The sequence below is a fragment of the Calonectris borealis genome, chromosome 1 (genome assembly GCF_964195595.1).
Source record: "Calonectris borealis chromosome 1, bCalBor7.hap1.2, whole genome shotgun sequence".
Taxonomy (NCBI): Eukaryota; Metazoa; Chordata; class Aves; order Procellariiformes; family Procellariidae; genus Calonectris; species Calonectris borealis.
Genome location: NC_134312.1, coordinates 121571348 through 121643436, shown reverse-complemented (window position 1 = coordinate 121643436; position 72089 = coordinate 121571348). Strand labels below are relative to the sequence as shown.

Genomic DNA, 72089 nt, shown 5'->3' with positions numbered 1-72089 from the left:
AAATGCTTGACATTGCAGATTGATTGCCTGTGTGGTTCTTCAGTGAGTCAGGATATTCTACTGTTTTTTAAAGCGACTGTAGCCAAGGAAAAGGTCTCAGGAATCATTCATTTTGAAGGAACGCAGGAAAGCTGTATTTGGCTGACATGGAGAATTAACAGGGGAGAAAATTAGGACAGACAAGGAGCTCAGAGCAGATGGGTGCTAGCAACAAAGAACAAACCTGTAGTAATGTGAAAAAGGGATATAACTGAAAACACCTCCAAAAATGTGTATTTTAATGTGCCCATTACTTCAGATCCCATTGCCAAACGTCTCTGGAAAGGGTATGCTTCCTGCTACAGCTGCTATCACACACCTCCTCTGGCAAAGCTCCCGTTCAAAAGGAAGGCTTCAGACAAGGTGCTAAAACCAAAGCAAAAAAGAATACAGAAACTGAAATCTTCCTCTGCTGAGAGCAGCTAAATCGCATGGTTCTGCCACAAGTCTCTAATGAGCTACTGGTTTTACTAAAGCTTGAAAACTCGACCATATTGCCATTAAACAGCTTGGAAAGCAGAAGGTGAAGCACAAGAACCAAATCTGATTCCCTGTGTTAAAACCAGGCAGGATGATGATCTCAAGACCCAGATTCAGTTTCCAGGAGGTTGCCCTCGCTCCCAGGCTGAGTCCAAGAAGGGGGACTCACTGCTCTGAGGTGCGGGTTGCAAAACCTTTCCTATGAGCAAAGTTCAGGTGAGAGTTTCAGAAGCTCTCAGGTGAGTTTCCCAAGCAGCTCTCTGCCAGAAACAAAAGTCCTCTTTGGGCAGAACAGTCCATTATTACTCTGTAGACTTCTTTTTCCCCATCTGAACCTTCTTCTAAAGCATTTGAAAGCTGCCAGTGTCCGTATACAAACCAGTTAGCTGCCTGACTACCCAAGACAGCATGCACAGTCCCTGTCCCAGTACACTCCACCAGGTACACAATGGGAGGATGAGACTACAAACGTCTCCTCAGTACTGGAGGACAATGGCCAAACAGATAGACTTTGCTTTAAAATATGTGTGCTGCATAATACAGCCAAGTAATACATTCAAGTGCTAGAATTAACTAGTAGCACTTACAGATGCTATCGAAGAGGATGCTGTTTTGTTGAAGTGTTTGCAGTAGCATTTGGTGCTACTCCCCCTGCTAATGAGTGGTAAAATTTTTGTGTGCCTACCAGAGGCGAGCAGGGTAAGAAAACAAAGTACTTCTCTGCTGGAGACTAGCGTATCTATTCATCTAGCTATAATAACTTCTTGTGCTTTGTGAGCACCCTTTGTATATCCATCGTGGTAGCCAGAAATTCCCCTCAGAGAAGCCACTAGACAAAGACAGGCTCTTTCAGGGTCTTGCTCCCACCCGTTTCCGAGTTAGGTCTCCCAGGCTTCCTTCAATATGGGCTTCTGTCTCTGAGCATAACAAAAGGTTGTCTTGGAAAACAGAAGTTTTGAATGATTTAATACTGAAATACCACAATTGAAATGAAACTCTGGAGGTCTTGAATCAAAACATTTCACTGCAGCTGAGCCAAACACCTTCACTGCGGAACTTGTTGCAGAAACTCTAGGAAATTCCCAGGGTTCAAAGCCCGTGAAAGTTAGTAAGGCTGAATAAACACAGGAGCGGAGTGGTGGTTGTTTGAAAGCAGGTATCATCAGCTTGATGATTTTGGTCTGTGGTGTTTCCAGGAACCTTCATGAAAGGTAAATTTGGCAAGTAAAACCCAGTCAGGACACATGCTCCTTCCTGCCACAAAGTGGGAATCCCCCTGCTAGTTACCCTTTTTCAGACTTGGCATTACGCCCCACCCGAGGGATGCTTCACCAAGACTTAGGATACGGCTTTCAACAAACCGTAGGAAGGAGCAAAATCAAAAGCTTTACTGTAGCTTCTGTTTCTTCTCTAACTACTTTTGTCCCGATTCTTACAGAGGAGGAAGACAAGAAGCACCTGTAAGACTCTTGATAAAGCCACGAAATCTACTTAATATTTGGCTCTACAGATGCCGGTGGGGATGAGCAAGGAGGTCCTAGGAACAGGTGGAGCTTTATTCAACCTGCCCAGCAGAGCAGATGAACTGGCAGTGGGACACGAGAATGACTATGTGCTAGAAAGAAGTGGGGGGAAAGAGCGCAACTCGGAGGGGTGTTTTTGCAGTCAGAGGCTGACAATGGATCAGCGTCATGTTTTGGTAATATTTTTCACCTGTGTGGACTTTCTTCTCACCCTTCCTCTGTGTGTGTGGGCACAGGCACAAAACTGACATGTCAGATATCCAGCAATGCCATTGCACAAAGTTAACATTGCATAAAAAAGTTCACAGATCTTGAAAAAATCTTCAAGGCACAGAAAAAAAGAAAAGAAACCAAATGAGGCTATGAAATTTAAAGTAAAGTAAAAAAAGAAATTGATGCAATTAGTGCCAGTTTGACTAATCCAGCCCTTGACAGCTTTTCTGCCCTAAGCAGAGCTTGCAACATACACTTCCCCGCCAAGCCCTTTATTAAGGCTCTCCCAAGATAAGATGTCAGTGCTAGCAACTGACAGCATGACGGCTGCTAATTGCTCATCTGGGCACTGCACATCCTGGTATCCTCCCATGCTGAAAGAGGCGATCATTCTTACCGCAGCAGCTTCCCTGGCTTCCAATGCCTTTCAACCTGCATTACGAAGCAGGTTTTAAATGGTTAGCTACTAGAAAACACAACATAAAGTGTCTTTTATTTTCAAACACTCTTTACTTTATGAATCCATTTGGAGTACCCAGTGGACGGTAATTGCATGTGAGGTATATTAATTTTTGCAGCGTTGCTAATGAGAAGTTTGTGGTTGTCTTGTTTCATAGCATTAACTGTAATGTAAAACGCTTACAGTAATTTACGTTGCCACTCAGGCTACAAAGGACTCCTGCTCCTCCTCTTCCCATCCTGCTCTATGGACAGTTGGCCTGGGGAGGCATCTAGTTTTTGGGACCATAACTCCTTCAATCTAGTATTATTTGCAGGTCTATAAAACATAACATAAAGTATTATCTCTGCTATCATTAGAAAATTGTCTTGCCGTTAGTTTTGAAAATGCAATCCTATTGTGTCCTTAGGGTAATTTATCCTTTAAGCATCACTGCTCGCGTTATCTAGGACCGGACACTTAACTAATTTGTAAAAGTTATGGCTGTTACCCTTGAACAGTGGTGACCAATGCAGGTAATTTTATTGCTGTGGTGGTCAGGAGGGGCGGCACAAGGACAGCGATGTTGTCTAGGCTTGACCTTAAGTCCAATACACAAACAGACAGCTTAACAGCATGGAAAGCCACCCAGCCAAACAAAGGATATGGCAAAGTAAGGGATACCTACACTGAAACCCTTTTTCTGACACTGCTGTTCTCGGGGCCTTACACCGGTCCAGTTTTCTGCCCAAGAGTTTCCTTGCCAGCGCAATAGGGAGCAGCAGTCCCAACGCCTCATGGACCGTATTTCAGGAGGCTGTTCAGAATGGCAGGAACAGTAAGCCTATCATTTCTTGGTCAACGCGGATCTTCAGGAGAAACACGAGAGGAAAAATACTGGCTTTCTAAACTAGCTGGAGACCTTTCATGATGACAGAAATGCACAGAAGGCTGCAGAGGAACATAGCACGAGTGTTGTGGCTGAATGAGGGCGAATGGTGTTTTGTAAAATGGGGAATGGACAGGTGTGACTGGCAGAATAGAACATGGTTTCTCTTTGGCTGGGCACAAGGGAGGAGGAAATCTATACATTCCAGAGTGCCGGCCAGAAGGTAAAGAGGGAATGATCCTTCACTGCCTCCTGTAATGCACGAGCATGGGGAACATCTGCTGACACTTGCAGGTAGCACGGTCAAGATGAACAGCGGGTAAGTCTGTGCAACAAAAATCCATCAAAGGCAAGAAAATACAAAGATAATCCCACTGACTCAGGAGGTCCTCGAATTGTATAGGGTTTGTCAGGGAAGCACCCCCTGATGCTTGCCCTGTTCTTGCACTCTTCCCTGTGCAGTGCTGTTGTTCACTGTCAGGTTCTGGGCAATACAGACCTTTGCTCTGAGCCAATGTGACTGCACTTACGTTTTCAAGAATTTTTACTGGATATTTCTGTAACCTATCTGTATTGGGAGTTACTTGAAACCACCACAATGTACATCTGAAATAGGCAACTCAATGTCCTTGCTGGCTGCCAGAACCTAGGAGCAGGCAGTGAAAACGTATCGCTACCAACGCACCTGCCACTTCCCTTTGAGAGAGAACAGGGACAAAGGCATCTGTCTGAAAATAATAACACTTTATTTGATTTTTTTTTTTGTTACATTATCATAAATGTTCTCTATTCTCAGAAAACAAAGCCCTAGTTTGGAAAATAATGCACATACAAATCTCTTCTTACGGGTATTAAGTATACAGAAATATACAAAGATTTCTCTATTACTGTAATATATCATCAGAATGCCCCACATCCCACATTTTTACTCAGGCTTACCAGTAAGCGTAAACTACAAAGGTAACAAGCAACCTGAAAAAGACATGGTTTATATAATATAATTATATATATGTATATATATATATCTACAATAGTGCAAATATATCACAGCGTGCAGGCAGCAATAGTCTCTAGAGAAGCATAATAAAACTGATTCATAGTAATGCAAATGCATTACAGAAACAAGAGACAACAATGACATATTAGATATACAGAATATGCACACTTTAGCACGCTGATTTGAAATGATACCTTGCATTGACTCTTGCTTTAAAAACAAAAGAACAAATGTTAAATAAGTCAATAACAGATTCAAGGGCAGTATCTCACAATAAGGTCAACTGACTCAGATAAGGTATTTCACAAAGGCTTGGCTACACTGCAGGACTTGTTTGTCTGCTTTTTAGATATATCAATGTAATCTTCTCCTTAAATTTCATTTACTTTTACCCTAATTTAAGAGCATTTTTTCCATTTTTTTTTTAACTTGCTCAATAACTAATTCACATTTGTAAAGGTTGGTACAATTACAGAGGCCAGGAAAGCTGGTTTTTGGAAGTAACAGAAAGGAGTTTGCATAATGATTACCCTAAATAGGCTACTAAAATAAGCTACAATGGAGTCAGAAAAAAAGACATCACAGATGCCACTGACGTAAAAAAAACCCGTCAACCTTAAGAGTAGACTTCCATGTTGCCTTGCAATCTGCTTGAAAAGACATTTTAGATTTTTTAATTCTTGAAAGAGTAAAGCACACCCATAGATCCAGCGCATTAAGTACTCAGTAGCTCAAAGAAGTCTAAAAGTCATCCCTCCAGTTCTACCCACCTCTCACTGTTCCCAAGCGGCTCATTTTTACACCCCACGTGGACAGCAACCACAAATACCTAGCAATAAGCACACAAGCAATTGGTAAGCATGGGCTGAGCTGCATGGAGGCCCCCAAAAAGAAAATGGGTTGACAAAATCTTAATGTATCTTGAAGGCATAAACAATGCAGAGAATGCAGGCTGGCAGGCTGAGCCATTGGGGATTTCTTGTGCCAAAGGATACCTATTTTGACTGGTCACCTTTTGTTTTACAGTGCTGGCAATGGGTCTCAACAGAAATCTAAATCTCTTAAAGGAAATTTCTACAGTTGACAACGGCATAAAGTTATGGTTCATGGTAAGATTTCAAAATAATAAAAACACTGAAGCTAGATTTCGTGCTCTACAGTACCATTATTCCTTCACAAACTCTACGTGAAATGTGTACAGAAATAGAAATACGCGAACATACGCACAGAATTAAAAGGAAATTGTTATGCTTGCAGGCTCAACCTGCAACTTTCGGACATGTAATATGCCCAAATGATATTATGGGTTGATGAATGATACCCAGGGTTATAAAAATCACTCAGTGGGATACATTACAACAATCTCTTTATATATTATGAAAACAGGTATTTAAGAACAGGACAGTAGGAGTTGATCCCTGAAAATGCTACTGCCCCTGTCCACGAATAGCAGAGCTCATGATTAACTTCAGTGACACTCGGCACTTAATTTATGCACTCACTAGCGCTGTGTGGCAGCATTAATGGGACCTGTGTCACAGGCACAGCAATGATCAGCCTGTCACAAACTGCTACAGAGGACATGACACGGTGTCATTTTCTGCCTACTTCTAGCTCCCAACGGCTTTTCAAAATGCCTTTGTTATTATCATACTTTATAAATGGCTTTCTGTATAAAGCCATACATATGGCTTTCCATACAGAACTAAAGGAAAGAAATTCCTGAGTAATTGCACCCTATCCGGCTGTTCTGGTAGGAAAATGGATATACGCGAGATCATCTTCTCAAAGAAAAGAGAACACCACGTGGGACAGTATCTCTGCAGCCACCACTGAGATCCCCTCTGCAGAAATACAGACCGATCATCTACCACAGCCAACCTGCTCTGGAGGAGCCTAAGGCCAGCTACTGCCAAAACCAAACTCAATGTTTTCTAATATCCCTGCTTTTGGCAGAGATCTTTGCTGCCCTGTGTGAATGTTAAAGGGAACAACAATCCTATCACTCAGAGTTCAGGGCAAAGTCCAGACCTTTTGTAACTTAAAGTAGGGCTACAGAAAGAAGGTAACTTAAAACACCACATCTACTTGTTAAGTGTGCTATGGTACCCACAATGCAAGACCAGTTTTAACAAGTTTCCATTTTAGCAAGGAATTGCTGGAACTTCCAGCTCCAAAGGTCTAAGTGCCAAAGCTTTAAGCTCTAAAGTTTCAACATACAGAGGCTCATCTCCTCTAACTTGACGTGTCCAGAGCAGGTAGGCAGATTATCTAAGGTACCTTCCTCGGCTCCCTCAGTCCTCAGTGCAAGAGTTACGTACCTCCCTGAGGGAAAACCATACTTTTTTGTCACATTACCTAATTCCAAATCTTCTGCCACTGCCGAAAACACAAGCCTCCTTGACCACAAAGGAGATGCTAAGTTCAGTGTGAAGAATTGCCTCTGTAGCTGCCTGTCTAGTCCCCATTAACTAGACAAGGGGCTTGGGAAACCAGAAGAAATGCATAAACTACAGCTCAGTAAGTCCAGGAAGCTGAATTACACTGCTAACATTTCAATTTACCCACTTCAGGGCTGTTGCAAAAACTGGAACCACGCTGGCAAAATGAGGATCCAGTCCTGCTCCAGCTGACATTGCCCTGAACCCTCCTGGGAACAGGCATGACTTCAAATGTGGCAACTGCTATAATAAAACTCACTGTATGGGCCAGAATTCAAGTCACTAGGAAAAATACCTACCTCAGGGAACTATGGAAATACCTCCGGTCCATTTGTCCTGGAGATGGCTGTTTCTTTCCTTTTATTACAGAAAAAAGTAGATGATTAACTTAGACTGGGCCTCTCGGTTTTAGACAGCTATGGTTCTTGAGATAAACCATGTCCAAAAACACTATCCAGTTGATGAAAATGAAGAAAAATTGAATTTCATTGGCCGAATCACGCTATGCATAGTTAAAAGCAGCATGCATGTAATTTCCTCTTACTCCACACCTGGATCCTAACAAGTAGGCCTGTGCTGCGGCTGCCCACCTGCACACCAAGCTCTACCCATTCAGAAGGAAGCTCTGCCTCGCTGCTACACCTGCAGCTGATGTCCTTTTCAACCGTGTTCATGCTAACTCACGAAGCCTGACCCAAAACAAACACAGGTCAAGAGAACTGTTCTGTTTGGGAAAGCATTTGAGCTTGTGCTTACATCCCACTCAACCCAAGACAGACTCAAAATCCTCCGTGAATGAGGATACATCAGAGTAGAGCCAGTGACAGACTGGGACAGAAAATGCTGTGCTCAACCCCCGTGAAGAAGACTCCAAGCCAGCTTCTGTTGCACTAAGATCAAGGAGCATCAGAGCAGATCCCACAGGTATCAGAAACTCCCCACAGAACTAACTTGACCCCAGTGAAGGAGCTGATAACCAACCCTGCGGTGCTGGGGGGCTCTGCTGCATTATGCAGGACAAGCACGCGTGACCCTCTCTCCCACACAGCCACCAAATGAGACTGGACCTGAAGCTCAGTGAGCAAAGGCAATGTGGAAGAAGGTGCATCAGGCTGCAGAAAGAGGTATGCATGCCATTTGTACCCTCCTCACACATCATTTTCTGAGGAGCTTGGAAACATCATCATTGCACCTCAAGTCTCTCCCTCTGCCCTTTGTTATCATTCCTGAATATGATCGTCACAGAGCAGAAGGCAAAAGAATAAAATCATACTCCAATAAAAGTTAACACTGAAAAATAATTAATTAAGATCCCTTCCTGCTTAGTTTGGAAAGTAAAAATAAATGCTGACATTGTTCGAAAAGCAGTCCTGGATTGGCATTTCTAGTACAGAAAGAAAGAAAACAGAAAGTTAATTTTTCCTTACCAAAACTATGCAGAAAACAAAAACAATTTTGCAAAGCAACAGTAAATAGACAGAAACATATACACTCATCTCCATGCTTGATTTTCATTCTCCTCTTCCCCTCAAAATAAGTATTTTGTGATTCAAAAAGACTAATTTAAGATCACTGTAAAGCTGTAATCTCCTAGAGACTAACCCAAAGCAGACGGATTTTTCAGTATAGTCTCTGAGTCTGTTTAGACAGCCAACATCTCAGCCTTCCTGTGCAATACAGCCCTCACCCAGCAAAGCACTTAAGCCTGGACTTTATTTTAAAGACATTAGTTGTTCCTTTGATTCACAGGCAACAATGCAGATGTAAGAAGTTATGAAGATTCTTAAGGACTTTGTTGGAACAGGGCTTCAGGGGATCCCATTAGAGTTGAAAACATCCATCTAGTATTGAGTAAATAGGACAGACAGGACTCCTGTGTGAGGACCACTGGGGTGGTACAGGTCAGTATGTACCACACTGCTTTCTAGAAACAGATGTTTAATGAAACATTCATTTCTGTTGACAACATAGACTTTGACACAAAAGAGTAGATCAAAATGCCAGTCATCGGATACATCCAGTACTTGGACTCAAGTGTTCATTATCTCCCACTTACATAACCAGTTCTCCTATTATGTGTATATATATTCCTCTACTTTAATGAAAAAAGGTATCTTGGGCTCCAAATATTAAGGAGTGGACAGGATTCCAGCACCAGATATTCTTCTGTTACTCCCTCTGATCCACAAAGAGGAAATTTTCTCAATTTCTTATATAAGCAGAATCTGCTTTCCAAATCTTTTAATTGTGAATTGTTAATTGTAATGTTTTAAGGTCTTTTTAAAAATTTTCAGGGTTTTTCGGATTATATGCAAGTTTCCGCAAAGAAAAACAACAAAAAACCATTTGAAGCACCTAATCTTAACTGATGCACACAGTGACCAAAGCAACACGCACAAAACAAGTCCAAATAAAACAAGGAGGCCAACAGAACTCTAAAGTCTTCCTGCAATCCCAACAGAAATCATACATTCAGTCTTCAAGAGACCTTTAAAAAACCTTTAGCCTCTTACACAACTTTTAGCCAGATTGTGACTGGTTCAAATGGTAAAAATGGCATTGATTTCAACCAGTTTATGGCTATTTATATATGGCTATATAAATTGAGGATTTGAAGTCTTGAGAATCTTGCTGTCCTCATTATTCTTCCACATGAAGCCTTCAGAGCTTCATAATGTGCTTGCTTAATACTACAGCACATGCATGCTCAGTCCATTAACCTAGGAATGCGTTTTTTACCAGACTGTTAGAATTTATTTCCACGTAAATAGAAAAAAGGCAAATTGAGACTATGTTAAAAATCTTTGCAGTATATGAAAACATAATTGGGATGGACTTTAAATACTTCTGTCGCACAGTAGTGGCAAAAGAGATATCATTAGTTAATTTTAGACCTAAGGAGGGAAAGAATTAGTGTCTCATTTATGCGTAGCACTGAGTTTCAACAGAATTCATTTATATCTTTATTGGGATACTACAGTCTGAAAGTGTTCCTTAGAATAGTAACTTTCAGCTAAATGCTGCCAGCAGATGGCTGGGAAAAAGCATGTCTAACAAAAAATAGGAGTGACAAAAAATATTCCAGAGCATGCATTTTCTTAGGAACACTCGTGGAGGACCAGACTTTTGGCTACCATAATACAATACAAAGTTACAGTATAGGAGGACGTGTTGCAGACTGAAGAGCTAAAATAAGAAAGTCTACAAACAGAGGAATAGGCACAGATAACAAGACAGTATCCAAGGAACTCATACTGCTAAACTGGTCTAGATGGGAGTAGACAACATTGTCATCGTGTAAGTCAACAGTGCTGAAATGTCAGCAAAGTTACTTCATTTGGTAAATTGCAAGTGATTTTCAATGTGGTATTTGGTAAATGGTGTTGGTAAACACAAAACATGAATCCTGAAGGTATTTAATGCCATGGATGTCACACACTTTCATACTAAGCTAGCCTACAGCTGGACCAGCAGTGTGCAAGACGGGAGTAATTTGGCAAAGGTAGTCTTTTGTCTGCTTGCAAAGAGCATTTGAACTGCCTGTAATATTCACAAATACTTTGAGAATCTTGAAATAATCAAGGCACCTTGTGCCAAGGGATTTCAGCTTGTGACTTATTTAAACACTGTTCACAGTTATGAGTATTATTTAGAATAGCCAAAATTCTTAATTTCTCATATCTAACAGCAATATAGGCCCATACGTGCTTCTGATTATGCCTGGAGAATCTGCAGAGCTGTATAAAGCTCTACTGGCTCCAGGACATTTTGTGAAAAACCAGCAACAAAACTATACAAAGAGGTTGTGTAAGGATTTTTTTTTTCATCTACAGTAAAGATTGACCTCACTTTTACAGGTCAATCTTATCTTCAGGGAAAGTTCCTAAAACATGTGACTTGACTTAAAGTCTTCCAGAACACAGTCTTAATTCAAGCATCCTGAGTTTAACAGATACACATGGTCTATGTCTGTATTGGTAAATTAAACAGAGCCTGGGCATGGCCCAGGAAAACTGGGAAACAATTGTCTTCAGTGCTAAATGGCAGAGCTGCAGCCCAGCACAGCCAGAGCTTTTCCACACAATGTTTGGGGTCTGTTTAGAAGTTAGTACAGCTCAGGGACCGCTCCTATTAGCCCCAGTTGTCTGAGGACTAACAGAGCTGGCCCTGGCGCTAACTAGTTTACTAGTACAGACGTAGCCATGGAGTCCTCGAAAACAGTCTGTGAATTGTGACTGCTGGTGACCAGCAGAGGCGCAAGGTCTCTCTTCATCTACTCTACTGCCACGAGCTGCTGAACTCCTGAGTGGTTTGCTGAGATCAAGCTGCTTCCAATCTACAAGACTTCAGCATCCTGATAGGAATAATGCATTTATAGAATTTGTAGGTCTGACTCGAAGTCTGTGACAGTAAGGTAAATGCACAGTAATGGCAGAAGGTAATGGAATTTGCACAGAAGTTCACCAAGGTGTCCAACATGAGTACAGGCCCCACAATTTCATTTTGGGTTGAAAATCCAAACCCGTGAAAATCAGTGACAAAATTCACATCAACTTGGAACCAGAATTCCCCCTGCCAAGTTTACAAAGGTGAGATATGCAAAACAAATGCATGCTTCTTTTAACAGTTTCATTGGTGTTTAGATCAATTAGCTATTAAATCCCATGTTGCGCATGTAGACTTTGGGATGAGAACAAAACTGCTTGGCATAATTAGACCTGCAGTATTACAAGGTCATTTGTATATTTTGAGGAGAGTCCTACATGTAGTGTGTTGCAGATATAATGAACACTGCCATATGAGGCAGTCACAAGTGTTTTAACACAATACCCCAAGCTTTGAGCTGTGGATAGCCCTCGCACTCCATCAGGCTTTAACAATCGCTCAGGCTTTAGGGACAGATTCTGCTTTCACCATTTAAGAAAAAATGAGCCTTGGAGTGCTTTGATTTTTTCATTCGCAGGAGGTAGGTCACACAGATAATGTTTGTATTTTAAACATCACAAATATTGAGGATTTAAAAGACACTGCAAAAGAACATTTTTTCAATCATTCAGCAACAGCTTGAACATGTCTGGCTGCCTGTGCTATCTATCATTGCTTCCAAATATGGACCACAGGTTGAGTGCAGACTCAGAATTTGCCTTTTCCTCCTATCATTACAATTTTCAGATATGAGACCAGCTTGACAAGTAAAGCACCAGAATTCTAAATTTAGAGAGAAGCAAAAATAATAACTTGAATTACCTTAGGTTTGTTTTAAAAAAGTATCCATATTAAAAAGATCTCTTTACCTTATTAATTAATACATTTACAGACTTTTGGCCAGAAGGGGTAATTCTGTGGAAAATATTTGCAAAATAATACATAGAAAACTGCAAAGATGAAACTCTGAATTTAAAAAGATGAGAGAATCCTATTTTCTTTGCATTCCCCATTTTGCATCTCATTACCTTGTCACCTATAGATGACATTATATTATTCTGGCTACCAGGACTAGTATTACCTTATCACGAAATTGTTCTTCATAAGGAAAGTTCCTGCAGCCAGGTTTTTTATTACAGTTACATTGCCTCAGGATTGATATTCTCTGGTGTAGAATTCCCTTCTATTTCTTCTTCCTAGTTAAAGCTAGAAAGTGTAATGAAAACATGACCTGACCCAACTGGACTGATTGGCTTAACACTATATGTCCACTATTCCATTGTGGTTCTCTATGGGCTAGGTCATAACAGCATCTAGCTGGGCACTGGAGACTGGCCTGCCACAGTGAGACAATGTCAAGTGCCCTCTATAGCATGTCTAAAGATCTTTCTACTGCATTGTTTTAACTGTTTTTCCTTTACCTCTCTGCTCGGATTTTGTATCTGAGAACAAAATAGGCAATTAGGCGCAGAGAGAAGAAGAAAATTCCAAGAACAATGAAGTCCAGGTAAAGTTTGGCATTTTCTACATCCAGTTCTCTCAAAATGGCCTCTGATTTTTGAAAATGGCAAGTATCATCTTTGTCACAATGCAGATCTTCTCGATCCAGTCCATAGATGGAGAGAATGACTCCTTCAAACCCATACCTGGAAAGAAGAAGGATGGATTACAAGGAGAAGTCCTGATGATCTGTTTAGAAGTACTCTACCAGCAATACAATCCCTATGAGAGCTCGGTGGAACCACCAAGGGGTTCAATATTGTTCTGACACATGTGTCTCGGGGCAAGTTCTATCGCTGTTACAATCAAGCAAACGACATCTCTCTGGCATTTTATGTAAGATTGAACAAAGTCAGCCTTTAACTGCTTCCAGGTAACGTATAGTGTAATTTCTCCAAAGAAAAATGTTAAAATACAGAGCAGACTAACTTCATATTCAGAAATTCCCTTTTTAAAAGTAACATCATTAATTCCATTTTTTTAAACTACGCAACAGGCATACAATTATGATTTGAAGTCAGAAATATATTAAAACTGGCATAAATCTAGAACATCTCTTTCCTTCTATGCACTATAGTTTCAATGACAATGCACAGTTCCCACGTCTCCGCTGGCACTGGGCGCACTTAGGATTTGACTTTGCGAGCAGATCATGGATCCCATGCATACGATAATGCCCTCCAGCTTCAGGAGACCCCATGCAGGCTAGACAACGGCTTAAGGCCTCATCTTGAATTCTAGATACTAATTCAGGGGGTGTGGTCTCTTAATCTTTGATAGGTCTCAGTGTAAGACCTCATTTGCCAAATGAGAGGATATTTTAGCTTGGGTTTTCCCAGTAATAGTGCAGCTTGGGCAGGGGGCGAGAAGAGGGATGGGAAAATTCACCTCCCCTAATTTCAGCTATATAGATTCAAGTGTCTAGTCTAAACTATCCCACCGTGCTCCAGAGGTTTCCTGATGGCAATCATCCCATCTTAAGATAGCTGTCTCAGACAGCGAGAGTGACAGACATAGACAGGATATAAGGTGCCTATGGTTCTTAAAACACTAGTTTAGATTAGAGATTACACAAATCCCATGACTCTTGTGGCAGTGCTACTGTGAAACTTAAAAAAACCAGGTCTTTACCCAACTAGTCTACCTAGGATACAGCACTGATTTATACAACATTTTCTTCCCAAATGAGGTGCTGGCATGAATTTCTCAGTTGGGCATACTGTCCCTATTATTACAGAAATCCACTATTGCAAAATCCAGGAAGATCTGCATGCTGTGCAATCCCACTGAATTCAAGGGGACTGACATGGACTTGTGGCCGATAACCTGTACTGAATGTTTCCTATTTATTTCACATCATATACAACATAAAATGCAGTGAGGTAATGTGGTATACATCATATGTACGTTTATACTCTAAAAGAATGTGCTGTGAACATAGTCTCTTTGGCACCCAAAATAACCAACGACACAAGCAAAGGCAAACAAACAGCATTTCCAGATGGGAGGTTAATGGCCTTCCTAGCAGTACCTGACATAGGAAATGTAGGACATCCACTGGAGGTATGTTGGGATGGTATCAAAGCTGACAAAAAACCCAGAGAACAGGAGCACCGGGATGGCAGTAACTGGGCCCACAAAAGTGGCCACCTGTGAATAGAGGAATAGACAGTCTCTTGTCAGACAGCCAGAGAAAAAAAAAATTAACTTGCTCTTTCATCTGGTGTCCTGACCTCCAGTGAGGAAGCCAGCTTTTAAAAGAACCGACTTTCCTTATGGCAAGTCCTCTGTTCTGTGCCAAACCCAAATAGGCAGTGCAGACTTACTCTTTAGGCAGTGGGGAGCAATGCCATTCAACTCCTTCTTATAAGGCTACTCCCCAAAATTATCACAGTTCCAAATACTAAGAAATTAATGATTTTTTGGACTAGATTTCCTGTGAGGGGGGCGTTAGATGCTGTTAGTGGAGAAAAAGGGGTCCCTCTCCTCGTCCTAAACGCTGCTGTGCTGGGATCTGTCCTTTGAAGGACTTGAACCCACCAAGAAGTTTCCAGAGCAAGATGGGCACTGTGATTCCCTTGCTTCTCTAGGTATGAGACCCCTCTTTCTAAATATTATCCTTTCTTACTCACTCCCCACTGAGGACACACAGACCTCCCTTCTCATTAACCCCACATGAACAGTAGCTTCAACTGGTCCTAAAACGTTGTGAAGAGGGTAAGGAACATCTCCAGCTGGCTGGCTTCGGTGGCGAAGATAGATCTTGACCCAACTCCAGCCTGCCCTCCAGGGCAAAAGGCCATATAGGTATCTCTGGGGAGGGCAGAAGCACAGGGATCACACAACAGGGCTACACTGGTCTCCACAGGGTGGCACAGAGAAGGAATCAAGTCTTCTACTGCAGAAGCTATCTTGATAGCATCAGTGCATATTAATGTCAATATCATCTGTTATCACAAGCACCACAAAACAGTTCTGCTGTGGAACGGTCACTTCAGCACATCTCCTGCCAGGAAGCAGAATGGAGTTACACGGCCAGCTCCCAGTGCGACAGTCATGCCAACAGCTGCTTCTCTCCCTCCCTCTGCAGAAGTTTCGTTTCTGGGCAAGCCTCTTCCTACCTTGCCTCCTGCAACCTTTTTATATGTGTATGGAAGAACCCTCTCCTGAGCTACTGATCCTCATGGCCTACCTCCACTTTGTAGATGCGCAGAAATGCATCAGTCCTGCAGTTTTTAGGACCTGTTCAGCCTGGGATGAAGAGTAAGTGACAACCCACTCAAGCAGGGGCAGGTACAGCCCCACTGAGATGGGGAAGGAACTTCAGAGCCTCATATCCAGTGCATATATATGCTGTTTAAGTTGCTGCTAGTGGGAAGCATCAAATAGCTATATCAGACCAAGACAACTTTTTGCCTGTCATCTCTCAACACATTTCTTGGGGACACAGGAGCAGTCACAGTAAGCAGTCAGTGTTAGGAGACAGCAGGGTTCCTATGAGAACAACATCAGTACCTGGAGGGATGTAGAGGCTGCACCTATGAGAAGACCCAGTGACTGAGCCACCAGGGATGTCATGGTTCCCAAAGCTGCGAAGAGGACAAATCGGAGTGCATCAGATGGCTGTGAAGTCATCCAGTACACAATGCTGCAGTAAGCCACAGGAAACATGATCTGCAGGGAGATACACTTGGAGTTAGTCCATTAAAGCCAAACATTCTCTGTTACTCTATACGAGATAAAAACATGGGGAGTTCTAGTTAATCCACAGCTCTCAGCCTTTCTATTACATGACATGCATGGCTGAAGAGAATAAATACATCTGCCACAGACTGTGATATGTATCTTACTACTTGGGCATTAGAAAACAGATCCCACTCACTCACAGCCCTTTTCAACTTCCCTTCTGCAAAAAACCAAAGATGGTCATCTGTTTATTAAAAAAATTTTGGGTCAGGTCTCGGCTTTTGTGAAGTCCTGCTGTTTACTCTTAGGGTGCTTCTGATTTGGACCTGAAGCTTCAGCACACATATATGGACAGTTTCTCCACTATTCAGATGGATAAAATACCAGTACTAATCTTTTTGGCAAGTGGACTTGCCATGAACCTAAATGGTTCTTGTTTTATTGAAGAGTAGAGCATATACCTGAAAAGGAACATCAGCCATGGTTTTGGCGAGATAGTAGGCTTTCAGGCTGTACCAGTAGTTCAGATGCTCTCTAAGAAATACTCCCATCTCAAGAGGAACTATAGAGAACACAAATTAGTAAGTTAGGTTGTCAGTGTGCAATATGGTTGCACATAATAACACAGTTTATCCATATCTAATCCTGCACTACTGCAGTCCCATAGCGGGACTGGAACTCTGAGGCCAGTGACAGACCAGCAATAGTTTCAATGATTTGTAATGAAATGTAAGAGGCCAGCCCTGAGAGTTGCTCACTGTTTCGACTATCGACCAGTCTACTCACATGATGTGAACCTCCCTTAAAGAGGCTTATTGAATTAAAAGTGGTGTCAAAACTTAAAGAACCTGGTCATTCCTTTTGGTCCCAATCCAAAGTAACAGCGCTCCCAGAGGAAGTATAGAACAGTCCATACTGCAAGAGTTTGCTTCTGACACCACATGAATACGCTGATCTTATGCAGGAGTCATGACTTGGAAGTCCTGGAGAAATGATTACATCCTCCCTAAGACCAACCACAAGCTCACGACACGGTTGAGAGGCACTGGCACACAGGGAAATTCCAGTCCAGGACTGTAACAGTGAACTGTCCAGGTTGAGAAACACTGGCAAAACTGGGGAGAGAGAGGTGCTGCTGGACAAGCCTATCTCTGTTTGCCTCTACACAGCAGTTTAGTGAGTGCAAGGTTTATCCCCACACCTGTCTTAGAAGCGGAAGCACAAGTCAAATATTATCTTATATGAAACAGACACATTACAACACCCTCCCAGCTTACTGCAATCTCCTTGTCCATTAATATAACAGTATGAGTGATACTCACATGTAAGGACGGTTGGCATGAGCGCAGCAAACATAAGAAACAACATGGAAAAAAAGAGGAAGCCGGAGTTGCTGAGGACTTTCTTAGCTTCATTGCCAATGCCTAAATAGAGCAAGCCGATGAGCAGTCCAATGCCAATGTGTGAGGTGATACGTAAGTGTGTCAGGACCTACAAGCAAGAAAAGAGTAGTACTTCTGATCAGAAAGCCTGGGCTCAAAAACAATGGCAATATGACTGAAATCAGATACTCAGATTGCAGAAAAGGAGTACTAATGTCCAGAAGAACTTATGTAGAAATTTTCACTTCCTACTGGCAAACTGGGCTTCAGCTAAGGAAAATTTACTGTAATGAGCTTCCCGGTGTCAATCAGACACACGGCTATTACAGTACAGAAAATTTCTTTCTGTAAACACAGGCAGAAACTGCAAATGCTGCAGCCTGAAATCTTACTGTCTGACAATGTCATGGAGCCATTGGCCCTCATTCATTAGGAGAAGGAGACTTTCTCTCTGACTAAATTTCCCAAAGCAGAAGAGAGGCAGAAAAGGTATTTCAGGCTTGTATAGACCAAACTAACTTAATCAGGCATAAATTAGCCTTCTGTGCCTTCTCTGCCATACAGTATTCCTACAAGAGGTATGGAAGAACAAAAGAAATAATAAAATTTGGAACAACTGCAAGCCTTTACACTTGAGCAGGAAAAAAAAAATCCTAAAACCAACACTGTTCTTCAATCTATGCATCAGAAAGAAAGTCCCCCTGGTGGAGACGAGGAGAGGACCATATGATCCATGGTTAGTGCTCGCACACCTCTGAGATATGCTTTCCAAGTGTACGAGAGACATTCTGATCAGCTAGATGAGCAATATGGAGAATGTGAAGCTGTACGTACACTTTGGATTACAAGAGCCCTCCCACATGAACATGTCAGTTTATTTTTGATCAAATATTTGGTATGAGACCAGATGTGCAAACTATTCCAGATTGCAGGAAGGCAAAATTCAACAACTTAATCCTTGAATGACAAATTGCACTATAATGTAAAACAGCAAAGGAGAAGAACAAGTTATGGCAAAGAAATGTGCTGGCAAAACAACAAATGGGCATAATGTATATGGTCTGGAAATAAGAAGATGCTTCCTAACCACTAGAATTGCATGGTTCTGCCATATCTTCCCAACCAGAGCAGTGGAGAAAACAGCTGATTGCTTTTACTATGGCATTCAATATAGTGTTTCCCTTTCTGAAAGGGAAGGAATACTGTAGTTATCTGACAGCAAAGGCTTGGACACAATGGTACAGTAGGTTTCTTCCAAGCCTGTAGTTCTGTGTGGACATGTCTACACTGGAAACACTAATGTCCTGAAGAGATACCTGCCTGGGTGCAGGGCAAAAGCAGTGCAGCTGCAGCATCTGGAGCTCTGCGAAGCCCAGCTTACCCTGTCACAAGGGTAACTTACTCGTGCTGAGCTCCACATGGCTCAACTACTTTTGGTTTCCAAACTATCTCATCTGAATCCACCATGTGCCCATCAGTATAGATATATTGTCTGGTTTTCTCCTTTTCTAAGGACAGGTATGTCAAATTAATCCATCAATATATATTAATGTATATATTGTCCTTCCCCCCCCATCATGTAAAGCACTGAAAACCTTCCAACATGCAGAAAAAGCAGCAGACAAACTCTCCTCAGATTTATCAAATTGCAATTTGCCACAGAGAAAAGCACTTGCCCAGCCAGTAACAATTATACTGTACACGGGTGAGTTCCTTGGACAGGTGTGCATGTAAGGTCTAGTTGAGGAAGCTCATCTCCTTAACTCACACCTGTTAATGAAGGGACAATCCTACCTAGAGGACATTTCAAAGCATCCATCAGACAATGTACATAGTCCTCTCTCTTAAATTCACAAACAACTCAGCTACTTAGAGATAAGAAAAACTTCCTTGAGTAAAAAAAAAAAGTCCTATTACATTTTGTGAATGCAAACTAGGCACCCAAAACATTTAATGAACATACATGAAAACTGCAGGGGTTGGGATTTTGAAGGGGGTTGTTTATTTTTAAGAAAAAAGGTGAAAGATAAGGTTTTTTTCCTTGGGAATGAAGAGTTCCGTTATGATACTTACTTCATATTGATATTAAATGTATGAAAACAGAAATGTTCCGTTTTCAGAGAAGCAAGATTTTTATTTACCAATTTTCTGTTTCAAAAAGAAAGACTTTAAGTATTAACCTTACATCACACTGAAATTATTATCTCTGCCACCCTGAGTTTTCTGGAAGAACTAATTTTGTGACACACCTGTACAACTTCTCACTCACTTTTCAGTAGGATAAATAACTGTATAAGGGACCTGCCAGCAGAGAGCTTTACGTTTTTAGGCCAGATGCTTCTGAATTCCTCTGAAGAAAACTGTTGTTCACAATGAAAGTTAATAGCAAGACTGAAAGATCAGCCTCTTTCCTTTGAAATTCTGTGATGATCTTCACGCAAGGGCTGTTGGACAGGACCTTTAAGGCGTATTTCACTACCTCACAACCAACTGAATAGACCTTTTGGCTACAAAAGTTATTATAAAGGCAGTCTTACCGAATCCCTCATGATGGTGAGAAAAGTTCTTTTGAAGAGGATACAGAACTGGGTTAGGCAGCTGGCAGAGAAGCTGTGGCAGCCTTCTGTGGAGGAGGAATCCTGCGGAAACACATAAGAGAATAAACTTCTTTCTTTGCAGTATCTTGCTTAGTTTTCATTCACAAAACCCTACTCTCATCAGCTGAATGTGCCCAGAAACCTCCTCCATTGACCGAGGATTTAAATTCTCTTCCTCCCCCTCCAGCCTCAAGCCATGCCCGTTAGTTGTGATACACAAAATACCTCTTCAGAAGGCCGGTGCCAGAGGAAGGGATTCAACTCATTCTCACCACCAACATCTCTCTTGTAGTCTGTGTCACATATCCTCTCCCGTACTGCCCTTACCAGCCGGCCATTCTGGTCTCCATATTCACCAGATGCTACTTCCATAACTACAAAAAACAGAAGGTAAGTTACCGGTTTACACTACTGAGTAGTTACAAGCCTTATTATTAGATCCCCTTGATTCTGTAGCATTGACAGAAACAGAAGTTTTGTCTAGAACGGGCTCTAAAATGCCACCTGCAAATTCATATGTATACACACATAATTTAAATGTACCTTTCTATAAAACTTCAGAGATTTCTCTTCATCCTGGAGGTTAAATGAACCATTTTAGAGGAAAGGCAGTGAATATGGGATAGTCTTGGTAATAAAAAATTTTTGTGGTCCTTACTGCTTCTTTGGAATTAAGAAACAACAATGAAAAAACCCTCAATGCTATTAGCTGTACAATACCACAGTGGTATTGTTCAAGGTAAAAAAGCAGAATACTGGAGCCAATCCGAAGCCTGGATACTGGAGCCAGCAAGATTAATTACTATGAAACACTAAGGAATATGTTTTATCTTTCATTTCCTGGACCTGGACTTCCACCAGAGAGAAATACTCACTAAATTTTGCCACTAGATGGCATTCAAATTACTTAGAAAAAATGTGAATAATTTTATTTTGAATTTTGGTACATGTATGTACGCACGCACATATGTAATATGTACAACAGTATAAAACACACCATGGTCCCGATTACCCAGAAGGTGCCAATCAAATACAAAATAAATTACATAAACTATTCAAATAGTCCTTACCAAAATCTGCTGGATTGTGGTAGGTTGGGCAATTCAAACCCAAATCTCTCAAGTAAGGTACTAGGTTTAACACCTTCCCACGGTAAATGCATTGACCTTGACTTAAAACATAGAGCTGGAAAATAAGGCAAAGAAAAGAAAAAGAAAAAAAAAAAAAGAAAGAGAAATGTGAAATAGTATCAAAATATTTGAACCTGCTATCTGTATGACAGCAATCCATGAATCTAATGACCTCTTCTTGTCCCTGTGGGAAGAACACCTGGGGAAGATTTGTCATCGCTTGGAACTACCTTTGCATGGAATTACAACTAATGGAAAATGAAATGCTTAAGGTTTGAATTCTGCAAACATTCCCTCCAGGACTTAAAGCACATCAACACAGAAACAGACTAATTCCAGCCTTAGACACATGCTGAAAATAGGCGAGAAACTGTAGAGACGAGCCATCTAATTTCCACACATTATGGATATTTTGGGCTGGGAGACGAGGCTGGTGAATGCAGGAATGGAAGGAGAGGTGGAACAGCACAGCAATGGAAAACAGCTCGATTATTCTTACTTTTAGCCACGCTATTGACTTTAAATAAACCTCCTTGCCAGACTGGCAATCTGCAAGAGCTTGTTCACCTATGGTGTAGTAGGTTTTCTCTCAGCTCTCACAGGTCTAATTTAAATCTCCTAACAAGATTAAAGTAAATTTAAATCTAACCTAAACACGCATGGTCTACATTCTGCTGCTAGGTTGGAGAAAAGATTTCCAACTGACTTCATTTCAATTATTATTATTTCACATGAATAAACTCTTCTGAATTTACACCTGTGTAGCTAGGACGAGAATGTGTACTAGCAACATTGCAGACACTGGCACTAAAGCTCTCTTGCTCTTAAATTACTCTAATTTACTTTACTGACAGCCCTGTGCCCAGGAGCAGTGGTGGGTGAAGGCATGAAAATTACAAGTGCAATAATCATGATTTCACAAACATACCAGCCAGATTCTTTAAAAACATTACATGTAAATAATGGAAACAGGCAGAGAAGAAGAAAAAAACATAATCAAAAAGTGTATTTTGCTTTTATTTATTTAATTTCTTTATTTGATTTGGAACCATAGACTAAAATTATTCATGTTTTTATTTAAAGAGTGTAGCCTTGAAAGTATAACCTACCTAAACCACACATGAAGAGAAAGAGTTTGAGAACAATACCTGATCAAACAACTCGAACAGTTTAGCACTGGGCTGGTGAATCGTGCAGATGATGGACCTGCCACCCTGGGCTAATGCCTTCATCAGAGAGACAACCTGGAAACATGATGCACTATCCAAGCCGCTGAATAAAAAGACAGAAGTTTGTTATCCACAGGTCCATAGGCACCACTCAAAACTAGCACACGTATTTGCTACTTTGGTCTCTCACTATTATCCTTTTATAAATTTTCTCTGTAGCAGTTTAATTTTATGATATGCCAACATTATGCTTTTATTTCTCCATCAGTCTTTTAATTAAGTTGGAAGCATGCCTGAGAATGAAAAATAGAGTATTCTCAAAGCTGCCTTAAGGGACTTCTACATTTTAGGGCTGCAGATTTAAATGCTCCCAACTTTAATGAATAGATACATATTCATAGTTCTCCCAGCCTCCTCCTAGACTGATCACAGAATTTGATTCTAAATATGCCACATTCATTATTAAAGTCACACTTTAAAATGCTTATATTCAAGCTATCTTTGCTCGAAAAAGAAAACTCATGCCACAATCTGAAAATATTTTCCTCTCTCTCTTCCTTCCTGTTTCAGTTTGTGTCTTCCTTAAAAAGGAACCGCCTTGCTGGCGGTTACAGCAAGGCACTTAGTGCCCAAATCAAATTATTTCTTGTGGCCTTATTCAGTACTTACGTGCAACACAAAATGAGCCTTTTCCAAGGACTTAAGAGGTGAATAACCTTTCTGCAGCGCTGTTCTACTATACAAAGCAATATTTGTCTACCTTTAATTTTTGGCTTTGAAATACCTGGTTGGTTCATCAAAAAACATGACGGGAGGATTGTTCACCAGCTCCAAAGCAATGGCAAGACGCTTTCTCTGGCCTCCAGAAAGACTCCCAGTCCTCGTATTGGCACATGTCAGCAAACCGAGGGCTGTCAATATTTCCTTTACCTAGAGGAAACACAACAATGCGTCATTTAAATTTGTTAGCACAAAAGAAAAGCCTCTTTACGGATTTTCATGGAGAATGTAAACTAGCTTATGACTTTGTTTCACCATCCATACACGGAAAGCCTTTTTCTATCTAATGTAGCATTTATTAGATTCAGTGGGGCGTAACAGTCTACCATTTACTATTTTGACCCAAATTCTTCTTTTTTGTCCTACATGACCTGTCTCAGTAAGGAAGCCTTGCCTGTGAAAATGGAGTGGAAATCAGTTCTTCTATAGCACCCCTTGGATATGGCACTGATATCAAAGAGCTTTGCAGCATCTGAGGAGTTATTACACAGTGAAACCAAGAAGCTTCTTTCAATAGAACTTCTAGGCTGTATTTACAAGGGACTGGAGAATTGTGTAATAAAAATCAGTGGTTCTACAGATCAATGACCTGCTCTTATCTCATCTGTTCTTCGCAGTCTACTCTTTAAAGTGCGGCCATTGATTTTAAGTGTTTTCATTCTCTTCAGAGCCAATTCAGTTGTCACACATACTCTCAGATGTTTGGGATTTCCTCAAGGCACAGCCTCAGGAAGGCACAGCCTCAGGAAGGCACAGCTTGTCCTTGGAGCAAACAGAGAACAACCCCAGCTGCTATGAATTTTTCTGTTTCATGATTGTAGATCTGGCCTGGTAGTCCTATATGAGGAAAATAGCTCTTTGGCATTAGTAAAAACAAGGACATAAAAATGAGTGAATCCAAGCTACATTGGTCATGTAATTAAAAAATCCACCACTTAAAAGGTAAAAAGAAAGCCCAGACATTTAATACATCACTGAAGTGTAGGAAAAGGAGTCTGTCATTTTTTAAAGTAATAGTTGCCTGGATGGAGGGAGTTTTCCAGAAAGTGTGGTTAACATGGTAAAAATTGGTTAGACCAACCAGGGCCTGACCCTTCACTTGTCCTGATTTCCAGGAGCTACCTCTCTCAGTGAGAGGGGGTGAAGAAAGAAGAAAACCCACTAACCCTCGTTCTCAGAGAGAAGAGTCCAACTATCTCCCTCCCTTTATCTGTAGGAAGGATGCTACGGGATATGGGCAGCACAACCTAGGTCAACTAGAAACATAAACTATGGTTCACTGGAGGATTTTTTACTTATCCCTGTTTTAAACAAGCATTTGTAATCTTGCTAACACAAGTGCATAAACTCATAAGATTTATCTGTGATAAATAGTTACCTTACAATTCACAACAATAAAATGAATGATCTAGTCCAGCACAGGCCAGTAACATTAACCAGAAAATGACTGCCCTTCTAATATGTATTGAATAAATGCATCGAGCACAGGTTTTTCCTCAAAGAGCTGCTTGTAATTACAGTGACAGTGTGAACAAGTGAATTAACTTGCTTGGCCTAACTTCCTAAAGTGTAAATTAATTAAGACTTTCAAAGTACAAATAAAATTAACAGCTGTTTCTAAACAAATGTATTTTCCAATAAAAAATACGTGTTTAGCTTACTGAAAAAAAGAAGTATTTCAGAGAATCAAAGCAATCTTAAGCTACCAAACATATGTTGATTCCTGTAAGTTTCCCTCTCTGAAGCTCTTTCTGATTTTCAGGGATTCTCTGAGATTGAAGAAATGCCAAATGTTCCAATTTGGAAACAAATACAGACGAAAGACAGCCACAAAAATGGCTGCTCTACCTTTGAAGTTGCTATAGTTTTCACATTTCAGGCAAAGGTATACCTGGTGGGTCAGAAGCAGCTTCACCTTCTCCTTTATAAACTTCTGCTTAAGAATCACGTGCCAGCTACTGTCAGAAGCGTCTTTTACTAGAAGAGACTCCTCTGAAATGATTAAGTCCAACAAGTCAAGTTCAGGCCTCCATCAGATAAAAAAAATGAATTAAACTGGCATCTGGGGAAGAGCAGGAAGCCTCTCGTGTTCCTGAGACAGCAGGCCACAACTGTCTCGCATCCATGCTCCACTCCCACTTCTGTGTCCCCTCATCTCCTCCTTCCTCCTGCACAACTTGGTTTCAGTTGAGTCCTGCAAGGTGGCTTCTCCCAGTCACCTGCATGATTTCCTAATTTGCCCACGGATGGTCTCCTCAGTGCATGGTTTTGGGAGCACAAAATGCACCCTTCTTTCTATTTATGAAAAAGAACACTGAAAAATCATGGAAAGCCCAAAACCTGAATTTTACAGAAGTATAGCAAAAACATTGGGAGCTTCCTATACCAATAGTAACTCCCTTTTCATTGCTGGGACAACTGAGTTGCTAAGCCACTAGAAGACTTGTCCAGAGTAACATACATGTCCCTAACAAAGGTAGAAGGAGCAGCCAGCTTTCTTGGAAGGTAAATCTCAATGTTAGCCATGGGGCCATGTTACCACATGAGCCCCATTACCCCTCAGCATTAACCCTCACCTAACAGAGGTTTCCTCCTCGAGGAGGCAGTGTATGAGAGATCATACTGTCTCCTTGTTTGTGCTGTCTTATGCTGGACTGAAACATAGCTTGAGGCTAGCCAAAACACCTCCAAACACTTTCTGAGCTACCGTTTCACTTTTCACGACTATCTCAACAACCTGAACCATCTCTGCTTTCACCAATGCCATAATTTTTTGTTTATGTTTACTTCAGACATTATCCTCTCTGGGCATATACGGTTTTGAAACACGCTGTGCAGCACCGAACTGTTCCTCTCCTAGGCTTCGGCGTGCTCTGGTAACTCCATCCGCGCACAGATAGATGCCTGAGCTCTGAGTGTCCTTAGGAATACACAGGCCCAGACATTTTAAGTGCAGAATAAATGTGTAGAAAGGGCACATTTCCAGCCCTTTAAAGTATAACTGAGGTAACCAAATTCAGTTGAGAAAGCCACCTCATGCACAAGCTAACACGTCAGAAGCCATTTGGTCTGGTCACACACCTCCAAGGTATTTTCTTTAAAAAGACAGCCCTGTGTCAGAACAAATGACAGGGAGGAATTGTGGCAATCAGATGGGGGAGAGGAGCACAATTCCTAGTGCAGGTCCAGCTGGGTTATAGGTCTCCGTGGGCAAAAACACACCACGACTTCTCTCCCACTCAGGAAAGTCATATGTCAGCTGCACGCAGAAACAGGACAGTGCAGCAAACGTGCAAGAGTAAATTGTGCAACTCATTCCCAGTGTTTTAGAAAAGATACGCACATGTTTTAGCTTGGTTTCCTACTTGTCCAAACCTCGGTCACCCAACACAGCTTCAAAATACATTAGTCTGTATCTTAACTGCAACTGTATTAACTTGTCCAGTGCAACAATATGCCCACCAGCATAGCCGTAACAATCAACGCTTTCAAACACAAGCACAGATATTTCTGCAGCAATTACAAAAACTGCTGAGTTTTTCATTAGTCCTTGGAAAAATTAAGGCCTACAGTCACTATTGCCAGCCATGACTGATTTATCTTGTCACACATGAGATACCTGAGCCCTCAGACATGCATGTAAGAGTATCTAAGGTGCTAAGGTACATTAAAAGATATCCTACAAAACCTGTGAATTTATTCCAGTAGTTCTTTTACAATTATCTACTCAGTCTCATACCGAAAGCAACTTTCATAGAGACTGTAGTAAACATTCCCTCATAATGATACCTGTCAACTTTGAGGTTATGATTTACTCTATCATTACAAGTCCAATGCAATTCAATGTTAGATAAAAATGTCTACTTTACAGAGCTCACTTCCTGGACTTCTTTGGCATCCCCCAAAATTCTCAGTTTGATGGACAGTATACATACCATTTCTCTCCTGCCTTCATCTTTCTCCTGAAGTTTCAGATGAGCAGATACCTGGAATGCAATACAATGGAATTTGATTTTGAACTGGTCTGCAGCACAAGAAGTTACAGTGGATGTGTCAGGCACAACATCCCAACATACCATTTAAACAACTTCTTTCAACCCAGTCAGGAAAGTTTAAGTTGAACTATAATGTTCAAATCACAAGCATCACACATGCCTGTGCAGTAGGTAACTGAGTATAATCTGACTTAAGCAATCACTCAAGAATCTGACAAAAAGCTTATTAGAAAGAAAGGCCATTCTGCAAGTCAAAGAGTTTGAGAGGAAGATGGGAGAGTCATGTTTTTTGCATAACCACTAACTTGCCAGGAAATGCTAGAATCACAGTTTATTTGGGCTTCATCCACATCATAAGGATAACCGAACTCCGCCATCCTCCAGGATGTGAACAAATGAGTACAGAAATAAATAATCTTGTGAAAGATGTCATCTGCTGTCCTAAGAGGCAGCTCCACAAAACATTATGATTAACCCTTATTAGAAGCAATTAAACTGTTAAGTAATTATTTTTGTGAGAGCCTTGATTGATTAATTTAGACAGCAAGTATCATCTGGGCCCAATTCTACAAAAGTGGTCCTATGGGATTCTGACTACAGTGTTCAAGTAAACAAAAGAGAAGAAAAACTTCCTCAGAGAAGAGCCTTTGCAGAAAATTAGCCACATAAAAACTACTGTGATTCTGGCCTTAAAATTTGTGAATTGATGCTGGCATACAGTATGAGCAACTTTAGCTTTATTTTGATAACATCCTCTGAAAAAAACTGGGTTGTTTCTCAAACTGAGCAACAGGCACTTCTAGACTAATTGGTCAAGCTGGCAATTAGTAAACTATTTGATGCTATGAAAAACAGTACGAAGAATTTACGTTGCCTGTAAATCACGGGATTATTCTGTTCTTTTGTTTTCTTGTGAAGAACTGGAAGAGATTTTATACAACGCCTTTATTAAAGAAAAGGCACGAAAGAGTAGAAACAGCGGAGAGACCACACTCAAGCACTGTGCAGTCAGAACATGGAAGATGGGGAGAAAGAGAGAGACAAGGTTACTGATACACCACCCAAGAAAAAAGATGGTCCCTACAAAGGCTTATTCTGTGCAGAACTTCAGGTTCCATTCTCTAGGAGGTCTACGCAGTAGAGCCTTAGATCTTCTTCCAAATCATAATGCTGGTCACAAATTGAAAATGATAAAGCTAAAGAAGCTCAGACAACTCCTAGAAGTATGAGACTGAAATGGAATTCAAGGCATCATCGAAATCCAAGCACTTTCATTGAGTGGGATCAAATAGAGATATCGGCTCGTGGCATTACCAGGGGTAAGAACATGTGCACAACACACAGAGATTTTTTCATTTTCTCCCGCCCAAATAAATTAGAGCAAGAAACAAAGCTCACCATCATAGCTTCCTGGACAGTCAGATGAGGAAGGAGCATGTCATCTTGCATGATGTAGCAGGAGACTTTGCGAAAAGAGCGCAGGTCACGAGGCTGTCCATTGATGAGAATTTCTCCCTTCATTCCTGTCTCTCTGAAACGAACCAAGAAAATAACCAGGGGTGAATCTTGCCTTCACTTGTGCAGCCACAGGCTGTGGAAGTCTTAGGCAATTATTGCCCACTATGGAATAAAACTGATACAGTGGATAGAAATTAATTTATTTCGTGATTATACTCTCTTTCATAAGAGGCTTCACGCAATGTTGCTGAAAATTTTACTCAGATAGAACAAAATGTGTGCTGTCTTATATGAAAGTCTGAAAAAATATCAAGTCATTCAAGTCTTTTTTGGGGGGTTTCTCTATGCTGTTCTTCATGCCCTAACAACAACAACACAGAGACATTTTGTATTTGGCCATACAACTGGGGATTCAGGAAGATGAACCACAGTCACGTCACACGCTGCAGTTTGGTCAAGAAGACATCAACATTATGAAAGTGACAACTAAAAAGGGTCATTTTTTTCAAGTGTTTATAAAATGTGATTTAAAAAATATCACAAACATAAGACACTGAGTCAGATTTGTTACGCAGCTAGAAAGGAGAAATTTTTTGTGTGTTTTTGACTTTAAATTGCTTCTATTTTTGGATCAGACTTGTTAACAGATAAATCCTAAGTGACCAGAACAGGACGAACACGAAAAATATAAGCAATAAGAATCTAATTCAAAATCGGTGAAATACCTGTTTTCTACAAACACTGGGGTAAGATTTCTTCTGCTGTTGTCTCCAAGGAGCCATCAGGTTAGGTTATCTTATCTTACTTGGGATTTTATTGTTACTCACCTGTATCCTGCCAGAATGTTCATGAGCGTTGACTTCCCAGCTCCTGAAGGACCCATAATTGCCACAAGTTCTCCACTGCTGAACTTCCCTGAAATTCCTTTCAAAAGGGTCTTATAACCTGAAAGAAGAAAGAAAAGTTCACTGAACGCTTCACAATCACATCCGGGGGGCAATGAAAGTTCATTTCCACTAAACAATGATGACAAATAGGCATTAGCAGGTACCTACTGAGAGGCTGATGCTAAGATCAGCACACTGCAATAACTATCAAAAGCCAAATTCTGAGTGGGAGCAGCAGCCTCCTCCCACTATACAAGTAGTATGGTGGATCACACACTCTTGATTCGCTCCAGGAAAATTTTCAAACAGGTCTAAGAAGCCTTGCTGCCATTTTCTAAGTGTCTTCTCAGAGTATTTTACTAGGATGCTGATGTCTCCGTTAAACTACCTAATACTCCACAGCTAACGTAACTCCACAGCCTTGGTACAGACTGCCCTCCAATCACTGCAGCTTCAATGCCAAAATTCTGCCCTCTCACCAGAACAATAACTTCTTGGAGAGTAGTAGCCATGATCTTGAAGGCAAAGTCCTATGCATTTGTTCATTCCCTGCTGAAAGAAGTATGACAAGAAACACAGCAAAAAGAGACATACAGGAAAAGACAAACCTGCTTCATTCTCTTAGCATAAGGACTCTCAAGAACTCTAAAGGCTTGTCTAGACAGGGAGACTGACCACAATAACTCTGTAAAAATAATTCATAGGGAAATACTTGTTCCAGATTAAGAACATGCAGGTTTTTGTCTCATTTCGGTTAATCCACTTCAGAAGATCATGCCACAATAATTACGTCCTCAGGCAAAGCTGCTCTAGAATAACCACAACACCAACTTCAAATATCTCACCTTAATCCTGAGTAAATTACCTTTGTCAATAAACCTTAATTTAAACCCCAAACTCCACGTTACTCTAGGTGTAAGCAAACTGGACTCCAATGAGAATTCCAGATTCAGACTGAGTTGCATCCATCTTGTCCTGCATGATTCCCATTTTAAGGCATAAAGACTGGGTAGGCAGGGTGGAGAGAGGCCTGACTGGCATTTAAACTTTTCAGGATCTCTTTCCCTTTTATTTTTTTGCTTGCTTACTTTATTTTAATTACTAGTGCTTTTAGTTAAAACTTTTAACAATAAAAAAAAGTTAAGTAAGGTGTTAAAAAACAATCTCATATGTTGAAAATGTTTCTGTAATTAAATTAAAACCAAAACAGAAGGGTGGAAGATCCATTTACATGCAGTGTTGGGATCTGGCAATCCATTTTGCCATATTGGAGCATATGCAGGCAGCATTTATATTCCACATGTAAACTATCCCAGTCCTGTGATTATCATTAGCATAGGTTGTAGCTGGAATGATGAAATGCTGTAAAAAAATCACATTCTCTGCAAGTCCTAGAAAATGAATGGTGGATTATCTTCTTCTGATTTCTCTTTCTTCCCAACTCTGTAATTTCTTGTTTTCCTTTCATCGCCGCTTAACATTCTCTTTAAGTTTTCTTCTTTTCTCTAATCTCCGTTCGCACTCCTTCAATGCCACAGAGAGCAAGCTTTTGCACCAAAAACATTACTGTCATGCTGCCATGGGGTCTCCCAAATCCACAGCAAAATACTCTTCTCTGAGCATTCCCCAGCCCAGGAGGAAAGCAGTAGCCACAAAAACTCTCTCCAGAAATATTTGATCCTACCGTTTTCATGGCAAATGTCCTAGAAAATGTAATGGACCAAATGTATCAAAATAATAGTTTTCTCGAGTGCCTTTTTTTAAACAGGCCAGTAATCTTTTGCTCTAAAATCTTGTCCTGAACCTGAATGAAACAACTTGTTTGGAAGCTACGAGATACCATGGGTATGAAAACAGCAGTGTATTCACATAAACTTGTGTTTATGGCACAAGTCCTAAAAACAAAAGCAAAGACAATCTATCGAAAGGAACAGCTATTTCAAAGAGAGAAATCCGTGGCACCCCGACAAGGTCAACAAGCTTGTCCTTCATGCCAACGTCACCATCCAAATCAGCATTTGAAGGAAAAGTGCAAGGAAGAGAACAGAGCTTCCAAATGTGACAGTGTTTACAAAATGGGATCTATAGAGACAAACTCCTTCATACTATCCCTTAAGTGTAAGGAGAATCAGTTACCTCCCAAGCCTATTAAATTTGTAAGGGACTCAAACATTAGACTTTACCACCAATTATTTGCATTATACACACACCCACCACACACACAAGTTATACGTAGCTGGGAACTCTTTCTCACACTGGTCAAAAGCTGGCCAAGTTGGCCTGTCATTAACTTCGACTGGGACAGGATTTCTTTCACTAGGTCCCACATGTAGTGCACAGGGTAAAGTACTCATTGGTGTCTGTCTCTGTTCCCTGTCTGCCCCGCAAAGCAGTTCAACATGACAGAACATCACATGACAATTCCATCACAACAATTTCTATTGTATGGGCTTGTTCTGACCCAGACTTCCAGGGTAAAGGGTTGTTGTCAGAGTTTTGTAATAGTCAGCTCATCATGAGTTTCAAGATCAGGACAGTAAATATTGCACAAACTTGCAGGGGACTATAAAGAATGTGTACTGCCATGAATACTGAAGGAGGTACAACCTAAAATACACACTCATCGTCTGAAAACATGTATCAACATATATATCATTACCTAAAACTGAAGCCTTTCCTCTCACTACATATGACTGTGAGATTTAACATTACATCCATTAAAGTCACTTTTCCAAACATAATTTCACAAATGATAATCAGTTTACCTTTAATTGCAGTATCTTCTCCCTCATTACCTGCGCTTGTTTCTGCCTCTCTAATGGAGATTTCCATTTTAAATATCCTGCACACAACGTTAAATCAGAGCGGGACACATCTCTGCAACTCATTTGCAAAACAGCAGAGAAACATGATTTAAAAATAAATAGGAAAAACAATGAATTTTGTATCAGGATCCCAACCACTGGCATTTTAAGTTGCTACAAACTCAAAACCATCTCTTCTTTTGACTGGAAGCGCACAAGAAGCCTTTCTATTACAAAGGTTAATTTAGCAAACCCACAAAAATATTTGACACTGTAGCAGTAGCGTGGTGCCCATATAATCCATTATAAGGAATTAAAGTCCATAAGTAACTACAGTCTTCTCTTTCAGAATATTGAGGCTAATCTTTAACTGAATCAGTTGACCTAAAACTTCTATATTGGGCCACGTCTTCCACGAGAAAACGGATTATGCATTTGGAGGGGGTTGTATTCTTACAGTACAGGGACTGTTTCATATCCATCTGACGTATATTAGGAATTTCTGATCACCTTCAATCCCAGTTTACCTGTCCCACCTCGTTTTCCTTAGGCCACTGGTTCATGATTCATGCAGCAAGCAGTTTTGGTACCCCAGAGTTTAATGAGAGGCTGAACCTCAAAGTGAACTCACCCCAAGATGGATGCATATTACGGGCCATTCAGTTCAAGCACCTTTTGGACTGGACTTACATCAAGACCAAGTTTACCATCATGACTTTCAGTTATTTCTCTTAAAACTGTTTTGATTTCCAATGGAAAATAGCTTGGATCCTTTCAGTTTTCCAATGTCCCCTCCTGGAGTTACAGCGACTTCACCCTTAAAAATATATTTAGGGGCCGATGCCTATGGGAATCCAAGTATCAGGTTTCAAGAACTACTTAAAATATGAATTTGTCAACAGGACATTAATACACCATCACCAACCAGAACAAGCACTCAGTAACTTTCTCAGTCCAACCCACTAAAAATAGAAATCAAAAGTAAGAAATCAAAACTGAAACAGAGAATTCAAGTGATGCAAAATTTTTTGGTCTTAATTTCACCTCAGACTACATTCCAGAGTTCAACCGCTTCTCCCGAGAAGAGAAATGCGTTTTGTTTTCTGTGGTAGGACTCCCCACTGAAAGCAAACTCCAGGCACTGTGGTGTTAGACCAGATTCGCAGCCAGAAACAAGTGACTGGCCTGAACAGACCCCCATTCAGGAGGCGGATTTCCCTCACTGCCTGGCTGCAGCACAAAGCCCACAGCAGCCCCTTGTTTAATGAGCTGATCGAGGGTGACCTCTTGTATTGATGAAGATACCAGGGGAGCTCTCATTGTTCAAGCCACCAACATTTTTGCTAATGGATTCAGCGAGGGAGAAACGTGTTGATGGTTTTATCTGCTTCCTCGTGGATTCTACAAGGATTTCTGGGGAGATTTGGTTTTATCATTCTCACAAAAATTATGATTAATCTGGAAAGAAGCAAGCCACCCCCTCCCCATACTTAGAGTAGGAGCGCATGCTTCAGAACGTGTCTGAATCAGCACCAAAAAAATCATAACTAAAACTCCTACCCTTACAGTGAATTTCCTCAGGTAAATACTGTCTCTAAGTTTTTGACTAAAATGCTTCATTCATTTGCATTTCATTGCCAGCAATATACTCATTTGTTACTCAGAGAAATGTCACACAGACTCCTAGAAGTTTCTAGGTGTTGTAGCCTAATTCTGTATCCATCAATAGGCACCAAGAGCCCATCTCGAGTCCCGGGTGAGCACAGCAGGCTTTCCCTGCTCGTTGCAATTAGAGCAGGATTTGCCCTTTCCAGTATATCTGAACTGCTTCTCTTTCATCACAAGTTCTTCTGAAGGTAGGAAATAGCTGTTGGTACCCTGCAAGTACCACTGGCCTGAAATTGCTCAAAAGTTTCTCACAAAATTCACTATAGCAAATAGGTAACATAGGAAATTTCAACTCAAATAGCTCAAGTTTGGCAAAACTATAAACGACTGAAAACCGAGCCACAAAATAATCAGCATTTGGCACTTAAATGTCAAAATCAAAAGCATCATAACCTGCTCTTTCCACACTCCCTACCTGAGGCCAGGTGGAAGTGCATCATTTCTTTATTATAAAGGACTATATTTCTATGTCTTTTTGTGGTGGTTTTTTAGATGGGATGTGATGTATTCCTGCTCAGAAACATCCAGCTGGAAATACAGAAGACATCTCTGACAAGTATTATATTACTAACCTGCCTTAATTTAATACCTTCAACAAGCAACATACTTTTTAAACAGCAATTTAAATTTAAATACACAAATTTGTTCATTTACAGTACCATCACGCAAACTGTTTATTAAATCATGAGGAGAAACCACAGCAATTTCTTGGCACTGTATACTGACCCTGTTCCATTAAAGAAACTCCATTGCATTTTCCTATTCTAAAATTTATAGGCTTAATCCTCATCTCATTTCCACTTGTTTCAGTCGAAAAACCTATGCCAAAGTCCAGGGAATTCTCTAACATAGGATCCAAATAAGGGAAATGGAATCAAGACGCCACATCCACATCTCTCTCCTTGAGGCAGGAGTAGAGAGTCCTCCTATTATGGAAGAATGCTCCTAGCAAATCCATGACTTTGCTGCTGTCCCTGAGATCTACCATACCCACACCTCAATGGGTAAAGACCATTCCCTGGATTACCTACTGTGCAACAATGCAATAAGGGAAAAACAGCCTAAACAGGTCGCATGTATTAAATGAAAAGACTTATGGATGAGAGAAAGAGTTTGCAAAAGTCCATCCAGATGTGGAAAAAATCCTCATGATATATGGCAGACATTTCATTTGTAGACTCTTTAGATTTCTATCAGAAAACTGAACAGCTGGGGAATGCTGGCAGAAACTCCACAGAGAACCACAAGATCAGAAACACACAGACACAGATAACAGGCCAAGGCCCGATTTACACTAGAAACATTTGTAGATGTAATAAAACATTAGCTAGGAAACATATTTCTTTATCATTTTTACACAAGCAAAAAAGCTTTTTCCATATACCTAGATGTAAACATACCAACAAGAAGTCCTCTCACCCAATCCTTCTCTATTATTCACTTTCTGCATCTCAACCCTTGTTATCACCCCTGAGAAGAAGCCACTGTCATAGCAAAACATCTACATGTTCACTGGTAGAGACTGTGCCAGCCTGCTTCATCTAACAGAGTTTTATCCCCATAGGGCACGGTTAAGTAAGGAGTGGCAGCACAGAGATTTATGTGAAGTTCCTGGAGAACGCTACCCCATATTGCCGTCCTATGGAGTCTCTTTTGGTCTCCTCATGCTTTACTTCCTCTGTCCCCCCCTGCACTGAGTGAGCACCTTCCTAAACCCCAGAAGCAAGTATGCACTTGCAGAAGACCAGCAGGTTGGCATTGCAGAGCATTCAGGGCAGTGACAGTAAATATTTTGCATTTATTGTGCTATTTCGTGGAGCACACAGGCACGACCACATAGTCTATCTGCACATGAAAAGAGGTGCAGGTTCCTCTTCTTTGCCCATAAATAACATAAACGTGCATGTAAATCAGCTCCTGGTGATTTACACTTCCATTTTACAGCTCGGCAGTCACACAGCCATCCAGCTCGTGCATGTAAACATGATAATAATACACATACCAGGAGATGTGCAGAGTGACTAGCAGCTATTGCAAGGTGATGGCCCAGTATGTGGGTTTGGGGCTATTTGGAGCATCGAGTTTCAGAAGCAGCTTACAGCAATAGAAGATGATGTTGCTACTGAAGTGGGCAGTGTCCTTCTACCTTTCTTCCCAGGACACCTTCCCATCACTTTCCCTGAGCTGGCTTTCAAGTGCACCTACACAACCCGTGAGGACAGCAAGCCCGTCCACCTGGGAACCGTTCCTGGGAAATTAAGAACAAAGAGGGTTTGTTTCCAGCTGCATGGGCTGCAGGACTGTCACTGCCAGGACAAGATGGCACGGTTCGCAAGCAGGGCAGGGAGGTGGGACAGCCTTTTCAGCAGTTGGGGACCTTTCAGCAATTTGTTCCACACAGGAATCCGTCTCTTGAGATACCTTTTCTTTTCCATTCTGAAACACAAATAGGACTTACGGTTAAATGAAATTACTCCTTATGCACAATTCCTGCTGGGGCATTCAAACCATTTCATTCCAAACAGGATTGCTTGTTTGCTTTATTTTAGTATAAAACAAAAATTATATCACTTTGCAATGATAAGATGAAGATACTTGGGGCTTTTCATCTAAATCAAAGTTAGTTCAAAGTCAGGGTGTTTCCTTAAGTTGGCGTAACGTCAGGGAGCTGTTTTCCATATATTTCTAATTCTGCTATTAAACAGCCAGGGCACCATGTTCCCCACTACTACACTACTAGTACAGAACGCGTTCCTCCCAGTGCTATGGACAGGGTTTGTAATGTTTAAGTAAGAGTTTGTAAATTCTCAGATGAGAGGGATTATCTGTATCAGTTGATAATTATTTAAATAATTTGAATTAAAAAAAAACTCTTGATGGGGATTATTTAAATGCACATTCCTTTCCCAAGCTCCCCACTGAGTTCAAACAGGCTTAAGTTAAAATGAACTACAGGTACCAATACTTGGGAAGAAAAAGAGGCATCTTTCAACTTCCAGAAAATGTGTGGGACAGAAACAGCTTTCCTGACAAATAGAGTGCAAAAATATATTGCTTTAATAATAGGAACTTACCTAATTGTATATTGGCCTGAACTGTACCTCTACAAAGCCTGCGGGGCAAAGTCACACTGGAAATAATAAACGTGTTTAAGGTAACTGTCTACCAAATAAAACCTGTATGTAAACTCACAGGTCATTGGTTTATGGCTTCCACCATCATTTGTGTGAATAAACCTTTTTATTAATCATTTTTCCACTTTAGCTTTAGAATCCACACATCCATATATTTCTATTCTATTCACATGTCTCTCAGAGATGCAGAACAATAGGATCGTCCATTGTCTAAGCTCTGAGCCCTGCTTCAGGACAATTAAGGGAATTTACAATTGTAATGCATTCTTGTACCTTGCCTCAGAGAAATGACCTTCGTTATGTAAATGTCTATAAAACAGCATGCCAGGCACCAAAGCACCAGGACAGAGAGGGCAGAAAAGCTAAGTGAGTGCTTGAAGTAACCAAATCAAATTCCTTTGACTCAAAGTTCTTTCCAACTCAGAAATGAGGAATCCATTCCTCTCAACCTAAAAATATAAGAAGTCTCTCATGCTTTACAAATTAAAAAAGAACAGGAAAAAAAAAAAGAAATCCCCCTGGGCAGCAAAGCTTGCTCTTTGTGGTGGACTAAACTGCATTTCTTAATATAGCCCACAACCAGGCCTTCTTAAACATATTGCTCTTGATCCACAGCCGATTTCCCACTTAGTGATCATGGGACGGATTATTCATAACTCAGATGGAGAGCTTAGCCCATGCTCACAGCAAGCCTTGTAGTGTTCAATCTACCTAATTTTAGACATCTAAAAGTTTGACGCTTAACCAAAATTCATTGTTTAGGACCCATAAATAACCAATAGAGAGAAACAGGCACACCTAACAGGTAATTAATTCTACCTATTTTGCATTCCTATTCTGGGAAGCGATAAATAACCCTCTGGAAATGCATCTTTCTCTTAACTATAGCAGTGGTTAGGACAATTAGCTTAGACGAGACACCAGACCTCCAGATGCTGTGACAAATCTCATCCTTTGCCAAGAAAATCATGGCTGATTTCAGTATCAGTCAGACATAAAATGGGTATCAAGACATTTCCCGTGTTTTTTAAATGTCAATTTGATCGTGGTCCCTCATTTGCTTGCACAATTGCAGTAATTAAGCACACAAATTGCACACTCAAAATCTTCAAGTTGGATTGGCACTCCACATGTCCAGATGCTTCCTATGAACATATCAAGAAGAGCATTCTGCCCATGTTCAGGATGTACAAATGTATCAGATGTTGTGTTTTTACTTTATCATTAGTATTTAGCACTTACTTCGCACTCTGATAACTGGGGACAGTTCAAAACTCTACAGATTTTTGCTTCAAGCTATCTACTAGCTCAAGAACACAGCACTGCATTGGTAGCACTTGTTCGAGCTTAACCAGAAAATCTCAAAGCCTGAAAAATCCAAATGCGCGTTGGAAGATTAGCTATTAATCAAAAGCTAAATGTTTGAGAACAAACTTTAAAGCAGTTTTTAAATTTTGTTTGTGTAGGTGCCTAAGATTTGACTTCTATCAGTGTACTTCCTTTGTGCTAAACGTATCAGCTAGCTTCCTTCTGTGGCAAGTCAGTAAAACATACAGTAAATTGGAGCCTAAAGAGAGATCATGAGCCCCCAAGTCAAGATTTATGACATGAAATCCTCAGTTACTGTAGGTCAGGTTGTATAATAAAAGAGAATGTGTTGATGAGAAGATGGCAATCCAGATGAGAAACCGAGTTCTAGCAGAGGAAGAATCTTAAACCAAACTGTAGATTATAAATCTCAAAAGTCCCTTTAATTTCATTGTTCTCTCAGATCCCTGGACTAGATATCAAACTTCTGCAAGACATTGGATCTGACAGTCCACATTGTGCAGTCAAACAAAAAAAGCCCTGACTAAGTAAAGATTTCACTCTTTTGAAACTTCGAAATGAGAGTTGTGAGCTCCATGCTCTTTCTCTATTATGCAGGCTGCTCATCGCATTATTTTACTATCCGAATATTGCTTTTCTTCAGCATAGCTAATTAGATATGACAGCCTGTTAGGCTGCAAGCTCTGCAACCTCCTAATTTTGAGTTTGAAGGTTTAATAGACTATACAATCTCACTCACTTTGTCTGTCTGTATCACATCTGGCCAGGCAATGTTTCTCTATAAACAAGATGGGTTTTATGTACACAGAACCCATACCACCAAGTAACAGGAGACTGAAGTGCTTGCAGGTAGACACAGAATTTACAGACTTTCTTGAAACATGCATTCCTCCAACAGCGCGGAGGAGCAGAACAGGAGTCAGTAGCATCGAGGGCACACCTCCTTGCTCCTGCAACTATTGCTTACAACTCCCCACCATGCTGTGAGATGAATGGGTTTTGTGCCAGCCCTCTTTAAGTCTACGCTCTTTACGGCTATGACCAGGCAGAGATGAAGTACGTAAGTAACCTGTTGATGCAACCTGAGCCAGTAACAAGCCCAGGTAACTACTAGACACTCTCCTTGTTAAAGAAATATCTCATATTGGTTGATACTAGTCCCTCTTGGAACAGCTGCTCCAAGCCTTTCCTTGTATTCACATTTTCGGTATAGCTCCTTTTATCCGGCCCTACAGGAAGGTTACAGCCTTCTACTGAGGTTTACAGGATGATTACGATTATATATGGGTCTTGTCTATTAATTTTAATCAGATACGTCCACGGCAAATTCGGTTCTTGTCAGTTTCTCTGTTGAATGTTTCTGCCTGAGAGAGTTAAAGCTGTTCATCTTTCATACGAATGCACATGAAGCCATATGCCTGCAACTGAGGATAGAGAATGACAATTAAATGGGTCAATGAACGAAAGTAACCTTCAAACATGAATGCAAATAAATCTGTACTTGCAGCAAGACCTGATGGCTTCAGAAGCAGTATTTACATGTTGAAGCACTTCCAGATCTGGGGCATAGCTTGTACCTTGCCTGCACAGAAAATAGCTACCCTCATTTATCTTCAACCCTTAGGAAACATGAAAGGGAAAAAACCCACATGTATGAATGACGCACAGCTTCATCTTTCTTCTGAATCTAGTGGAAATGTCTTTTCAGAGCAATATCCATAGCCTAATCCTTGTTTGATAATTGCTTTTTGCTGCCTTTTTTTTTTAATTGCCTTTGTTTTTGTTACTTAAGTGCGCAAGAAAGGTCTTTCCTGACAAAAGAAGAGCCAACACAATTTGAAATGAAAGGCTGACACATTCCTTCGAATGACAAACTGAAGTCACGAGCCTGATACATACATTTAGAGATGAAAGCTGTTTACGTATGCCAGTCAGAGAGAAAGCAATTTCTCATAATTGCAGTACCTTCATACCTCAAAGTACAAATAGTATTATTAACAGTCTTACAAACACATAAAACCAGAACCCTTCCCAACATCCCTTCCCTTTCGAAAAAAATCTTCAAGTAGGAGATATTCCAAAATAGCCCAGCAGCTGTTATGAACTGAACTGCCCTATCTGCCTTCATTTCGAAGTGCAAATCCAGCTGGGTCACTGCAACGAGGGAGACAGAAACCCTTCTTCCCTCAGAGAAGACTACTGTGGGTCTCCTGTGTTGATGTTCAGAGTCACCACATTTTTTACTGTTGCTCTCTTCCTTCCTCCTCCCAGCCTCTCCCCACCCACATGTACGCACAGAGCAAGCGGGAAGGGAAAAAAGCAAAAGTAAAACTTTGGCGCTCTCCTCCTACCTACCTGTGTAAGGGCTAGAGAGGAAGGCCCTGGGGATTTCTAGAGTTACAGCAGAAGCAGCTGAAGTTACGTAGCACCTCTTTCCTCCAAGCTGGGCCTCACTGCAATAGGTAGTCTGAAGAGCTTGCTGTGTAAAGAAAAGCTTTCCCTAATACTTCTGCATACATCTTTATCACAAACTCTAGGTTAAACTGGAATGTGACGAAATGTCTCCTGCAAACTGCATAGGAAAAAAACATACCTTTTCCCAGACTACTAGAAACAAGAGTCATTGTTTAAAGACTTCTGCGATGATTTACATGCTCACAAGACAACATTTTGCCCCTAGCCCTTACAGACATCGGGAGCTACATTTCTTGGATTTTGAAAAACGTTTTCAGTCCTGGTCACTGCAATTTAAAACCTGCCACAGTGTTTGAGCTTTAAAAAAAATCACAATTCACAAGTCAGCTTCAATAACTCAAAATACTACACTGACTCCAAACAAAAAGAAGTTTTTCACAGCAGTCTTATTCAACTGCAATAGTGATGACAGTTTGTTGCAGGAACTTTCTCTGAAGAACAGGCAACTGCTAAGCACCTCAGCCATCCAACCTTCTGAACAACTCCTGCACATCCTTCTCCTGCCCCTTCCCACCCTCTCAAACCAATTCTGTCTGCACTGCAAATTGCAAGAAGCACTTCCACCACCTCACATTCCCACTGCTCCCGTCCTATTCTCTCCCACAAGCAGACTGAGGAACGCTTGGAGCCAGGAGGACCCTCTGAAACACACTCAGAGGCAAATATCAGAGGTGTTTTAGAAAGTAAACTTTAAACTCATGCATTGAGTCTTTAATTCTACTATATACACCCAGGAGCAGCAACATGGATGGAAACTTCAGCAATTGGCCTCCAAAACTGGAAGAGCTCAGCGAATGAGAACAGGAGTCATGTTCAGAAGAACCGCTGAGGCTGAAGAAGCTCCTATGGCAGCAGGACATCCTTGCGGCCAGCCATGTGGACAGCTGGAGCGCATTCCAGGGAGACTTTTATTTTCAGAAATAGCCATACTGATTCTGTCCATTTCTCCTCAATACTCTCAAGACTTTCATTAAATAGAAACACAGGATAATATATTTACTTTATTTTAGCACTAATCTAGTAACAGATATAACCTATGATCCTGAATGTAAAAATAAAGGAAAGCCTGAAGTGTGTGCGGAAATAAACCCTGGATTACCTCCAGTTCTCGCATTTTTCTTAGAACAACTGTTTTTATCTCTCTTCTTGAATATTTACACTAACGAAGTTGCCCAAATTAAAATACTTTCATTGTCAGCAAACTAAATATAAAATCCTCTAAACACCACTGAACTAATTATCATCTTCTGTAGCATGTCAGTGCTGAATATGTTACAAACAAAACCCACTGCACAGGGCATTGCTGCATCTGGAATGAAAATGAGTTAGAATGAGCGCCTTTCAGCAGTCTGATTTCTGCTTTTTTTGCAATTCGGAACTGGAGAGGTTGGCAGCCTTGCAGGGACGTACATCCATTGAACTACCATAAACTACTAAATTTCCATCTGTTTTAAAAAGCTCCAGCTGACCTACATTTTATATTATGGATTAGCTGAAGCTTATAGAGTAGCACGAACAAAGCTTGACTCTTGCTGCTAAACATACAAGCTAAGCAATTAAACATTTTATCAATAATATGTCCCATGTAAAGATGAGAGTTCTCAAGAGGAAAACTCACACACAAAATAGAAATAATCATTTGACAGATGCACTTAGATTGCAGTATAAGTATCATCAAATTGATTAACTTTTATTTCACATACTAAAAAAATTCAAATGTACACATTAAAATTATTTGAATTTTTAAAAAAAAAGGCTAATGAACTTTAATTCACAATTTCAGGACATGCTAAAATAAGGCATAAGAATCATTCAGCATTTTGGAAATCCTGTCTTTTCTAAATTATCTACAAAATTATTAGTAAAGCAAGTTGGGAAGCAACAACTCATTTCACAAAAGCATGATTTCCACCTCAAGTTTCCATTTTGCTCTGATTCTGAGGCAGAGAGAAACCTCACCTTTGAGTTTTGGTGGTGGATTTTTTGTTTGGTTGTTTTTTACAAACCAGTAACAAGTCATTCTAGAGGCCAGTGGAACACGTTGAGATGAGGGTGAACCAAGTCTAAGTCCTTGAGTCAGATCAAGAACCCAACTTGGGTCTCTTACATTTTCAAGTGCCCTGGTCATCAGCTCGATTGGGTTTTCTCTCTTCCTAGCTAGAAAGTCCTCAACCTCAAAAATCTCCATGAAAATGTAGTCAGAAAAAATATAGTGAAGAAACAACATGTTGCTACTCTGATGCACTACCATTTTCCAACAAAATGAGGATATTGAAAATTTCCAGAGGGATTTTCAGTATAGGCTTATCAGGAGACCCTCTGTGTTAACAGTCCCTTCACTTACACTTTATCTCCGCATTGGTTCATTTCCCAGTAACACCTGTAACTTCTTTTGACACTTTTTGTCCTTCTTTACAATTAGGTTATTCAACTGTTCAGTGAAAAGGCAAGGGGTAAGCTATGGACAGACTTAAGCTGGATGTTGGCTGATCCAACTGGTCTATTAGGACAGGAAAAATTTGGTAGTGATAGCAGCTGCTTCCTCCACAAATTGGAAGTCCATCAAAAGAAATTAGCTATGTTAATGGCCTGAAGACTAATAAGAGAGACTCACATAAAGAGCGATGGTCTTCTCACATCCTTCTAATTGGATGTCCCTGTTAACCGTATTCCAAAATACATCTGTTTTCCAAAGTCAAGACAACATGTTTCCATTTTTTCCTGACCACCAACTAAACTGACAATGACATTTCAAAAAAATAGCAGTTGGATACATTACCAGAAAATAAAGCTTGACTTGTCTCTTGAGGTTTCTTTATTCTCTTACTGTATGAATTCTATATGACTGGTCTACCTATGCTTAACATACTTCTGTAAATCATTCATGTATGCTACCTATTAGCACACCAGTACACACAAGAAAGAAAAAGGAGATAAGAGTCCAGGCTGTTTACACAGTTTTCTTCGCAAATAGTGTCACTTTACATGAAATAATGAAGAAACACAGAACAATACCTATGCCACCTCAAAACACATGCTTTGATCCTAAAAACCACAGGCACTGTCCGGACTCAGTTCCTGTAAAACCACACAGCACCACTAAAATCAATAGAGCTGCACCCGTTTGTGCTAGTTCAGTAGCTGTCACAAGCTAAGGGATCAAAAGCAGGGATTCATGACAATCTAGACACACAGCAATATTGCAAGATTCAAAGACTGGAAGGTTGAAACCTTCCACATAAGAATACTGGTATTATCAGAACTCAAAATCTCAAGGTGGGATTTATGTAAACATTTGCATGTGAGCTATTCTACTGGGTCTGGCTGGGATGGAGTTAATTTTCTTCAGAGCAGCCCCTATGGTGCTGTGTTTTGCATTTGTGACTCAAACAGTATTGGTAACACACCGTGCTTTGGTTACTGCTGGGCAGTGCTTGCACAAAGTCAAGGCTTTCTTTTTTTAGAGTAGGCTGGGGTGTGCAAGAAGCTGGGAGGGGACACAGATGGGACAGCTGACCGGGGATATCCCATACCATACGACATTGTGCTCAGCAATAAAAGCTGGGGGAAAAGGGGGAGGACGGGGGGATGTTTGAGGTTACAGCGTCTGTCTGCCCAAGTGACCCTTCCATGTGCTGAGGCCCTGCTTTTCAGAAAGTAGCTAAACATCTGCCTGCTGATGGGCAGCAGTGATTAAACTCCTTATTTCGCTTTGCTTGTGCACAGAGCTTTGTTTCACTGCCCTGATCTCGATCCACAAGTTTTCAGCTTTTGCTCCTCTGACTCTCTCCCCTATTCTGGTGGGGGGGGACTGAGGGAGTGGCTGTGTGGGCGCTCAGCTGCTGGCCGGGGCCACCCCACCACAGCTATTCCTCCTAGTAAATGTGGAGAGTCACTTGTTTGGCTCATTTTGGATGAAATGAATAGTAACCTACGCTCCATTGAACATCAGTGAAGTCTTTTGTCTATAAACGGAGCCTAGGTTGTTGTTTAACTTGGACACAGCCTCTTACACAGTAGAAACCTACATGGACTCAGATGAATCTGACTGTCAAGCCTGTCCCTCACTGCTATGAGATGCCCAAGAAAAAATGTGGTCTACTATCTATGAGGTATAACCGCTCATGCAATCCATGTTTTTAAAAATACCTGATATACCTAAGTATAATTTAAAATCTCATTGTGAGATGAGCAGCTTCATTATACAGAGTGATAAAGCAATTACAGTCTGCTGGGCTACAGACAGTCCTTCTACAGGCAGTGCATTCAGTGCCATAGGGGAGATGCACAAGTTCAAAGTTTTCATGCAATTTTTTCCAAATATGTGTGACAGGACAAGGGAAAGTAATGACAACTGTAGCCTGTGTGCAAATGGAAAAATAAGCACATCTCTAATATTGTTAAGTTTTCATTTAGTGCTAGCTAAGCGCTTTTGATCATTATGTGCAAGTGGTGAATGCACCACCTGAGTCTTTTTTGTCTTTGTGCCAACAGGTGAGATTACATTATGCTGACAGGGGCTGCAACAATCTGGGTAATGGCACAAGTACAGAACATTGCTCTGTCATCAGATCACAACATTTTCAAAATATTACTATTTTTTAGAATTTCTCTATGTATGTGTTAAAACTGAGTCACCACTCCACTTCCAATGAAGACCTGAGTGAAACCCAACAAACTGCTTTTAAGCTCTGCTATCTGCCCCCAATAGATGAGTTTCCACTTCTGTATTTGTAATATTTGTAAGAGTTCTTGTGTATTTTACAGTTGATACTACTGTTAGCACAGTAGCCTCCACGTGCCCTGATCAGACTTATGGTCCCATGTTCTTAGTCAACTGAAATCAAATATTAAGATCAAGATCTTGGAGCAGGGACAGAATCTGATCTACTGCATTCTTCTCTCCCACACTCTCCATTTATCTGCTGATGGCAAATTGTCTCAATACAATGAAAGAGTTTGCTACAGTATGTTTTCCTACAGGAACTCAAAGCACTGCTCTAAGATGCTGATATGTCAGTAAAGCGAAGGTCATACCAGGATTAGCTTCACGTAGAGTGGTAAATTCAAAACTTAATCAAACCCACAGTTTGGCTTTGCCCAGAAAAATGCCACCATCTGTTATGTTAGAAGAATGCTTGGGGAAACGGCATAAGATATGCTCTTCCGAACCCAAACCAGAAAGTCATTTTGGAACTGATACAGAACCAAAATCAGAGAATCAGGCCTGAGTCTCAACATATATAAACCCCAAGAATGGGACCTATGAATTGTGTAGCAACAGCCCCAGCTCCAGTATCTCCATATATTTTAACTATCTTGGCCATTTTCTGCAGTAAGGCAGAGCAACTACTGGGTGACAAGAGTCCTTGTTCAGGTAAAGGACCTTTTCCGGCAACTGGGAAGAATTCCCTGCTCCCTCCCATTCCCTCTCCATCCAGCTTATCTGAATCACAGCTCCAATTCCCTGATAAAGGCTACCTGTGCCTGTAATAAAATAGCACGGGTGAGTCGAAACCAGCAGACCCTCTCCTCAGGGTCTGACCCACCGAATTCCAGCAGAGCTGTTCTGTCTCTGCCCCAGCAGCCCAGGGTCGGCAAAGACAAGGGTCACCCGTGGGGATCGTCCAAGAGTCAGTGGTTCAGGGGGGCAGAAGTCTCTTTAAAGGCAATGTGCGTAAGGAGAACATGCAGCTGCCTTTGGGGAGGTTTACATCTGTCACTTTTTCCATCTTGCAAAGCTGCAAAGAAAATGGTGTAGGTGGACGGCTGAAGATTGCTCCTGAGGCTTCCTCCTGAAATGGGTGCCTACGCTCTAATACTGACTAAGCCGCAGGGCTTTGCTTCTGATCTAATTAGATAATGATACTGCGATACAAAAGGAGAGGTTAATCTTGACTGTATCTTCAATCTCCTTTCCTCCTGTACAGTTGTAAACACCCTGGAAGCATTTGGAGCCACTTCTTACTATGTGTTTTAGTGTCAGCACTTGCACAGAATGGCTACAAGTGTGAATAATTAGGGGAGCTGGAGAAGAGGAGACAGGAGAGACCATCTTTTAAAACGCACTGGGCAATTCACACAAATCCTGAGAGGTATTAATGCCAGTGTGGCTAGCAAAAAACAGTAACAACAACGCAGCTCTTGCCATCCCTATCCCACTCCCCTCAACCCTGTGAAGAAGAGACCATGGAGCACTCCTGCTCACACCTCTGAGATATTTCAGGTGTAAGGGGTACACAGCGTGGATCCTCTCGAGGCTGACCACAACCAGACAATATCCTCACTAGCCCTTCCCCTTCCCCACATCAGAGGTGCTCAGGGAAGGCAAATGCAGCCAGAAGGGAACGTGGACACCCACCATGTGCATAGAGCTGTTTCTGGGAAGTGCCCTCCATTTGCAGATCTTGGGTGCTGTTACTTGCCTTCACCGGTGCAGTCAAGGGACATTTCTAGCCCCCAAAAAAATCAGCCAGAACATCTCTACCATATTCCTGCTCTTTGCACCACTCTCTCAGTGGCTCTTGCAAATTGAAGCACGTTCCCATTAGTTTACATAAAATCTTGGTATTTTCCTTCTGCACCCCAAGATACGCACTCCTTCCAGTTTTCTGTCACCAGCAAACCACTACTCAAACAAACAGAAGTAGCACACATTTATCTGGCACATAAGCATACTCTCCTTTACACCCAGCAGGAAAGTGAGTTGCAATAATGCTCAGCTAATGAAGAAAAAAATTCAAACAATGATGTCGGCAGTTATAGACAGGGAAAATTGCCCAAACGTGTATGAATTGGACCCACCATTGACACACGAGAGCTCCAACCTATTCTTTCTTACAACTTCTAAAGAAAACAAGAACAAAGCACAAGCAATCTGATTACGAGAGAAATGACCGAGAGCAGAAAATTACTCAACTTATGTAATGCAATAAGTCCCTATTGAAAAGCATCAGCAAAATGCTGTCTTTTCTTTATACCATTCTTTACACCACTGGCATTCAGGTGGATAAAACACCTTCCATTTTACAGCCATTTTTCTTGCTATTTTAGCTTGTTATGCCATTAATCCAGTAGCAATAGACTTGAACCACTTCTAAGCAACCGATATTCTTTTGCTTTTCATTTAAAAAAAATCAGGTTGTTACTGCTTTTCTATAATTGTATCATCTTGTCACTACAAAGGAGGAGGAATATACACCTCTATAAAAATGTTATCTTCCAAATATTTGTTATAGCAATACACAGCCAGTTTTTGCATATAAATAAATATACCTGAGTGTATGGGCGTATGTGCATATATACACATATATACATGAAAACAGAGATAATATGTATGTATATACATACTCACATACTTATATTTACACATACCTATATAAATAAATTAGACCTATCTATATATACATTATATTGAATGTATTTATCTATATATATAAAGACAATGCACATACAATATAGATTATACATACAATCATAGATTACTAAAAAGAAAATTTAGAAATCTTGGTAAGAAGCAATACATTATTCTTTGCACTCTGAAAGGGGGGCCTCTGATGCTCTGAGACATGCCTATATTGGATGATGTCTGGTGACACATTTCCACCACCACATAAACATGCCTTGCACTCTTTCATTTGTAATGCTGAATATCTGGACAGGAGTTGGAATCCAAGTCAGGACAAGTTTTCTTAGGTTAAAACTGTGGGACATGGGAGGGAGTGGGAAAAAGATGGCCTTTGCTTTACTACCCTGGTAGTCAAAAGTCTAATTTGGCCCAAACAGGATATTGGTTGACATTCAACACTGACGTTTCACATGAACTGCATTAGCTTCTGTATTTTTTAGAACGCAGTTTTAGCAGTAAACCATAATAATGAGTAAAAAAGTGTCTTTTAGATATTAGGCCCTACTCTTTCTTCAGCAAGTTTTATTTGTTTCAGTTAATTTATATCAGGGATTAATTTGGTCCAAAATGTTCTATCATAAGACAACACTCCTGGCAGACTGTCAATACCTGTTCCTCAGGTAAACTCTATCCATTATGCCATCGCGGTGATTTCAAGGTTCATTTGGCCCTGTACTTTTAAAGCGGTATAGTGTAAAAGTCTGAGATGAGTTGTAGGTTGGCTTCAAAGTTAGTTTTATTTATTGCAGGATGTGTGTCACTTTTTGCCCCAACTCACTTTGCTTGGGGAGTTTATTTTTACTACGTGTCCATAAGAATCAAATGCTGAGTGTTAAAATGCCACAGCCATGCCCTGTACGGGAAGGCCTGCTTTATTTTTATTTGTTTGGTTTTATAATGTGTACATGGCGTATTTAGGGTATATGGGATTCAGGAGACTGATGCTAATACTTGTGTTTGGAGGCTAAAGAGTAAATATGTTGAGTGTTATTATGCATATTCTGAAGTTTCATCTTTCTTTTGGTGTCCCCAGGTATCATACTATTACTGGACAAGACACAATCATTCTCTATGAACACCTAGTCTTACACTAATCCCAGGGTTCATGGACTTGTGACTACTTCAGGTAATGTATTTCTCCTTGAGGTTTACATCGTCTTTCTCCTGGACAAGAAATCAAATAGTCAACCGTCTTCAGGAATGTCTCTCAAGCTCCTCTGACTGTTTTTGATATAGCAGCTCACACACACATAGTCATAACTCAGCCTTTAAGACAGCAGAACCTGATTTATTATAATCACAAGTAGCAGCAACTCGATTCCCTGTTTGCAGTTACTCAACTTTCCTGAAACTTTCGTATGTGAGGGTAAAAACGTGCCAGTGTGAGTTCCACTTCAATGATGATTTACATCACAGGGAAACCTTCCATGGGCTTAAACAAGCAACTGGCCAGCCACATTATTTCATTTATTTTTAAATAGAAAGCTTAGAAAAATCAAATCAGCCAAGAAGGTCTAAAAATGGTCTTTGCTCAGTTACATGATAAAAGGCCAGTCACACTGAGCACAGAGACCGAGTCAAGGCTCAGAGGACCAATCCTACTAATCCTGCACTACCCAGTGCAAACACAGCCCCCTGAATCAGCCACTCTGAAGACACTCAAAGGAAACAGACAGGACCACTGCTCCTGGAGGAAAGCCCACCAAGATGCAACAACAGGGAAACTCTCTCCTTGGAATGCCGTGCAAGCAAGATGGGGCGATGGCCTGTTGGGGAATAGGACTTACCATGTCATGCAGGGGGAAGAGAACTTTGGGATGGTGTAAAACCAGCCACAGGGTGGCTATGGAAATTAGGGAGTGAGAAATACTTATCACGGGACATTTAGGGGAATTGCCAAAGGCAGGGAAAAGGATGGATCAAGGACTGAGGAGGAAAAAGCCTGAGAAAACAGATGGAAAAGGGGATTAAAGGGGCCAGACACAGGTGAACAGACAGCTGGTCAGTATACCTGTCTGACCCAGCCCTGCCCCTGATCACCGCAGTCCATCCTGTACTCCTGCTAGCCGCTGTTCCCAACTGTCTACCGTGTGAATGCACTCTCTACTGTGAGCCCGTGTGCATGAATGCTAGCAATTATCACGATGGACTCACCGCTGAGTAGCAGAAGTTTGCGCGTCAGCTGCTGAAGTAAGAGGTTGCAAACCCGAGGGCTTGTAGGTCCAGGTACCAACAACTGGAGGAGTCCGGAGTCTGGGCCAGGGATTGGACTGGCAGAGTGTCCAAAACCCACCGGCGGAGAGACCTGCCTGTCTGCATGTGCAACCCACAAGCAGTCAGCGGAGAGGAACAGCAGCAAGCCATCAGCGGTGGTCAGGTTTGCACAAGTGCCGTCTGTGTTTAGGTGGGTGCTGTAAAGCCACTTCTGTCCTTGTGCTGGTCTGCATGGCTGGCTGAATGTATTGCATGTATGGACATGCGTGCCCTGCCTCGTTACTAACTGGACCTGTGAATACAGAACCGAGGCTGCCATGTACCAATTGGGCTGGGAAAGGACGAATCCCCTCAGGTCCTGAAGCCCCACCAGATTCAGCCACTGCCAACGGCCTTGCTTTACAATCACCACAATTTGAAACTCTTGCAAACTTCTTGTGAAGAACTTGCAGTTCTGATTACAAAACAGATCTGACCCAACCACTTTTCAGAGAGGTCTCTGCATCTGCACACTTAATATTTATTTACTGTCAGTTTGCTCTCTGGGGCAAATTCTCCTTCAAGTAATTCTCCAAGACTCAGGGTCAAAACCAAAACCCAAGAGAGTAACTTTTCATGGCCAGCTGTGCACAGATGCACCCCTTCGCATTCTTCCTTGTCTTTCTGACTGTCACATTTCTCTGGTGGCAGCATATGACCTTCACCTCTCCAAGTGGAGAAGGAAGAGGAACTCGGTCCCAGACAGCCACCCACAGGCTTCAGCTTTATGAGCCTCAAATAGTTATTTTATACAGTCGGGCCTCAATATTCATATTCAATAAGCTGGGTGAAGTTCGTGGCTTTTTGACCCAGAAAAAATAACTGTCCTTCCTCTAATAGCAAATATTTACCTTCAATCCCCTTTTAATTGTGTACTCATTTACCAATTCTAGGTCTGTCATGCTGGTGCTATTAGAATGTTTAATTTTTGAAGCACTTGAGCTAATAACTGGATCATGACTAAAAAAATTATACTAGCCATGCTCTGTCAGTGCAGCCTAATCCACTTGACTGCTTCCACAAGCATAAATCAGATGCAACAGGGCAGAATTTAACTCCATTACTTAACAAGAGTATTAAAACCTTCAGATTTTTTTTTTCTTCAAATTTCATATTAACTAGGTGCATCACTTCAGTTGAAATTCCTTTCTTCTGTTGTCTGACATAAAAGCCTACCCTCTGAAGATCAGCAAGAGACAGAGCAGAGGTCTCATTCTCATTTACCCAGGAACCTGACCACTGCATGTTCCCTCTTCTCCTCTCTCCTGTAGCAGATGTACTGCAATTATAAACAACATTTGTTATTATTCTAAACATGCAAAGCAGGAAGAAATATGATTCTTACACAAAAGATGTAGGCTGTAGATACTAGATGAGAGGCAGATGGTAAATTATCTTGTAAAGCCAAGGTCTCTGCCATTTATTTTTCTTTGGAACAGATACATAACAAAAAACGAACAAACAAACAAGTGGTTAACTCAGTTCGACTATTATGTAATTCCACGTACTTCTGTCTGATAAGAAGTTGGACAGCTTCATCTCCATCCTTTCTGAAGAGAAATAAGTCTTCAGAGTGCATCTGTTTCTCCCCCCTGCATCAGAAAGTCTAAATGAACTGTAAATGAGAATACAAACCTAACAGTGACAAGAAAGTCCAATCAGGAAACGCAGTTACAAAGGTTCCCACAGCATGACTCAAGACATATTGCAGCATGCATCTCCAGCCACACCATTTCATAGACAGAATTATTTTGTCCTCATTCCAGAGACACTTACACAGCACTAGTCCTTCTGGATTTTATACTACCACTTACATTCTGTATCAAATATTCATTCTAAAATCTTCTTTTCTAAGAGACAAAGTATCCAAAGGCCAAATTAAATGCAAACATCTGCACTAAAGCACATAATTCACAAGGGAGCCATTTTCAAATATCTGAATCATCACCAACAGGATATTTCAACAGGCCTCCTGATAATTATTTCAGGAACAAATTAAATATATAAGAACATCTACTTGTAGGAAGCTATTAGGATTCAAATAGTTAACTGAAAACAACCAAAATTGCTTGGCCTTCTATGTATGTGCTGTGACCCTTTTCCATCATACTTAACATGTTGTTTTGGGGATGAACAAGTTAAAGAATGGGTTGAAAAGGGCAGTAATTCTTCCATACATATTTTATTATACTGTAAATTTTTTTCATGTATTTGAAAGTTGGTGAAAAAGTGACTACATCTGGACAGATTTGGGGACCCTCAGTCTTCTACTTAACATAGACTTTGTTATCAAGAAGAAGATGCCTGCTAGAGCTTGGTCCTGGGCTTGATGAGGAGGATTCTGTCACTCCTAGGCACTAAAGCTGTGCTTGTAAATTACCTTCATACTAAATTTTCCACATAGTACAGTCTAAGTAAGGGCTGGTGGTTTTGCTGTCCTCTGTACCAATGGTGTTAAACAAAAATTGCTAGCTTCTAGGTTCAAAGCCAGCACAGTGGGCAGGCAATGTGAACCACTAACATCTCAGCTTGTTACTGTCCCAATGCTGTTGATGGAGAAAAAAGACAGATTTTCTGCAGAAGTCTCCGATACAAAATTTGGTAATATAAATTGCATGTGATATCTTTTGGAAGTAATACCTAAAAAAAGAGGACCATTTTGTCATCTTACATAGATGTCATGTTTCAACAAGGTCTTTCATTAAAGTTCTTAAATAAATGAATCTGACAAGGAGGTAGATGGCTGGTTCTCAAATAAATGAGAAAGCAGAAAAAGCAACGGGAAACAAAAGAGTAGGAGTCAGTGGTCAATCAATGAAGAAAGCTTACCTCTGAGTCTCAGGGAATCTTTATCGGGCTATGTGCTGTTCACCTTACCCCTGAATGGTTTGAAAAAGGAGGCAAATAGCAAGGTGACAGCATGAACACCAAAAGCCCGCTTAGGTTCAGAAAGCAAGTGAATGATTTTACAAAAGAAAAATCCATCGAGAGCTAGTAAACACAAAGATACTGCACCTGTTTCAGGAAACCTCTGAGCTGCAAGCTGCAGCTTGGGAAGCCAGGGAAACGCTACTACACACTTGCCTGCACTTGAACTCTTCCCCAAGCATTCAGCTCTACCTGCTGTCAGAGAAAGGAAACCTGGCCAGGTGGACCTTCTCTGACTTCGTATAATGACCTAAACTCCCAGCTTATTTTTGTCAAAAACTCAGTCTCATGTTAGACATATATCCTTACGCACATCAAGAGCGTACATGTCACAGAGGTTGTGGGGATAAGGCATGGCCTTTTTGGCTAATGCATTTAGGTTTTGCCTCAAGGACATTCATCTTGAGCCTGAACACCCACCCTTCAGTTTGCAATGCTTTAATTTTAAATCCAAATCAGTTCATTCGCGTATGCTAAACTACCATGTAAATTTTGCTGGGATTCTCCTTGCATGTTGTTTGGAGTTAGTCTTGAGATGTTAATTTTAATAGTAAGACCAAACACTGTTTTCTAATAGAGAGCAAAGGTAGCCATCAGTTTAACAGGTATAGTTGTGAATTATAACGCAGTCGAGTATTCCTTGTGAGGGTCTGCCACATTTTGAGTAGTATCATGTTCCTTGAACTCTGTCTTCCCAAAGCGAGCCAGTTTACCTACAAAAACAATGCTACAGGGAAGTGTGAAGCAGTTAACTTCTTAGAGAATACAGAGCTGAACTCTGAGATACTAAATCGCCTGAGAACAAAAGACCTGCCTTAGTAAGCAGGTAAGTTTAGACCCCATGGGCTTCCAGAAGGCACTTTTCAAAATGGCATGTAAATACACAAGTAAAAATGGACTCTAACAGCATTTTTACTCTTGAGCTACCTTCTATTCTTGGTCGCTTTTGTGATTTCGCTTTCCTTTTACTGAGGTTATGGAGAACCCTGATCAACCAACCATCTGATGGCTGAAGCCTTCAATTGCAAAATGACTCTTGCTTCATCTTCCTTCAAACATATCTTCAGACTATGGACCAAATTCTACTTTGAAATGTGAAAAAAGTACACCCATATGATGGTGCATGCTGTCTCTACCTCCTCAACACCTCAAGCAAGACATGACTGCATATGGGCAGAGGACAGCAAAGCATTTCAACAAATCCCACTCAGTGTACAGAAAGTTGTAGTGGAAGGCTGTCAGGGTGAGTTACAGCCAGCCCCCAACACATGCTTACTGTGAGATGGAAACAGCGGAGACCACAGCTCAAACTCCTGACAACTCATCACCACTGCCATCACCACTTCCCTGGCATATAAATTCTGAAATGTTTTAATTGGTATCTCTCTAAAACTTCCTTCCTCAGCCACAAGTTTTGGCAACAGCAACTAATAAAATTTATTGTATTAAAACATTAGCTAGAATGAAAAACAGTCAGGTCATTGTAATGGTTAGTTTTAATAAACAATACGGCAAAGAAAAAGAAAAATATGTTCTACTCACACAAAGACTCAGTGACCAAACTCAGACACATTTCCAAAAAAAGCTTCAGGTACAAAAAAAAACCCAAAACCAAACCCACAACAATAACAATGGGTTCCGCATGGAGGAAAATAAGTAATGCTGAAGTAAGGTCATACTCAGCTGGGAAACAGTAGAAGGATCAGACAAAGGGGCTGACCAAGACTTGTCCCCAATAACCTCCATTTTATACAACTCATGCAAAAGGATGCTAGGAAGAGTTATATATCACTTAATAAAATGCTGTGAACTATTCCGGTAACAGTGACTACTCAGTATATTTTTACCATCTTGAGACAGCTTAAGTGTTAAAAGAAAAACTGCATGGATTTTATCAAGGTTGAAACATGCATTTAGAAATCCCCTGCTAAAAATCCTGTTTCATTTTCATTAATTTCGCTAACATTTTAAGTCACTGAAAAAGAATCCACAAAATATCTCCTGAAAGAGCTTTTTACTAGTATCGCAGTTCATTTCAACCAGCTTAACTTGTTTATTCTTTCTAACATATGGATCTTAATTTGCATGCATCCTGCTCTCCAAGATGAAAACACGCTCTCAGACAAAGCAGGCAAAAATGGACGAAAACAATACAACCCATCTGTCAGAGAAAGGCAAAAAAAAAAAAACCCCCCAAACCTTCTCTCGGAAAGTGGGTTTTGCTCTTTACTGTTCTGCATCTTTTCCTCCCATCTTAGCAACAGCGCCTGGAGCAGCCAACCAGGGCCCGGGCGGCGGGGCGAGAGCATCACCGCCGGGTTACTGCAGTGCATTGCCCGCCAGTAACCGCGCCGGGCGAGACCCAGACCGTGCATGCGGCACCTCTACCGCAGTGCACCTGCTGGGGATGAGGACAGGCTTTTTCCGACTCCTCCAGCAAGGATTAGCAAATAATTTAGGGCAAATCCTCCCCTCCCCGCCCCCACCCTCCCCTTTTCCATTTGGGTCTTCAGATATCTCTGGGGGGGGTGAAATCTTTTAAATGAAGTCACAGAAGAGATGCAGCAAAAAAAGCCTAGCTAAATAAAAAGAAACAGGTCTGTCCAAGCGCACGTACCAGAACTAATTTGTAACAGAGCACCAAAGCAAATCAGTGAAACCCAGCCTGTTTAAATCAATGCTGATGATTTGACAGTGGGTTAAGTTTCCATCTTACGCAGAGATCCGTATTAATATGATATACAGACCTCTATGCTGAAATGCAGGTATCTAGCTGTTCTGATGACACTATCTCAGACTGCGACGGCCACTTTTCGCGTTTCATGAATATCAAGCAACCTGCCAAAGACTCCGTGTTTTCCCCATCGGACACGACAGAGCCATCCAGAATAAGCACGGTCCTTCATTCCCCTCCTGCCATTTAACGTGCTGAATCTCAAAGCTATGAAGCAACAACCTTGTGAGAAAAGACAGCACCTCTCCGGCTGATTGTTTCCACAGGGTCTGATCCATTAGAACAAACCCAAAACAACAGAAATACCACATTTTCTGCTGAGCATGAATTTCTGTATTGCTACTAAACCGCTCCATAAAAATACCCGCCTGCATTTTGACCGGCTGGAGCCCGTTCCCTCGGAGGTTACTAAAGACCAGATCTTACCAGAACTTACACTTGAACGCAGCACAAATGAGTCATTACCATCCTAAAAATAACAACGGAGAAATTTCCAACTAAAATGTTGCCTAATTAACCATGAATACTGACAAGTACAAGAAAAAAAGTAATCCCTGAGTTGTGGAGTTTTGAAAGCTGATTTATTACTACTTTCTTCCTGGGTGCACTCAAGATATGTAGGAACAGTATTTCCATCCTACATTATAACAAAAACACCTAGAAACAGTAGAACAAATGTCCTTTGGTGGGTATACAGAATGTATGTATCTTTTCAAAGTAAAGCTGAATGAATTTGATGAAGACAGAAGGCTCCAAAGTACTTCTCATGCCCTCTTCATATTTGGGACTATCCATAATTTTATCCCCAAACCACTCACTCTATTCAGATTACTATATGGCACTTCTAACAAAAATGGCAGAAAGCTAAGGCACTGACTTTTCCCCAAAATCATCTTGCGAACAGTTTTCAGGCAGTCCTACAATTAAAACCTACGCGTCTGTAATTTTTCTATGAACTCATAAAACGAAGATATGTTCCTGTGGTTTGCATTTCAAACTGCAGTTTAAACAGACAGTTCAGAAGCCAAGACAAGATCCACTTTCAGATCTCTTTCTCAACCCTTAGATAAGTGGCTTTGTGACAAGACAGTGACATTTTGGACACAGTTTGTTCTGAAGCTCTGTGGAGCTTGCTTTTCCTCATTTAAGAAGCCCGTACAGGATCTAACGGAGGACTCTCCTCTTCTTCTTCCCCTCCAAGCCAGTTGGCTCCCTCTTCCTAAAAGAAAGGAGAAGGCGTTCTCGGGCTAAACAGCCCTATTATTTCTTTCTGTGCTGGAGTTTCCTTTTTCTGGCTTTGCCAGTTCATTTTAATCTTAAAACACGCTGTCTCTCCAGCAGTCCTGCAGCTCTCTTACGCGAATCTGGAACCTTGCTGACCGCAGAATACCCCTGGCACATGCTTGAACAAAGGCAGGATTCAAAGATCAAGACACATTTTTGGTTCTGGAAGATCCTTACCCTCACAAGATCTGGATTACGTCACTTACCAAACTCTTTCCTTCAAAGCTTAGGAAATAGTTGATTCTACCAGTTGACTAATTCCCTAAAAGCTTTATGGGGAAAATGCCAAGTCATCTGAGACCTTCTGAAGCTTTTACTTCTGTAACCTTTTCCAAATTCCCATATTGGTAAGAACTCCTACTGAATGGAATCGGTCAGATGCAGCTTCTTTGATCAAGGACTCACCTATCAGATTCCTTCCCTGTTAATACCACCAATTTCAAGCGGAATTACATCATGAATGAATCAGGTCCAGAGTCATACCAATCTTTGCTACGAATTTCGTAAAACCGCATTAAAATGAGAACATCATTTATCAAATAAATCTGAGAATGAAAATGCCCATCCTTATTGTTAAAGAGAAAATGAGATTTAATAGATAAATTAGGCATTTTAAGGCTGAAACACAAACCAATGAAAAATTCTAATTTGAAGTCTACGATGGCTTATTTAGCTTCTTTGTTGTTGACAAGCAATGCAAATTCACATTTCTTTGTGCTTTTAATAAAAACTAAATGATGTTACATACCATGAGTTTCACTGTTTGAACAATACAGCTAAGTACAGAACACAATGGCAGCATTACTAGTCATTCCTCCTTTTGTTAATTTAGAGCCTAACCTTAACATTACTTTGCAATACCATTTTTACTGAAGGGAGTACATTTTTTTGTTGTTGCTCTTTAGTTGAATTCCTCTCCAACATGCTGGCACAAATTGTCTTTGCAAGGAAACTATACTTCTCCCTTTGTGATCCAGCACTCATGAAAGTTTTTAACTAATTCATTACAGTCGTGGAGAAAGATGTAGAAATAGCAGAATTTTTTTCCAAGCTCCCTTTCAGAATAGAAACACCATTAATTTAAAAGGCACATTTTCATAACAGCATCCCTTATCGCTTATTGCCATGACCAGCACCCAAGAACAATGTGAACTGAGAGACATCTCCCATTTTATTATTTTTGTTCAGCTTGTGCTTACAAGTTTACTGTTTTTTAAAAATCAGTTGCATTTCCTACACTAGACTCTGTACCTTCAGGAATGTGTTTTCTGCTACTCTTCTCACAAAAAAGTGAATTTAAAAATTTCGTATCACAGCAATGACAGATCCTTTTAGCACAGGGAACCCACAAGGAATGTAGAGCTAAAACATCCACCAGTGTTTCAAAGCGCAATGTTGCCCTTTTGTTGAGCAGAGACAGATTAAACCCATCGCAAAGTCCCAGTTTCCCACTGGAGGAGAAACCAGTTAAGAGGCATTCAGAATAGTTTTACGTGTAACGTATTCATCTACAAGCCCACCAGTTTTAAATAGAGATATCCCAAATCGCACACAAACAATTCTATTGCAGAACCACTAAAACAATTCAAGGAATCTGACAGTTCGGTCCTTACCTTCATTTAAGACAATTTAGACAATTCAGTTTTCTATTTCTCTAACGGAAAACCTTTTCCATTAAAACCAATACATTGGGTCAGTCCCTGGAATAGGGAACATGGCTGGGAGGAAAGTTTGTTTATAGGAAGTTTCTATAATCTGGCTAGCGTTGAATCATATAAGCGTTGCTCGGAAGGGACCTTTGGAGGTCGCCTAGTCCAGCCTTCTGCTCAAAGCAAGATGATCACCAACACAAGATCAGGTCAGCTGTGGTTCTGCCAAGCCAAATTTTCTACACCCCCTGGCATGGAGAAAGCACACCGTCTCTGATGACCTGTCCCAGTGCTGCACCAACCTCCTGGTGAACGGATTTTTCCTAACATCCACCATAAACCACCCAAATTGCAATATGTGGCCATTGGCTCTTGTATATCAGCTGGCACTACGTACAGGAGTTTGGCTCCACTGTCTTTGTAACTGCCCTCCAGGTAGTTGTATACCAGAATGAGATCATCCCCCAGCTTCCCCTTCACTAGACTGAACAAGCCCAGCTTCCTCAACTTCTCTTTGTAGGTCCCCTGACCAATTTTTTACCCCGCTGACAGACCCTTTCCAGCTTCCCAATATCTCTGTTGATCTGGAGCGCCCAAAACTGGATACAGAATTCCAGTTGTGCCCCCACCAATGTTGAGAAGATACCAACTTGCCTCCATCTGACCAGGTCCTCCAAAGATAGCTTATTAGGTGGTTTACCTTACTTGCAGTGAGAATACGCTTTGGCTCACATTCACCTTGGCATCGACTATAAATCTCCCAAGTCTTTTTTAGATCCTTGGCTAGCAGAAGAGTGCCAAGACCTGCTGGCAAACAGCATGCCTTACAGCCACTCAGAGGCTGTCCTTAGTGTTCCGAGGAAAGGCATATGGTACAAGACCAGGTGAGGAGGTGAGAATATGGACTCCTGCTCACAGATAGCCAGAAAGATAGCCAGAAAAGTTTAATCTCCTCTTTCAAATCCAAGTGTAGTGACATAGTCATAGCCGGCCACGCCCTAGAGCTAAATACCGCAACCGGTCCTTTTCAGCAGCACGACATTTTGTCAGGGTGTGCCGTTTTGTTAAAGCCAAGTCACTTAGACATGTCAGCAAATGTGGACAGAGGTTTTTGGTCTAGAACCTCTCGATCATTTTTGGCCAGTAAGAAAGAGATCCAATTAAAAACCTCAAGTTTTCAAATCTTACATGAGACACTTTGGCATAGTTCCATTTCTTGGGGGAAAAAATCTTTCAACGTTTGAGTTTGTTCTGATAAGATAAAAAATAATTTTGAATGTACGAAAGTTGCTGCCAAACCAAGTTGTTCTCCTATGGACAGTATGGCTACATGCAATTTTAATAAAGAATTAAAAAAAGGAAGGTGTGTGCACATACAGTTTTGATGTCGAAAAACCTATTAAAGCCTCAGGTTTGCACATCCTTCAACACATGAGTAACTATATGCACAGGCTGTCCACGTACAGTAGCACTTCCACGGCCATAGAACGTGTTTTTCATACCATACGTTTTTAGACCACTAAAGCCTTGGTGTTGTGATAATGACACAATTTCCAGACAGCAGCAATGTACTTTGTGAAACAATTTCAAGTGGAACCTTTAAGCCAGTGGATTTACAGATTCAGAGCAAGTGCAAATATCAAGCATGGCTCAGGTGAGCGGCGCATTGGCAGGGGCTTATCTCTTAAAAAGAACTAAAGCACACAACCATACCAATTTACGTTACTAAGAGAGAATTCCTAGAGAAAAGAGCAATTATGTCATTTAGTACACAAAATTCTCCTGAAATTTTCAATATTTTCTCTTGGGCTTACTTCTTTTCGCTAGCAGGAATTTACTGCACGACCTAGTTTTCCTTTCAGAGATGACTAGTCACACACACACACACAAAAAACAAAAACTCTCTAGGAAACACATGGCTACACAAAGCAGATGAAGGTATAAAAAGAATGAATCCAAGCAGATGAAAAAGGACAGAGCCACCTTACACCCACCTTTCAGAACTGTAACAGACCAAAAGCATATGAAGAAGAAAGTTGAATATGCCCTCCCTACTCCCATCAGTAAATCAGCACCAGAAGAATTGTCTCAGAGCCAGCTATAAGTGAAACTGGATTGTGAGAGGAAAGCAGTAACACTTCACTTCCTTGAGATGCATTCAGTATCTGTATCATTTTGGTGTGCCCTGTTGTACGGTTTGACCTCTTTGCTGTATATTATTAGCAAAGTAGCTAGCAAGAGCATCCTGGTCCTTGACTAAACCTCAGGGTTCAGTCCTAGCAGTAGCCAGTGATTTCATCAGTTAAGAGAAATGGTAAGCTTAGAGAGACCCATCATAGTACACCGAGAGACATGGATGGCCTGACATTCCTATAGCTCACAGCATTTATTTCCAAACACAGCTTTTTAAGAGAATAATTTTTGTCCTGGTTTCAAATGCCTTCTGAAATTCTGAGATGCTTGCTGTTCTGAAAGAGTACTGAAAAAATAACCATTTCACAAAACAGCCTATCACAAGAGTAAAAAAAGCATCCTCTTTTCCCTCACCCCCATCTTTAAACTACTGCATGCTCTACACACCCTCAACAATAAATTGTAGACATGCAAGATCACAGGACAGATATTTGGCAGCACAGCAATACTATATTTACTTCAGATACTTTAGAATTGGGAGGCAAAAATACGCAGTTGTATGAACTACTGCATCTACAGCTTCTTGAAGTGCAAGAGGCCGTCCACCCCACTGCATCAGGCTCCAGGAAAGTTCCCCGGTGCCGGCTGGGGGGCAGTGGGTATATCAAGAAGCCAAGCAAAAAGCAACTGTGAAAACACGCTCCCTTTACTCGCTTTGCTTTGCCATCCATAACAGACTCATTCCACCTATCATGACCACCCACATGGGCAATAACGTTTGTACGTTAGCCAAAACATTAAGTTTTCCTCACCTTTCTTCCTCCACCACGGCCCTTCTTGGATAGAGTATGACAGTTCTTTAAACTCAATATTCACAGCTGGTCTGCGGGGTAGGTAGGAGAACCGATGAGCTTCTGTCAGAGTATTGTCCACCTTTTTTAAATGTCCATTCATCAGTCGAATGTCTTGGTTATCTGTGCCATTTGAGACCACTTCATCCACCGAAACACACACTGACTTTGGCTCGGCCATGGTACAGGCAGAATTGCTGCCGTTCTAGAGGGAAAAAGTTGGAGAAAGGACAAAGTTCACAGACTTTTGTTTAGGAACACATTTCAAAACCTTCTGCATTAGAATAATTATTACTTAAATAATACAAGAATCCAGCACAGTAATGCACTGAAAGGTGAGAGGGAAAAAAAAAAACAATCTTTTGTTTGTTCTGCCAGTGTCTTGACAGAAGAGGTAAAAGAACTCTTGCACTTGCAGCACACAAAGGGCAGTTCCTTTAGCACCAGTTTCCCCTCAAAGGGTATATACACAGCACATTAGTATCTTCAGAACAGAGTAGCTCTTGCACCAGATTAATACAACATTTGTAAGTTCAGTCCCCATTGTATTTGGTTTCTCATGCACTCAAAGAATCTGGTTCTAGTTACTCTGATTCCAGGGCTTGTATTGGGACAGAGCTGAAGGGGGAAGGGAGCTAGCTGAACTATTATTTGTGCAGACATTTCAAAAGACAACCACTCAAAAAGTCTAAGAGCTCTTATTCCTTTGGATCAGAATATACTTCTGTAAGTGTGAAATTGCACAAGTTGTATTTCTGCGACTTTTGCAATGTACTATTTTGTGCCTTATTTGCTCCTGCACCGATAGTTCTGGTGACTTCGCAAGCTGGAACAGTACAACTTCTTTCCTAGAGATCCATTAGGAAAGCACCGTGCTTTCCACCCAAAATCCTTGCACACTTTCCTTGCTTGACAGTGATCCCTAATGGAAATCTTATCAGCTACATAAGCATATTAAACCCTGCTCCAGTACTTGCACCGTTGACACTGTAATGTCAATGCTTTATGCTTACAGCCATACCTCTTACTATGCTTTGCCTATGATAGCACTCAGTGCAATTCCACTTGGCATTTTTTGGACTGAATCTCTTTCCCCTCCTCTCCTGACCATGACAATGGCCTGCAACCTGCCTTTCTCTTCTTTTTTATTATGCACACAAAATCTGAACTTCTTCCATTCCTTTTACCCGCACGGGCACCTTCCACCAATATCAACAGGATGAGTATAAAGCCAGAAGTAAAACAATCATGAATTTTCTTCAGCTAAACAGTTGAAGGCTGTTTGTTGAACAGTTCAAAGGCTGTTTGTTGTCATCTGTTGTTTGGAGTATGTCATAAGCAGGGCCCAACATCTGCACAGTTGTCTATTACAAAATATAGTATTTTTAATGCAGATCTGTATTGGAAAAGACTTCTGCAGCTGGCGTATGTGCTAGGCCTTCCACGCTGTCACATCTGCCCAACAATCTACATGTCCCCAAAGGTATCTCTTGGAAAGCGTATGTGCTATGCTTTTCAAGGCATCAGTCCTGAACACCCTCAAATACAGAGCTGTAGGTCATGCCACTGTCTCCCCCTACTTGTCCTCCAATGCAACTAAGAAGTCACATTGCCTTCTTTTCACTGCGCCATTTTCACCCTCTCTGTCATGGTCAGCGGTCTTCCCATCTATGCTGTGAAAGCAGTACTGCTCAGATCAGCCACTTGTCATGAATGCTGATGAAAAACATTGAAGAAACCAGTCCTACATAACCACTATATAGCTAGTGTCTTCAGGTTCTTCAAGCACAAGCCCTGAGTTCTGGATGTAAAATCAGCTCCGCTTACCACGTTTTCTCAAGAAAGCAATTTTAATCATGCCCTCAGAGGTCAGGTATCCAATACTACTTACTCCCAATCTCTTAAATAGTTGACTGTAATGGCATGTAATTTGAACATAACGAAAGTAATGTGAAACATCTTAGAATTGAACAATTAAAGTAGGGAAACCTCCTCTTCCCTAAAAAATAAGAGAGGGTCAGTTAACAATATTCTTTCCTGAATGTTTTCAAGGCTTACTTTGGCACTCATAAGCTGTTTGGTTCAGAGGAACCAGTGAGCACCTTCACACATCAGAGGGAATATCCAAAAACTATTCTCAATGAGCAGGTCACCTTGAGTATTCAGGGGACGGTCAGAGCTTCTCCAGTTTAGATCAATTCAAAAAGAAACATCCTTTGCACAAGGTCCTTGTCTCTGCCTGCTTAATCATCTGTGAGTATGAAGCCAGAGGCTTTTGTTCCTGGGACATTAAACAAACCATTTCAATCACCCAGTGGACTGAAATGCCTGTTTTCAGCAAACAGTGACGGAGTCCTGCCAGCCCTCAAGTCACACGCCTGCCTCCTCCAGGGACCACCTGCTATGGGTGAGGATCCCCCCCCCAGGGACCACCTGCTGTGGGCGAGGATCGCCTCCCCCCCCCCGAGACCACCTGCTATGGGGTGGCAGAAATGGCTCCCAGTTGCGGGATCATCTCTGCTTGCAAAGAGGTGGGCAACTCCTGCGGTTGCGACAGCCACAGACTTACCCGAGCCCTGTGTAACTGCTCCTCAAACACACCTGAACTCCCGTCACATATCCGCTAACACCAACAAACCCTTTGTTTCTCCACTGACATGCCGACGTGTACGTACAGCCGTGCGTTTCAAACTGGTGTCCATTTCAACCCCTCTGCGCACCAGACACGACGAGCGTGTGTTCTCAAAGACCGCGCTCACGCCTTAGTTGGTTCCATACAGCTTTATCTCCCATGTAGTTTTATTTCACCCGTAAGGAGCTGGGCTGCTTCCCGGCGCCCACCGGGCACGGCAGCAAACGCCCGACCGTTCACAGCGGCAGGACGATCCCACAGGCTCTGCCCGCTCGTTCCCCAGCCACCTCCCCGCTGAGCGCCCCCCCCCAGGGCTGCCGCCCATGTGCCGCTCGCCCCGGGTGTTATGCAAAGGTTACGGTCCCTCCGCAAATCTGTTTTGAAAACGACGGGGCGCAGCGGCGCAGGGAGCATGCTCTGAGCAGTCGCTAATCCCCCGGCCTTAGCTACAGCCCAGAGGTAACCAGCGGTCAAGCCCCGCCATGCGCCGCCGTCCCCTCACGCCCCGCCGCCGATCGGGGATTGCCCCGCACCGGGTACCCGGCACCCCTCGGCGGGACGCAGCCCCGGGCCCGTCGCCCGGCCCCGGTTTTCCCTCAGGGAGAGCGGGAAGACGCCCCGCGGAGCCTTCGCTCCGTCCCCACAGCCCGCACTTCGCCCGCCCCAGCCGCGCAGCCCTTCCACGCCGGCCCCTCGCCGCGGCCCCGCGGAGGGAGGCAAGGAGGGCAGGGCGCGCCTTACCAAAGCGGTGCCCAGGGAGAAAGCCGCCATCAGACATGCCATGTGCCTCGCTGCCCGCCCGGCTGCTGGCGGCGGCTCCCGCTCCGGCGCCGCGCGGAACCCTCGAGTGCCGCCTCTCTGCCCAGACTGGCTGCGGGAGGCAGGCGGGCAGGGAGGGAGCAGCCTCCCGCCGCTCTGGGGCCGCCTCCGTCCCGGCCCGCCGCGGCAGGCACGGCCCCCGCCCGCCCCCGCGGACCCCGTCGCGGGGCTGGGAAGAGCCGGCGGGGCGGTGCCGGGGGGCCGCAGGGCCCCAGCCCGCAGGGGCGCCTCTCCGCCGAGGGGAGGCGTGGGCAGCGTGCCCCCGCTGTGGCCACCAGTCCGTCCCGCGGGTGGCCGAAACAGGCGGCAGACACTTCTCCGGGGGACTGGCCGCTGAAGACGGCTGGTCGGGACGTCCCCGCAGAGAGCTGCCGGGCATTGCCTCCGCACTCCTAACTGGCACAGCTTGCGGCCCGGCTTCCTAATGAACTCTCGGAGGGGACGCGGGCTGGCGTTCCCCGAGGAGACCGGGAATCGAAGCACCATCTAATTGTGCCTTGTGCTATCCCGCCGGCATGAGGAGGAGGCGGCTCTTCTGGCTCTGGGACTCGCATACCATTGATTTATAAGCTGAGCAAGCTGTTGTGGTTCAGAAATGGAGAGAAAGAAAGGTTGTCACTGAGTTTCCATCTTCGTTCATTTTTTCCTCAAATCAAAGACCTGCATTTCAGCAAGGTCCTGCAAAGATGGGGCCTGAACCACACCCTTGCCCATGAAGTTCAATGGGTGGTGTTCACGTGCAATTAGGGTTGTGTTGCCGCTGCTGACTTGAATCTAGATCTGTGGCTAGGTTTTGAGTTAGAGTCATTAACCATGCTACCCGGTGGTAGAAAGCTCTGCCCAACCGGTTCACCAAGAAGCCAGATACTGGAAGACCCACCAACCATCTGAAATGCCTCTGAAGTTACGTACTCACTGAGCCTGTTTTTGGCGTGTGCTAAGGCTCCCTCTCTATTCCTCTGGAAGCTGAAGGAAGAGGGGATAAATTATAGCAGGGGTCTGAGAATTGGATTCAAAGCGTCTACCAAACGTTATATACAGGAGTTCATAATCTGTGAGGAATCTTCTAACCAGGGAGCTTGCCATAACGCTTGGTGCTCACATAGCCTTGTACAGACGCAGAGGTAATATTCACAAAGCCCCTGGAAGGTAGGTAAGTATTTTATCCTTGCTGAGCCGTGGAGGAGTGTTTACTGCAGGCGGCACAGCACTGCAGGGAGGGAACTGCTGCACAGAACATCCGCGCCAGGTCAGAGGGGGGCCCATCTCTCGCAGTACCCTCCTTCCTGGCAGTGGCCAGGAGATGGATGCTCAAAGGAGAACTTAAGCACAGGGCTGGCTTGTATCAGATGTCTCCCTGATACTCTCCCAACCTACAGCTGGTTTTGGCTCAAGGATTTCTTGACGTAGTTGTCGCTCGTGAATGTGCTAATAACTCTCAGTAGATATCTCTTCCATGAGAGAAGACTCCCCCTTGGAAACATATGAACTTTTACCATCCACTACATCCTATTGCCAAGGACTAGAGTGTGGAGACTCACTGAGCTTGACCTTGGATTCAGTCTGTAGATGTTGCAGAAAATTATTTACTTATAACTCATGTATTGAGGAAGAAATGCCTATCTGCTGTGGAATACCAGACCAAACATGGATGGGCCCATCCAGAAGTCCTCACTGAAGGCTTGAACTGTGTTTGAGAAGAAATTTGAAATACAATTATTTCCTAATATTAGAAATAAAGGTAAATTATGAAGCATTCTTCCAGTGAGGGTCCAGGGTTTTAATTAACTTGATTTGGAGCACGTGTCTATAGCACCTAAAATTTATTCAAGCTTGTCTCCTTTATTTTCCCTTAGAAACATTGAGAAGGCTGCATTATCTCCCTACAGGACCTGAAAAGAGCAGTGAAATGCTGCTGTATATGTCTAAGGCATTTACAGGATAAAACAAACTGCTTACAGACATCATGTATTTTAACTGTGAGGTGGAACAAGATACAGAGAGAGAGCAAGACATACCCTGATCTTAGTGTATGTGTGATAACAGACCCAGGACGATGCTTATTATCCTCCGTTTTAACTTCTTGGAGGCTCAGGAAGAAGCAAGGAAAACAACATAAAGGCTGTAATGAAACTTCAGTACTGTACATTATTACAGTACTGAAATCTGCTGCACAAACAAAAGTTTTAGCTCCGTCTGTAAGCAGCATACGGTACTAAGAGCTGAACTGTGCCTTTCACGAACCGGTCCTTCGCAGGAAGGCATGTGCTGCCTGTCGGCTGCAGGGCTGCCCACACTGCCCGCCTGGGCATGCCCGCATCGCCAGCTAGATCGTGTTACTGCCCCTCATTCACAGGCCAGCAGCGTGCAAGGAGGAGCATTGCACCGAGTTCATGCGACATGATACGCCCCTGATCAACAAAGTGGTGGCTTCTCTATCCGTATTATGGCTGAAGTTGTGTGGCCTCAACCACATATTTGCCATACTGCTTTTACCAGTGTATGTGAAAACTACCCTTCACTGTATGAAGTGGCGCAGAGGCACAGACGTTAGGCGAGATAGACGTGAAGACAAGTGATGGTTCGACCCTGCAGCCTCAAGCAGCCCTCCCATCACCTTCCACAAGAGTTTTTCCTGAGCAAGGGTACAGGATCAGATCGTGAGGACCTATTTTTTTCATGGTGGCCACAGTGTCAGTATCTAAGGGAGCTTCTTGTAAAACACTGAGACATAAAACAGGTTTCTCAGAAACCAAGTTCTATTTGGTATCTATTTTGATACCACATAGGAAAAAAATGATTACATAAGACGAAGCATGCTAAAAATAGCAGTCTCCTGCATTCCTACATTCCCTCATTAACTCTTCCATTAACTTTACAGGTGATCCCCTGGTCCCTGCAGACAAAAAGATCAAGAACACAACTCTGTGGAAAAAAAAAAAGAAGAGAGATACAAAACCGTGTTAAAAAAAATCCAGGACAAAAAAAAAAAGGGAAGCTACAAATGAAGGTGAGGACAAGCAGGCAGGGACAAAACTCTGACTCCTAAAATAGATGAGGAAATAGTAGTAGCTTCCAGGCTTTACAGCAGTGTAAGCATTACAGACAGTAGACGGGTGCAGCCCACAGGAAAGAAAAAGGACATCGCAAGCAGAAATGCACTGGAAAGGGCAGGGCAAAGTGGAAACACACCAATGGCAGGAGAGGGCAGATTTACAGCACAGCCATGGGAGGCATTTTAGTGCAGTACTGATAGCTCTGGTGTCTCTGTACAAGTTCATGTATAGAAGCGATATAGCCTGGGGAAATGCAGAGGCCAGCATGGACTTAACTGCTGAGATACAACATGTAGGAAAAGTTCAACCAAGAAGTGCCGAAGAGGCAGATGGGAAAAATAAAGTCTTAACTACATTTTAGATGGAAAATATTTTAGATGGAGTTTTCATTAAAAAAATACCCCAGCTTTAACTATTTGCAACTTGCTGTTAATTTAAGCTGGTCTGGGCAGAGTTTAAGGAATTCTATGGGAAAGATTTAAGGAGCTTTTAGAAAAATGTCCTTTTTTAAAAAAAAAAAGTTTATCAAAGAAAAACATTTGGGGTTTTCGTTTCAGAATTATGTTTATAAATCTACCTAAAAAGTCAAAGGGGCTGAAAGCACAAAGAACATATCCCACTCACGCAATTATCGACCTAAATAAAAACCCAACAACAACAGTTTATCCCAGACGGAGTGTCACTTTGCCATTTGAAAATATACACTGTTTTGGATGGTTTCTGAAGCATGTTTTCTCTCTTCTTATGCCATACCCCAATTATTTCCATAAGTTTAGTGAAATAAGAGTGGAAAGAATATCGGGTAGGTTTGAACAGCCTAAAGATGAAGTTGAGAAAAAACTTAAGGTCTGATCCTGAGAAAGGCTGAGAGCCTGGGTTTCTGGCAGCTAGTAGCCGTCAGTCTGCATTCAGCTTTACAAAAAAAGGACAGAGGAAAGGAAAGCATAGTGGGGGAAAAAAATCAGTATCTTACTGGAAGAGAATTATTTTAACTAAAGAGATATTATCCTCTGTTTAAGTTCTCATGTATTAGGACTTGAAAGACATCAACATACATACTACTTTCAGGTGAAACAAACCACCAGTGACATTCCAAAATTTCCTTTACTACTAGGAAGTTGTTAGCAGCTTTGCACCTGATCTCCAGCTAGAAAGACTATTCCAGTACTTTTTGGCAGTGGACTGGAAATTTGAAGGAGCATCTTACTAAAATACAATAAATCCCTGACTTAGATCACATTTTTCTTCTCCCTTCCTGTTGTTTCCCTACCCTATTCATTGGAACAACAGTCATAACCCCTCTCAATTTTGTCATGTCTTTTTGTACATGACATTAATACTTGCCTATCTATACTGGAAATATTCACATAATGCTATTTGAGAAGAATGTGATCAGTCAGTTTAAACAGATCTGCCTTCAGATCTGTTTAATATTGAAGAACATAATCAGTCATTCCTTTCAGGTTAGGTATACTCTGTAGAATGGGTGGGATTCATCTCTAATTTTAGCTGCCTAGAAAATTGGTATCTAAGCTAGTCATGCAGACTCTCTTTCAGTCTTTCAGGAGAGAAATGGGCATCCCCAAAAGAAAATTCAGTCTTTCCTTCTTAAATATTTACCTTGATTTGGGATGGATTCTGGATCCATCTTGGCTTCCCTATCAACTGGGGAGGGCTCCAGACACCTGACTTGGAATAGCCATGGCCAGTGTTACAGAGACGGATACCATCTAAGCTGTGTTGTTACGCCACTTTTGTCTTCAACTAACATTTCCAGGAATAACACAAGAGGTTTCACAGTTTATTTTACATGAGATTTTATCAGTATTTTTACGTCTGGATACTCAAATGTCCCTCTTCTGAGATCCAAAGGCAAGAAATGCAAGAGCAAAACACCACCCTATTTCTGACCAGTTTTAGCTGCAATTCATTTCTATGGCTACTCTCTATTGTACTTAAGGGAATCAGTAGGGTGTACAGCGCTCACTTTGATGCAAGGGGGTTATTTGTCTAAGCGTTTTGGCTCAAGCAAACTGAGGGGGATAACACTGGAAAGAAGTAATAGTAGGTGCAATGGATTAGCTCAGCTCTGCAAGAGGTGGTGATCCATTAGTCTGTATCTAAGTAGCCCTTGGTTGCCATAGCCAGCTGATCCCAAGACATGCTAGAAAAGAGCAAGAAAACACATCATCACTCTTCCTGCTCGAACAAATAGAGGTATTTTGTCAGAGATTGAGCATAATTTATATGAACTCACTAGCTTCAGCTGATGTCAACATAGCACGCTCACAGCAAATTTACTTTCCCTCAGTTATCATGAGAGGAGAACTAGCAAATTCTTCTGTCACCCATGTATCATGCTGGAAGCAGACAAGGGCTCTAGGGAAAAGGTCCCCAGCACAGAGGCTATTTCAGACATATTTCTGCATTCCTACAGTGCATTCCCCGTCAAATCATACTGCTTTCGTTATAACCAGACGTGCAGACACATTGCTCAGACTAAGGCTGGAAGTCACAGCTAAGAGCAGCTGGATTTTAGGCATCATGTCTCCCTAGACTGCACCTTCCCAGACTGTAGCCTCAGGGTCTGGGCATAAGGGAGCAAGTGATAGCGCTCATGCAGCGATAGCCAAGGGGAAAAATTTCAGCAAGCCTGTCGTGAGCAGATTACGTGAAGAAAATATTCTCTCAGTCTGATGAAAAGACTGCAGTCTCAATTCACAAGGCAACTTGAAAATTAGACATGGCACCAATCTTCTGAAATCCTTTGCCAGCTTAGGCTCCCTGTACAGTGCCAGGGGAGGGAGTCAAGCACCTGGGAAAGGGATACACAGACATCAGCAGGAAAAGTTAGGCAGAAGGAAATGCCAAGGAAAGGCTCATGCTTGGAGGACTTGGACTTAGTCCCTGAAAGCTGTTTCCAAAGGGGATTCTCAGCCATGACACCAACTCATGTTTTTCTCACAGAAAGCTGCAAACAGCACCTATCCCCATAGCCCAATAGCCCTCCCACTGAACACTCATCCTGGTGCTGAAAAGTAAATTTCAAATTCAGACTCTGCTCGGTTTCAAGAAAGGTTTTCAACATGCCTGTTGGGAGAGGACAAGGTCTGAGTCACTGAAATTAACTGTTCTGTGGGGAATAGTTAATTGTTCTGCTTTGAAAATGCAACTAAAAACCAGCTGGAGAAGGGATGTGAATGCCATCCTCCCCTTTGTTTCTGTATGAAGTAGAACAACTTCATGAAGTTCAGAGCTTCACTCCAGGATATACGGCTCTTCTACAAAGGACAGAAGACTCCGAATAAATCTCCCTGCTCCAGGTTAGGCAGAGCAGTTACTATGCCTGCCAGAAAAGCACTCTATCCATTCACATCAGAAGGAAAAAACAGTCCTTTCCCC

General features: G+C 41.8%; 1 protein-coding gene across 5 annotated transcripts; it reads right to left on the bottom strand.

Moving 5' to 3' along the window:
* Positions 1 to 12482: 12482 nt before the first annotated feature.
* On the bottom strand, positions 12483 to 65595 carry ABCG1 (ATP binding cassette subfamily G member 1). Of its 5 annotated transcripts, XM_075175772.1 has the most exons (17): positions 65554 to 65595; positions 62142 to 62385; positions 51091 to 51131; position 50985; positions 29471 to 29588; positions 28584 to 28716; positions 27126 to 27176; positions 23195 to 23340; positions 22390 to 22513; positions 21182 to 21296; positions 20337 to 20485; positions 20052 to 20153; positions 17455 to 17623; positions 16594 to 16694; positions 15962 to 16120; positions 14478 to 14596; positions 12483 to 13092 (listed from the first exon to the last, which is right to left on the bottom strand). In XM_075175772.1, the coding sequence occupies exons 1-17, from the start codon at positions 65593 to 65595 to the stop codon at positions 12864 to 12866; spliced, it is 2043 nt and encodes a 680-aa protein (XP_075031873.1). In that variant the 3' UTR covers positions 12483 to 12863. The 5 variants fall into 5 exon arrangements, with proteins under 5 accessions (XP_075031873.1, XP_075031693.1, XP_075031782.1 ...); XM_075175592.1 differs by lacking the exons at position 50985; positions 51091 to 51131 and having other exon boundaries at positions 20307 to 20485; XM_075175681.1 differs by lacking the exons at position 50985; positions 51091 to 51131.
* Between the last annotated feature and the right edge of the window lie 6494 nt (positions 65596 to 72089).

Coding starts and splice junctions, on each gene's coding strand:
- ABCG1 (XM_075175772.1), bottom strand. CDS start 65,595: ATGGCATGTCTGATGGCGGCTTTCTCCCTGGGCACCGCTTTG. Junction 20,154..20,336: donor GGCACCGGCCTTCTGAAGAG/GTATTTTGTGTA, acceptor GTGTTTCCGCAG/GATTCCTCCTCCACAGAAGG. Junction 17,624..20,051: donor TCACCATCATGAGGGATTCG/GTAAGACTGCCT, acceptor TCTTGCTTGTAG/GTCCTGACACACTTACGTAT.